General features: G+C 36.7%; 1 long non-coding RNA gene across 1 annotated transcript; it reads left to right on the forward strand.

Moving 5' to 3' along the window:
* The first annotated feature begins 10,532 nt into the window (after positions 1-10,532).
* On the forward strand, positions 10,533-41,327 carry LOC142054896 (uncharacterized). Its single transcript, XR_012659712.1, has 3 exons — positions 10,533-10,862; positions 14,288-14,423; positions 38,799-41,327. It is a non-coding gene; the product is annotated as an uncharacterized LOC142054896 (long non-coding RNA).
* Positions 41,328-72,089: the final 30,762 nt, after the last annotated feature.

Below are 72,089 nucleotides of genomic sequence, written 5' to 3' on the forward strand. Positions count from 1 at the left end.
CTGTATATGCATCTGTCTGACATAACAGCTTGTATGTAGAGGTGGAGAGGGAGACAGGCAAATGAAGAGCTATAACTTGCATTAATTGCTCCTAGATCGTTCAGCTCTGAGAACCTTAGCACACATCCTCGGGTTTTTCTGACTTAGATAAAATGCAAAAATGCCTTTTCCTATGCTGTTCTTTATGCCAAACCATCTCTTCAATATGTCTTTGCTGGTTGTTTCAGGTTGCTTCACACTGGATGCTTTGAACCCCATTCTGTCATATGTACCTCTCCCCATGTCCTTTTATGCGTGCCTGAGGTATCAATTTCTCTAGCACTTCTGTAAAGCTCAAGTCATTTTGTAGAGTACAGTTTAGCAGAGGGGGAAATTCTTCGGGACAAAGAAACACCTTCAGAGTACTTGTTGTTTTTTTTTATTTGATGTGGTAACCTTCCTCTGTCATTCTGTATACTACTTTGTAATTGTTTAAGATGCTAGGCATAGGCTTGTTATAGATTTACGTTATATAAGCTCATTTTTCTTCTTTCCTGACCTTCTTTGAAAAGTTACGCCTTGCAGTATATTTGTCAGTGTCTTCTCTGACTTACTTGTCTGGCAATCTGTCCATTGGCATCCTCATAACATCTGTCATGAATGTCTATCTGCACCATTCTCCAAGTCCTTCATTTGTTGCCTTGTCTGTTCACAGTAATTGCCACATTCATCATAGGTACTTCTTTTCAAGTAGAAACAATTTCATCTTCTGATGTTGCATTTAACGTCTTCTTTGTACTTCTTTGTATTTTATTTCTTTTTGTGTTGTGAGATATCTGCACTCGGCAAACAAGTATACAAGTAGTGCCAAAAAAAAATGTTATCACTTCCTTCACATGCTGAGATTCTCACCTTATCATTACACAAGAGCTCACATCTCTATCACAATTTGCAGATCTATGAGAGGTGCTGCCTTGAACCTGCTTCAAAATAATGTGAACTGGGAATTGAAACTGCAATTATATGCAATGATGCAGTGAAAATTATGTCTTGGTACTGTACAGAAGTATAATAGAAAGAGCAAAAGGTGCATTCACTCACAGTATAAATCATGATATTTCAGTCCTCTTCTCATCCAGAGCCTTATGGATGCCAGTGTCCTGGTCTGTAAAAGAACAAGGGGGAATCCAAGAGAATGTACTTGAATCTTATGATCTTTAATGAATATGTACCAAATATTCAGCAGCAAAACCAACCTTTTCTAATATTTCTTACATGAGAAAAGATACGTTTCTTAAATATGTGACCTTTGTTTACTGTCTCAGGCACACTTGTCTGCCAAGCGGATAAACCTGTCACACTGTTCTGCCTAGAGATATCTTACTTCCTGTTTTAGTAATAGAATCAAGAAACAGGCAATAAATAAATAAATAAAAGAATGAGCTTACTCCTGTCTGATTCCTTCACAGCTTTCCTAGTACATCTGACATTGCCAATTGTACAGGTAGATGAGATTTTTAGGCACAGAAGGGGACTGGGAATATATTGCTTTTAAAATCCTAATTCTTTGCTGTTAGCATCATGTCATATTAGACCATGATTATGTGCTGATGTGACATCAATATATAATGTTATAGCATTATCTCTGATGATACTGCCGTATGAATAGCCACATCTTATTTGTTATGTTATATACTATATTATATACAAAATAACATAATTTTATTAAATATTTAAGAAACATTATAATTTGTTAAATACCAACAGTTTTGGGGAATTTTGACCCTACTTTTGAATATTTTTTGTGTACTCTTAAATTAATTTTCTTTTTTTCTGTTTCATGATGAATTTCTGTGGATTGCTAAAATAAGCATAAAATACAGAGACCAACCTATAGGTTTTTTATTTTAATTTTGTTCTTAAATATTTGACTTATGGATTTTATTTTTTTTACTCAGAACTAATGAACAATGATCTTTTCAATATGAATAGTCCTACTGATACTCAAAACACTAGTCTGAATTAGATTTCACTAACATGTACAAAGGCTTCTCAGTCTAAATCAAATTTAATACTGAGAGATTTCCTTCACTGAAATATACACTTAAGTGTACTTCATAATTCTTACACTTAGGATCTTAGTCTGTATTTTTTGTGGGAACAAAATTTTTTCTTTCTCTTCTAGATAACAAATTGTGTAGCTGTCTGGCAAATATGTATTCCCAGGAATGCATATGAGATCACGTACACATTATGCACATTTACTTTCTCTATAGAAATTTGAACTAGGACCATGGAAAATGGATCTGTGAGTGAATTATTCAGGCAGTAAATCATTCAACTATTGCACCTAAGGAGCTCGAGATGGAAGGATATTCAGTGCAGACCAGATTAGGTTTTCTGTTTTCTTCTCACATTTTAGTATTGCTTACATGTTCCCAAAGTGCTGTGGCATTCCACTAATAATATTCCAGGGCTTGTTTTGAGTTTTGGCATTCCTCACCCTTAGACTTCTTAGAATAAAACATATACATTTTACCTATGTCTGCACCTAATTTAATTCTTCTCTAATGTATGTGTGCCTATAGCCTATGGTAACCGATTGATAGTTATGACACAGAAAATCCCAGTTTTTAAACACAGATTGCTACAAACAAACCATATTGCCCCATTTGGCCTTATAAAGTTTTCATAGGTGCCTACTGAGTTTAGCTGCAGAGCCCACCTTTACAAGTCACAGCATAATTCAGTGGGTGATGTACCACTCTATGCACTATTTGCTTACTCTTTCAATAATGGAGTGAAGTAATACCAACTGCAGCACTAACTCTGAGCTGTGGACATTTGCCTTTGCCTGAGACCGCCAATTCATTTCACAAAGTCTGCTGAACAGCAATCAGATAATAATGACTTTTTGGTATGTAGTTAATGATGCAGGGGTTTAGAGGACCCATACCTGATTAAGTGCGCAGGGGGGATGGTGTGCGGTTAATGTAATGTAAAGTACTGATAGAGTAAGTGGAATAAAAATAAATAGCTTAGCTGCCGCATTCTCCGCATGTTGAATGTGAAATGCAACTGTTATGTAGAGGCCTTCTTTATAACAATTATCAGCTAAACCCTCATAACATAGCTTATATAGGATGAACTAGACCTTTTATTATCTTTCTGTATTGGGGTAGGATTCAGCTAGGAAACGGAGTTGTTCAGAAAATCATGCTACATGCTCACATAGATGAAATTAGCTATTAGTATTTGTATATAACTAGGGTTGGGGTTGTACATGGACATGTGGGTCTTCACTGCTTATCGATGCCAGGTAAAGTATAATGCAGCTTTTTTTCATTGGCTCTTACTATCAGGTAGGTATATCTGTCAGCTCTTATGTCCAGGGGTACCTAGTCTAAAGTATTACAAACAATATCTTTCTTCTGCTAAAGACTCCCAGAATTATGAGTCATTGTATATTTATTACTCTGGGAGAAGATCCGCAACGACATATAAATATAATCCTGAGAGTCTATAGCAGAATACCTACAGCATTGAACTCTGAGGATTTCTTTTACTATTCTATTCCAATATATGCTTCCAGTTATATTTTCCCTTTGCTCGTTTTAAAAGGGGATACCTGTTCTCCAGTCAGACTATCCCAAAGATTATCTCATTTGTAAAATATATCAATAGTTCAAAGGTGGGAGGGGGGGGGGTTTCCACACCATTGCCTAGGTTTCTGGGATAAGGTTAAACATGGCCATTATTTCTACTCAACTAATTTATGCACAAATCTGAAAGGAAAGTGGATAGGCCAAATAGTCTTGCTGAGGAAATAGTTCTCCTTTATTTTAAGGGTAACCACTCTGGCTAGTAACTGTCTGTCTCAAACTGTAATGTAAGAAGTAAAGTACAAAGGCAATATATTCAAAACTGATTTTGAAAGCACACATACTTTTTACTAAAAGAAAAAATCATAATCGTAAATAAACAGTAATAAAGAGTAAAAAAAAAAACCACAAAAGAAGTTCCTTTATTAAACAAAATGAAACAAAGCATTTCATTTCAGTAACTGAGAAAGAACAATGAGAGGACAACATTAACTGTATTCTCAGAGGAGTTCAAACACTCGACATAAATTAAACCTACCTAACTCTTAAAGGAATTACTGATCTCTACTAGAACTGTTGTTTTAACCTTTCTTTTTCTGATTGCTCTGCTCTTGTGTGTGGTTAAACAATATTTGCTTTGAAGAAGCTGGTCTGAGTCACTGCATCTTTCAAGTGATCACAGATTCCAAAGGGAAGAAGCTTCCTAAGAGTAGAGTCTTGTGGCTCTGGTGCGGAGTGAGGTGGGGAGCAAGAGGTGCTGCAGTCCCATTCAAAAAAGGAAGGGGTTTCGATCTGAGAAAAATACAAACACACGGCATTTGAAAGAAGTAGCCAAAAGAAGTCAGGATCCAGCTCATTTTTTGATTGAAAAAAAATCTTTAATATTACTTCGTATGCTGCAACGTATATTAACTTGCTTATGAACTTCAAGCCTATAAAAACCTCACACATATTCAAAGACTTTTGATGGTCACAGGAAGGGATCACATGCTGTTAATCACAGCTAGGTTTAGCAGCACAATACTTGAAAGCGTTGAATGTATCATCACAACCTTCTACCACCCCAGGTCTTTTTTCCTCTCTTTATTTTTAACTATTAAAAATATTCAAATATTAAAGTATGCAAAAAAATAATACAACATTATATATAATTCAATTTTTCAAAATAGAGAAATTATTCAAATAATGAACTGGTGATCACAAAGGGTCCTTTTTTAAAGGGATGGATATTATAGACACAGCATAAGTAATGAGCGCTTTTCTTTAAAGCAGATATGGTATGGTTACTCATTATTTAAAAAGAAAAAAATAGAAAACTAAAAAAAGCATGTAAATTATATAAGGAAATGTAAATGCATTAAAAAGTTTCTACAGTTCACAATGAATAAACAGACACACAGAGACCAAGTTCTTTCCTTCCATCTATGAGGGTCTTGTGTCTTGAGATGGATCATTTAGCAAATCCATACTTTGCCCTATTAACCAGCACAACGGAATAAAATTAAAATTGTACATACTCCTGAGAGTATCAAAGAAATCTGACATCCAGAAAGATAAAGAAGCACAGCAACATTTTACCAAGCCTTCAGACAGCTGAACAGATGTCGCAGCAGCCAGCAGAACCAATCAAGGAGTCAGAGAGGGGGATGTGCCAAGGGAGCAGACCTAGCCCAGATGCCAACACTAGAAGAATCCATCTCTTAACATCTGGTTGTACCAAGCATTCCCCATATGTGGGTGTATGCATTGGCTTTGGGCCTAGTACACACAGAAAAAAAAAAAAAGAACTGAAATACATTCAGCACTGCCAGGAATAAGCAGAAAATCTGCCAAGTTTGTGTTGAAATTCTGTGAATCTGACAATTGCTTTTCTATTTGTAAATGCATAATGTGTCCCTGTAGTAGCTTTGCATGTGTATATGTTTTAGACTATGAAATAGGTTGCAAGCTGTTTAAATAAAATCTTACCTAAAACAGCTTGTTGGAATTAACCCAGTCTGTCAAAAGACCCTAAAACCCCCAAAATAAACCAAAAACCATACAAAAAGCCCCAAACAAAAAAACATGAGCCAAGTTAACCTTAGTTAAATAGGGACTTACTGGATGTGTCACTCATTGGAATTGTGATTGACGTTCCAATAAACTTGCACTTCCTCTTGCCATCCACTACAGGCAACATGAATTAATAAACCTTAAAGTAATTTGAGAGAAATTAGACTTAGCAAAAAAGGGTAAGGACATAGATACCATGAAATATGGCACTTCTAATCAATTCTTTACTGTCTAAACTTTTATTTAAATATGCTGTTGCATAAGGGTCTAAACAAAAAAATGTCCCCACAAAAAAAAGAAAGCCATATGACATATGTATCTACATATGTCATTCTACAACTTAAGCAAACTTCTGTTGGGTTACTGACAAACCTACTAAACACCTAAAATCACAACATTTGGGACATGTGGTAGACAAAAAGTCATCCAGGTCTTGAAAATCTTCCAGCTTAGAGATCTCACTTTGGACCTGGTTATCATGGCAGGGTAAAAAGAAAAACAAACCCAAACCATGCTGACTTTTTGTCATAAATTACAGGTATTCAACATCAGCAAGCAATTTGAGAACATGCCACTAGAATGGGCTTGCAGAAAAGATTGTGAGGAAACTTTTAAGGACAGATATTCTGGATAGATTAGAAACTAAAACACACTCTCTTTTGGAACAGATGATTTGAAGAACTTTGCTAGACAATGGTCAACCAAGGACCCTATTTTAATAGGAATCTTCCCTTTCAGATAAACACCCTTTGAGAAGAAGTACAGAATGAGCTGGCTACCATGCAGCCTCACAACTGTTGATTGGAGATATTCTGGATATCACTTCTGTAAAAGAAAGATAAAGCCATCTTTGGTCTTATTCTGGTGCCAAAGACATATCAAAGATCGGATTCTAACAGTAAGTCCAGAATTACAAGAAACAAGGATTTTATGGGACAAAACAGTGTTGAGGTCCTGAATTCTGTTTCTCCACAGGTACCACTTCACTCAAAATCTTGCTATGGTCAAAAGGGATCACACTCTGTATATGACAACAGAAACCTATTGCTCATCTAGTTAATGTTTTAACCATCTAATAGTCCATGTTATCTAATGAATAAAAAAAATCAATAATAATAATAATACAGTTCAAATTGCTATGCATAAACCCTCATCCTATTACCTACCTCTTATCTGTGGTACAATGCCCACTCTTTTGATGTTCCCCTGCCTCATAAGCTTGATGGATGCAGTTTCCTTCAAGAATGGGTGGGATGGTTTATGGTGAATGAGTCACATCATGGCTAGGAGTGCTGTCCCTTACTTCACAGACCTGGGAGCTAATTGGGACTACTTTTATATGCTTTTTTATCACTGACTGCTTTCTTCTCACTGAGTCCCAGCTTAAGCTGGAAAATTGCACAGAACCTAATGTAAAGGGTGGCTGTCTGTTACTCTGTGACAGCTGAGGGACGTAAGAGCTTTACCACATATGGTATTCCAAGGGCTTCAGCTACAGCAGGACAGGCATCAGTCACTTGAGCTCTAAGACTGATGCAACAAGCCACAGCTGGCTCAGGCCAAGGCAAGCCTTGGTAGGTCCTTAGATTCCTGAGTGGATGAGCGTGTGCTGTGCAACGTGATGGATAGTAAGGGGTGGGAGGAGTGTTCGCACCTGGGAGATTTATTTCAAAGTGCACTCATGATTTGAACTAAATTGTTGATGCGGAGGCATTCTAAGTGGGTTGGAGTTTGTGTGCTTTGAAAAGTGGTTTTGGCACTTAGAGGTCAGGCATCTAAATGCTTAGGTCACTTCTGAAAAATACTAAAATGTACCTTAGAATCCTTATTGTAAGCCTCTATTTCCTTGCCTGCATGTCAGGCTACAAACCCCCATACAATTTTTATAATGTCTTCCCAAAGGCACTACTTCTCATTGGCAGACCCAAGATATTTTCAGTTCTCAAGCTGCAAACCCGGGCTGAACTGCAAAATGCTATTGCTGATCTGAGCTTTTGTAATTTTTTAATAGCTTTTATGGCTGTAGGCAGATATCTGCTCTCAAGTGTTTCTGAGGCAGAGAAAGAGTCCAAAGGCCAGAAACACACACATTACCTCTTCCCCTCCTCATAATGAGATAGGAAAGAGAAGATTGAATCTTCAGTTCTCTCTTGCATGTGTAGCACAAAAAGAAAAGCTATATGCCTGCTACAATCGTCTGTTCACCCATCCCTGCAGGCACCTTTTGCAACACTGTTCTAGCAGTCAACAAAGTTATGTGGTTGACTTTAGAGAATGGAATAGTATACAGACCTCAGATTAATATTGCATTTACTATCAGTATAAATATGAGGTACTATGTTGATTAGAGTGTTCATTACTGATCTTTTTTTTTTTTTAAATTAGATTAAGCTGCCACATCTCATTTAGCATATGCCAAACACTGACACCTGCACCAAACTGATATTATGCTCCCTAACAAAGAACTTGGGTAAAATGAACTAAAAATCACTGTAAAGCAGCAAGCTATCATTTGTCTTTTCAGCAATTCATGGTAAATGACAAATCATTTCAAGCCTGAAATCTACGTTTCTCTCCAATTCTGCATACCAGTATTACTCATAACATTATATTTCTTTGCATATGTATCTTTTTTATAATTAAAGGCAACATTGAACGTGTATTCCTTCGCTTTTCTCTTGGTTTCAATAGCATCATTTTTTGTCTGGTTGGTTGGTTTCTGCTCAGACATGAAAACTAAGAAATACATATTTCTAGGACTTCTACACTTGGTGCCATCAAAATGGCAGATTGTCTGAAATTTTGCTACTTTTTGCTCCTCTTTTAATTAAAACTAATCACTTCAGAAGAGTATCTATTGCTTAAGTTGGAGTTATCAAAAATATGACTGTAATATATGCTTATCAGGGTGCTAGAGACATCACAATCGACCAAGGCATAGAATGAATCTGGAAGTTTTACTTTTTAAAGACAACACATTTAAATATCTAATATTCAGTATTCAGAGCAATTCTAAAATATTAAATAAAGTTGATCTATTTTAAGGCTGCCAATATTTTTACCTAAATAGACAGACTTAGGACTCTAATTTCAGGACCAACAGTTTTAATAGCAGTGCAATTCAGTAATTATCTTACTGAACTAAGCCTGAGGACCACTTTTTTTGTTCTTTACTTTGTCACTGTGTTCTATTTGTAAGATAGCAAAAGTTACTTTTCACTTTTTATCTTATCTGTCCTTTTTTTCACTTGGTCCAATAAGTTCAGTGCCCTTTAGGAAAGAGACATTTTATGTTTAATGTAAAATAATATTATATTTTGTATAGATATAAAAATTTAAATATATATATTTATATATAAGTATTTCATATGTTTAGAAAGCTGCCAGCACAGTCTAAAGTCCATGTTATACCTCATAGATAAATGTTCAATTTTTCTTAATTCAGTTCACCTAATTTGGTGCCTGGTGTTCCTTCATAGTTGTGACTTTAAAATCTACCACTTCTCTTCAGCCAAATGACACCAGAGGTTATTCTGTTCCTGTCAGCCAAGTTTTCCTATATATCTGCTTAAAAATCCCTTTGAACCTTACATCCCTTGAAAAAGAAGCAATCTGCAATCATCAGTGTCTAACCCTAAGTCCTCCAACAGGATCTTTCTTTATTATCTAAGAGTAGCTATTTTTGCTTATCTAAATGGACTACAAAGTTAAGGAATTATCTATATTTCTTCTTAGATCATTTAAAATGTGTTTTGAGACACTAAGGAACAGAAAAAGAAATTAACTTTTATCTCTAATTGAAAAGAAGAGAAAAAGGAATATCTATTAACTCAATTTTTGTTCTCTTAAACAGTATTAATTCATAACAATAGGACTCCCTCTTAGCCATGGCAGCAACGTTTTAATCATATGTAATTCTGACACCCTAGACATGCAAAATAAAATTATCAAAATTTCCACTTTCACTGATAAGTCCCTTAAGTAACAAGTTTCATTATCTATTTTAGCTCTGAGAGATAAAAGTACATTTAACTAACATACAAAAGTTAGACTATTTAGGTTTTATTGGTTTCATTTAAGCTGCTTCTCAGACTAAGAAGTAATTTCCCTTATTATCACTAGCTTTCCAAGCATTGAAAAGTGTCAAAGCATAAAATTTAATCATAAAGCACACAGGTCTCCTTCTCTTTAGAAATGGTTATTTTTTCCTTCAAGTATTTCCATTATCTTTTCTTTCTTTACGTATCAAACATTTTCTTTGCTAATGCTTTTCCCTATGTAACTTTAATAGCACCAAATCTTAAACTAAGTAAAACTGAGTCTCGACAGTGATTACCTAGAAAGTATCAAAGAAGAAATTTAGAGTCCCTGGAAGTGTATTAATGACTGATTGATTGTTGTCTTATTTCTGATATTTAAAAAATTGCTTTGTAGGGTCATTTTCTGTCCTCTGAATCTTACAAAATTGTAAAAGGAGCCCTGGACTGAATAAACAAAAATAATTCCCTGATATGAAGCATGCCAGAAAAAGATTTTGAGGGGGAAAAGCTATGAGAATAGAATACTGCTAAATAAAATTGCTTTAATCATAACAGAAGCAAGAATCCTATAGGGAATCTGAATGGCAACTAGATGACTCAGTAATAATTAATGAAAAGATTTTTTTTGCAGCACTGTCACTATGCAGCAACAAAAAAGAAAGTTCACACATCAGAGAGAAGAATCAGAGGAAGTGACTTACAGGAGAATACTGGCAGAAAATACTTCAAATAGATAAGTGGATGAATAGTACTCATACTGTCTGGTTTAGCAAGTTTATTACCATTTGTTAACAGTTTGGGAGAAACAGATATTATATGCCTATGAATTCTGAAGGAAGTTCTCATGGTTTTAGCTGGGATAGAGTTAATTTTTTTCACTGACATAGTAGCTGACATAGTGCTGTGCTTTGGACTTAGCATGAAAAAAACGTTGAGATAACACACAGATGTTTTGGTTGGTGCTGGGCAGTGCTTGTACTAGTCAAGGACTTCTCCAGCTTCCCACGCTCTGCCGGGTGCACAAGAAGCCGGGAGGGGAGGGGGCACAGCTAAGAGAGCAGATTCAAACTGGCCAAAGGGATATTCCATATCATGTAACGTCATGCCCAGTATGTTACCTGGGGGGAGCTGGCCGGGGGAGGAAGGAAGCAATCGCAGCACAGGGACAGACAGCGTCAGTCAGGGGGTGGTGAGTGGTTGTATCATTTGTGTTTCTGTTTTTTTTTTCCTTTTCCTTTTTTTTTTTCCTTTTCTATTTTATTATATTATCATTATCATTATCATTATTATTATAATTATACTTTTTACTGTAATTATTAAACTGTGCTTATCTCAACCCACAAGTTCTTTTGCTCTTCCGATTTTCTCCCCCATCCCACAGGGGTGGGGGGAGTGAGCGAGTGGCTGTGTGGTGTTCAGTTGCCGACTGAGGTTGAACCATGACAAACTTAACCAGAAAACTCTTCCTAGGAATGGGGAAGTTGCGAAAAGCAACAGAAAACTTCTTAAATGTCAACTAAACTGATAACTTGAAAAGGACTCTAGGAAAATATGGAGAGTTATGAAAAAAAATTTTTTGGTTTCTCTACTTTGAAAGTGTTATAGCAGAGAATAGAATTAATGGAGATGGTGGTAAATATGATGGGAAGAGTCAACAAGGTTCACAGAAAGAAATGTCTTAGAAAGTATTTAAGTTTTTTGAAGGAATTTATAAACATTTAAACAAAAGTAATTCACTATGTAAACATGCTTATATTTCAAAAAAGTTATTGACAGCCCTTCTTAGAGTCCCTTACCCAAATTAAGCTGTTATAGGATAAGTGCAAATATTTATTCAAAGTTAATGATAACCACTTGTATTAAATATACAAGATGGATAGGAACAGATTATCATTTTTCACAGTGAGGGAAAAATAACAGGAGATTCCTGCAGGCATTGATGCTGTGACCTATGCTAATCAGTGATCTGGAAAACATGGTGAACAATGTTTGTTGATGATACTTGACTATTCCAGCAATGAAAGCTAAAACTGACTGTGAAGACTTGCATAAGGACTATGTAAAAGAAGTTAATTTAATCACAGAGAAACTGAATGTCAATAAATGTTAATAAATGCAATGTAATTATTGCAAGGAGAAAAATAACTTTAAGTATATCTGACCAATGCCATGCTCTAAATTAGCTGTTACTACTCACTTCTTTACCTGTCTCAGACAGCTTCATGGAACAAATCGAGAAGGTAGTCACTTTAAGAGGCTGTCACAGGCAAGACACAATAAATGACAACCTGTAGTGTTGTGTAACAACTGGCTGGGGCCTGTCTAATCAGCAGGGGCCTTGTCGTGCTTCTAACAGAAGCGTCAAATGTTTGAGGGGTGGAAGTCAAAGCTCCTGGAGAGGTCATAGTTGTTGCATGTTTTCCTGCTGCAGACTCCCCCAGGAGTGCGGAAAACAGGTAAGAGCCCTGAAAGCACCGTTAATAGGTGAAACTGAGTAAATGACAAATAGTAATAGATCTGAATAATGGGTATCTGGGTGGTGGATCCAGGTGGTGGATCTGGATAACAACTAACGAGACTGGAGCATTTAGAATGCTTGACTACCTCACATGCTCACTCACTAGACCACACAGCATTATATTTCCCAACAGAAAGGTCTTTCTTCCAGCAAGGATTGTCTTCTTTCTGGGCCCTCTTCTTTTCTCCAAAATAATTTATTCTTTACAGGAACCCTAGTTTTTTGGGACCAGCTCTTCTTTCTGGGTTGTGGTCCCTCACTTCCACAATACATAATCAGCCTGTCAGTGGGTGCTTCTTTCTCCTGTCCCTTCCTTTATTAAATAAAAGATCCAGGACATTCCAGTATTGTTTAATCCAAATGTTGCAAAATGCACAACTAACCTGTACCCATTGCAGCTAGCAAGTAAGAGCCTTTTGCCTGAGAGTTCATAAGCTTAGTTCTGGACATTTACACACCCGCAGTTATTTGCAGCCTGTTAGCGTTCACAGTTCAAGTTATTTTTTCACCTATGACAGAAGACAATTGAATCCTTCCTAAAATCAGTAAAATCAAACGTGTTCTAGTGGTGCTTATAGCTCTCTTTTCACTGTAAAAAGAGTCCTAGCAGTCTAGATAAAACTCAATATCTAAACATTAAATGACTAAAACACTGATGGGCACTATTCAGGTTTTTTTACTAAATATGAAACCAGGTATCTTGTGGGTTGAAAATGTAATTAAAGATCACATTACTAAGCATCCTTATACATGATTAACCTTAATTGTATCATTCCCTAATTTGTGACACTTAATTTCAAAAATATTGTAATTTCCTTCTAAGGAATGTGCATGTGATTTTATGTTTAGAATTGTTAATAGCAAGCTTGAGAGAATGCATGACACTCCATCTTCAAACTCTAACATTCTCTTTGAAGTGGTGAATCTAAATAATTGATTACTACTTAGACCTGCATGAATATGGTTTCATTTAACTTTCAAATGTTTCCTTTAATATAATTATTGATACAATATTTATTTAAAACAAAATCTAAGTCAAAATCTTTTTAAATATAATATAAATATTTATGTTCTCATCTTTTAATAAAACACTTGACAACAATTAACTTGGAGTTATTTATTTTGGAATTGGTAGTTAATATGACTGACAAAAAGTTCCTCAAACCTTCTCTGCTACCCTCCCTCCCACACACCTACACAGATGCTTGAAAAAAGGAATTGCTTCAAAAGTATATGTTGAAAATAATTCCTAGAAGAACATTCTTTGTGTCATTTATGTTATGATTATGTCTGTACCCTCAGGACTTATATGTGCTTACTGTTGTACAAACATAAAAGGAAAGAATGTCTCTATCTCAATAGACTTATAGCTGGTGTAATCATAATATACATGACAAGAGTAGAGGGAACTAAGCTAATGGTCTAGATTGCCTATGGCATACTTAATTTCATTTTGATGTATACATTACAAGTTAAGTGAGGAAAATCCCATTTCAAGAGTTGGATTGCAGGCATCTAGATGTAGACATCTATCTAGATTAAATTTAATGGCTATTAGCAGTGAATAAAAATTAATGACAGTGGAATTGCAAACACTGTTAAGGATTTGAGGAGTAGATTCCAAATTCTTTGCATGTGTGTGGGGGGTGTGTGTGTGAGTTTTGCGTGTTTGGACCATGGTCCTGTACCCAAGAGAACACATTACAGCTTTCCTTCACCAAAATCAACTCTTTACTTGGCAATGCAAAGTAATCTCAAAGTTGGTGAAGGATTTTGTGACATCAGTGTAACCAAAGTAAGTAACCAAAGTAAAATTTTAAACTGTTAAAATTAATTCTTTAGATTCTCCTGTATCTGTTTTAAGCACATCTCCAGTGGAAGAATATAATTTAATTCAAAGAAAAAATTGTTATGAGGAATTAATTTTTCAAGTATGAACGTATAAAATTTACTTCTTGCACCCAATTGTTCCTGGTCATACTCAGAAGTGCCAGAGATCTGAGAATCAGTTCCGTTTAACATCTCCCATGTGTTGAATGCAATTCACTACTCTACCTTGTTGAAGTCATATGTTTGTTTTCCATACTTTCCTTTAGGACAGGATGACACAGAAATTCAGCATTGTCTTTCTCATCAACGATATGTGGAGATGGTGATTGCTGGGAGATCAAAACAAAGTTCATTCTCTGTGGAGCATGTTGAAGTCTGAAGTCCATTTCTCTGAATCCCAGGGTAAGCATTCTGACCACTGAACTTTAGGTTCCTTTGAAAAGTGCTGATGAGGGAAGGAGTATGTGTAAAGCTCTCAAAAAACTCCTGGCTGTAAAAAACAAATCTGTAGCAATATTTAAATTCAATAGAAACCAACTAGCACTGTGCTGCCAGGCTTTTAATAATACAGATTCAGCATTAAGGGTGATGCTAAGACACCATGCTAGACCCTGCTAACCTCTCCCAGGAGTTCTGAGAGAAAAAGATATTGAGGGAATGTCAGAATCATCAATATATAAAGGGGCCTTATAAGAAAGATGGAGAGAGACTTTTCACTAGGGCCTGTAGTGACAGGACAAGGGTCAATGGTCTTAAACTGAAAGAGGGTAGATTTAGACTAGATATACAGAAGAAATTTTTTATGAGGAAGGTGGTGAGACACTGGAACAGGTTGCCCAGAGAAATTATGGATGCCATGTCATTGGAGATGTCAAGGTCAGGTTGGATGGGGCTTTGGGCAACCTGATCTCGTGAAAGATATCCCTGCCCATGGCATTGGAGGTGAACCAGATGATCTTTGGTCCCTTCCAAACCAAACCATTTTATGATTCTATTATTAGATCACATGCATCTTTCAAAGAACACTATATCATCTTCCAAACTGTCACATGCACCTCAGGAAATACGGTCACATAAGTGTATCTGCCACGTTCCTCATAGTGGAATACAAAAGCAAAAATCCCAGGAGACTAATGCTTTCTTGTTTTGGCTATTAATTTAAATTACAGAGAAAAATTTGGAAACATGTGCTCCAAGGACATGGGTAGTAAGAAAATAATTATTTTCTTTGAAAGAAAAAGTATCAAACTTATTTTGTGTTTCTGTATCACTATTTCTCATAGATATAAGCAGAGATTAGCTCAGAGTATCAGCTGAGATAGCTGGTAACAGACTGTTAGAAGTTCCCCTGCCTCAAAAAAACCTCCCTGTTATCAAGTACCAGTATAGGACTATATACACTGGCAGGCAGTGAGGATGGTAAAGAGAGGACCATTTTTTTTGTTTGTTTCATCAAAGGGTCTTTTACATTGTCTTGCCAGAAAGCAGCACAACTTAAGCAAATAAGTTCCACTAGAAGTAACAGAAAGTAAATGCCATAAGATTATTTTTATATGACAAATACCTAAATGGATTTACAGTATATCCTTCCCTGCCCAACCCATGCCTCCCAAATATTTGCTGGATGTTACAAACAGATTAATTTAAAATATTACCACTATATTCCACTCGAGGTGTTCTCCTCACAAATATTTTCCAGTGTATTTGTAGATGCTTGGACCAAATAATGTTCCAGATCGATATGGAGAAACTACAAATTTTGAGGGAAGAAAAAACCCCAAAATAACAACTTATAAGCCTCTTTTTAAATAAGAGAAACAAATATATTTTAACCAGAGTATTACAAAGCACTCTAAAATTCCAGAAGAATAGCAATGGAGCAGAAGTGATTAACTCCATGTGCAGAAGAATCTCAGAACTGAACAGGATCTGGCAAATGTTGCTGAGGAAATTTAAAAAAACTCTCACTCCCACTCTTCTGGTGTTTACATCCTTAGTCAGACACAGATATCTACTTATCTACTACCTGCAATTCAGTTTAAAATAAAGAGGTATGGGGAATGCCCACAGTTTGCAATACTTTAAAGCAAAACTCATAATACTTGCCAGAGTCAAGTCTAGATAATGATATGTATCCAATGATGATAATGTATGATAATGTACCCAATGCCAAACATGGATACAGGCTGGGCAATGACTGCATTGAAAGCAGCCCTGCAGAGAAGGACTTGGGGGTACTGGTGGATGAAAAGCTGAATATGAGCTGGCAATGTGCGCTTGCAGCCCAGAAAGCCAATGGCATCCTGAGATGCATCAAAAGAAGCGTGGCCAGCAGGTTGAGGGAGGTGATTCTCCCCATTTACTCTGCTGGGGTGAGACCCCACCTGGATCACTGTGTTCAGCTCTGGGGCCCCCAGCTGCACATGGTCCAGAGAAGGGCCACAAAGACAATCAGGGGTCTGGACCGCCTCCCCGATGAGGACAGGTTGAGAGAGTTGTGGTTGTTTAGCCTAGAGAAGAGAAAACTCTGGAGAGATGTTATAGGAACCTTCCAGTACTTAAAGGGGGCCTATAGGAAAGACTGGAAGGGAGTCTATGTCAGGGAATGTAGTGATAGGATGAGGGGTAACAGTTTTAAACTCAAAAAGGGTAGGATTACATTAGATATAAGAAAGAAATTTTTTATTGTGAGGGTGGTAAGACATTAGAACAGATTGCACAGAGAAGTTGGGGATACCCCATCTCTGGAAGTGTTCAAGGCCAGGTTGGATGGAGCTTTGAGCAACCTCATCTAGTATAAGGTATCCCTGCCATGGCAGGTGGGGGTGGAACTAAATGGTTTTAAAGTTCCTTCCAACCCAAACCATGCTATGATTCTACATTTTTTTTTCTTGCTTTTAATTTCAAAAATAGTAGTTTTGATCTCCTATGGAGACTAGTGTAATTAGTGTACTTTTTGGTTGTAGGTATACATTTTGTCTTTTTTAAAGAAATAAAGTATTTGTTGCTATCATAAACAAGATAAATGACTGCATGGCCTAATGATCTGATTTATTAAGCTTGTCTTTATTTTTCTAAAGCAATATAATTAGTATTCATGCAGCATATTACTTAAACTGAAGCCAAACAAATACATTTTTTTGACTCAAAGAACAAATTTTATTGTAAATCATAATTCCACAAGACCTCTTCCTAAATCTGTTCTTACTACTTTAAAGATTTTAATGTGATTGACACAGTTATTGTAGTGCTAAATTTCTGGAAACTACTAATTTATGTGTCTTTGCCACATGCTTTGTAATTTACCTTTGCTGCTGTTAGATGAGATAAAGTAAGATTGATCTGCCTTTTTCATGTAAAGAACTTCACAGTCCTCATGCATTTTGAAAGCATACAGAGTAATTCCCCTTGTTCCTTTAATATTCAATTTTTTTCTGAATTTGTCAAACTGACAGTCTGAAATATTAATGGGATGAACATTAGTGAAAAAAAAAACAAACCCTGTTTTTTTGGGAAATAAGTTACTTTAGAAATTATAATAGAAAAATGGTGGGGAGTGGAGGGGAAGGTACTGGTTTTGAAGTACTTTCAGACAGGAAACACATGCACTGGCTCTCCTCCACAGACACCAGTTATTTTTGTTCAGATAGGAGAGTTTTGCCATGCATGTATGTGGACAGTAAGAACATAAGACAGAGTACTCAAGGAAGAAACATTATGGACTACGTTCTTCTGAACCAGGAAAAATGAATGAAAAGATGGAGATTATATAAAATATAGAAGTTGGAGGAGATCCACTATTGTGGTGTTGAGAAAAAGGTGTTTTAAACTTTGAGAAGTAGGAGGGAAAAAACTGAACTGGAAACTTCATGCAGTTTAACTACACGAAGTAAACTAAAATGTTCTCAGAGCTGCCTTGTAGGATGAAGCCAGAAAACTGCCAAGAAATGCCAGAAATTTATAATTATACAGGAAGCTTACTGACCCTTTCCCATCTCCCCAAAGACCAGTAGTTCTCATAGTTTTTAGCTGCTTTTGTTTTAATGTAAAGCTCTCCCTCTAGGACGTTCAAGCAAACTGTCTAAAAGGCCTACTTTGAACACTGGTACAGCTTTATGCAGTTTGCACAATCTAGAGAATACACCAATGTCAGAGAAACTCCTTCTAATGTCAAATTTGTATATACATATATATATATGTACAAAATATATTGTAAAGGATGCAAGTCCCCAACCATATAACCGTAATGGTCATCCCTAGTAGTTACAGTGGAGAGATGATATGAGGGAATTCATATGACCAAATCTGATGAAATGGCACAAGATCCTGCTAAAGGAAATGTTTTCTAAAAACAAGCAAACAGTAGTTACACAACACTCAATCACCATTAAATTTTGAAATAATTTGAATAATATATGATTATACATCATGATTATTCTGAACAGAAAGAAGGTATGATATTTTTAATTAGGAATATTTGATATATTAAATATCTTCTAGCTAGGGTCTGGCTGGGGTGGAGTTAACTTTCCTCATAACACTCCATATAGTGCTGTGCTTTGCACCTGTGACTAGAATGGTGTTGATAAAGCACCAGTGCTTTGATATTGCTTGGCTATGCTCACAAAGCATCAAGGCTGTCTATTCGACCTCCCCACAAAAGCTGGTAAGCTGTGGGTAAGAAAGAAGATGGAAGGGGACACAGCTGGGACAGCTGACTCAAACTGACCAAAGGGATATTCCACACCTTGTGATGTTACACTCAAAAATAAAAGCTAAAAGAAAAGAGGAGGAGGGTGGGAATTCCTTATTAAGATGTTTGTCTTCCAAAGTAACCACTATGTGTAATGAGGCCGGCCCTGCTTCCCAGGAAGTGGCTGGACATTGCCTGCTGATGGGAAGTAGGGAATAAATCTTCGGTTTTGCTTTGCTTCTACATGTCGCCTTTGCTTTTTCTTCCATTAAATTGCCTTTATCTCAGCCTACAAGGGTTTTGGGATATTTTCATCTTATTTCCTCCCCCTGTACTGCGGAGGAGGGGGAGTAAGAGAACAGCTTGGCGGGCACTTGATGGCCAGCCAAGGTCAAACCACCACAAACAATAACTCTTTAGTTCTCAGTGTATAAGAGAAAGGAGTTTCTCATATCTATGAATCCTAAAAATCAACAAAAAGTATTTCTACACTAACAAGTTATTTGGAGCATTGCACAGGGATCAGCAGATCAAGCAGCTAGGGCTGATGTCCTGGCACCAAAGCTTTGTAAAATCCCTGAATATTATTTCTGATGAGATTTTATTGGGTTTCCAGCCCTAAAAGTCTCCATGACAATGTATTTTGGAGTTGTCATGGTTCTGACGCCACCATCAGCAGCTGGTCTACCTTCTTTGCATACCTGGAGTGGAACTTCCAGTTTAGTTTCTGCCAAACAAACCAGTGCTCCAAAAACATTCTGTAAACTGAGCTAGCACACAGGGGTGATCAGGGTTTCATTACACACCAGAATATCATTCTGAACCAAAAACCTGAATTACATGTGGCCAAAGGGATTCAGGTATATTGTTATTGTTTATTGTTAGATCTAACTCTAGAAACCCTCTTCCAGAGTAAGATAGGTAAAGTAGTTGTTAAGCAGAATGTACAGGGTGAGATATGTGGCAGAGAACGGGATCCATACAGCTAAAACTTAAAGAGGATAAACACTAAAAATAGTAAGTGGAAGACAATAAGGGAGGTATGAGCTTGAAGTTTTTCTTTTTTTTCACAGATTTAATGCCTAAAAAGGGATTCAATTTCCTGACCTGAAACCTATCTCAATTATACGTGTCTAACAAATCTTATGTTTTTACACTAGCTTTTTAAACATGATGAGTGATGGTAGTTCAAATTGTCTGCGTTCATATTATTGTATTTTTTGAAATTAACATTGCTGTGGTTCTGAGGTCAGTGGTTTGGAGGAGATTTGAGTGGAACCACAAATGGACATGACAGTGCTTCCATGAGCTGGAGGCACTCTAGAGAGGATGGATGAGAACAGACCTCTCTCAAGGTCTCACAGTGAACAATGCAAAATGATTTTTCTAAGTAGTAGAGCAGAGTGCTCTGTTCAGCCTCCTGTTTTGCTGTCACTGTGTTTTTAAGTTATATAACCTTTAAGATGGTATCCTATAACTGATCATCCTTCACATTTTGTACATTTTTTGTTCCTGAAATCTTTTGCAATTTTGACTACTGTCATGGGTTAACCCCAGCAGGCAGCTCAGCCTCACAGAGCTGCTCGCTCTCTCCCTCCCAGTGGGACAGGGGAGAGAATCAGAAGGATCAAATTGAGAAAACATATGGATTGAGATAAAGACAGTTTAATAGGTAAAGCAAAAGCCACACGCGCAAGCAAAGCAAAACAAGGAATTAATTCACTGCTTCCCATTGGCAGGCACATGTTCAGCCACCTCCAGGAAAGCAGGGCTCCATCACACACTACAGTTATTTGGGAAGACAAACACCATTACTCCGAATGTGTGTTCCCCCCCTCCTTCTTCCCCCAGCTTTTATTGTTAAGCATGACATCATATGGTATGGGATATACCATATGACCATACACCAGATATGTCCTCAGCACAGGAAAGAAATGCATCCATTGGAGAGGGCCCAGAGGAAGGCCACAGAAATGATCAGAGGGGTGGAACACTTCTTTTATGAAGAAAGACTGAGAGAGTCAGGATTATTCAGCCTGGAGAAAAGAAGGCTCCAGGGGGACCTGACTGTGGCCTTTCAGTCCTTAAAGATGGGAACAAACATTTCAGCAGGGCCTGTTTTGATAGGACAAGGTGTAATGGTTTTAAAATAAATGAGGGTAAATTTAGACTAGATACAAGGAGGACATTTTTTTACACTGAGGGTGGTGAAACACTGGCACAGGTTGCCCAGAGAGGTGGTAGATGCCCCATCCCCGGAAACATTCAAGGTGAGGCTGGACGGGTCTCTGAGCAACCTGATCTAGTCAAAGATATCCCTGCTCACTGCAGGGGGGTTGGACTAGATTATCATTAAAGGTCTATTCCAACCCACACAATTGTATGATTCTATGATAGTAAACATTAACTATTAAATTCCTCATTATTTTAAATATTCCAGTTCATTCTATGTTTCTATGATGTCCCTTTAGTCTGTTGGGGTCAGCTGTCCCAGCCGTGTGCCCCCCCCATCTTCTTGTGTACCCCCAGCCCACTTCTCTGGTGCGATGATGTGAGAAGCAGAAAAGGCCTTGACTCAGTGTAAGCACTGCTCAGCAATAGCTAAAGCATCCATGTGTTATCAACAAGTGTTTTAATCATAAATCCAAAACATAACAACATACAAGCTACTATGAAGAAAATTAACTCTATCCCAGCCAAAACCAGTACAACAGTGAATTATTATTTCTGAAAAGCTGAAATAGTAGCATAGTTCAAGCAGCCAGCAGAAGTCACTGCTGTAGGACATCTGGTCTTTAAACTTTGTTACAGATAGAGGTAACTTCTAATAATAAATTTCTCTTTTATCTGACAATATAAAATACAGCTATATAAAATGTGGTCATTTAGTCATCAGGGTGCCATAGCATATTTACTAGTGCAAATTCAAAATGGAACTTTAATGACAATTTTTAGACATAACTGATGATCACAAACAACAAAAATAGTTTAGCAAAATGAAATTTGAAGAATCAGTGATTTTCTGTTCATTTTACAGAGTATGTATTTACACAAATGAAGGTGAACTATTCTGCACTTGGATTACCTATTCCCAGCCTCTCTCCCTTCTCCATCAAGCTTTATTCTTGTCTTGACATATTGAAATTCACTAGGATGAGTTATTACTCATTGAAGTGACAGCATATCTTAAACTCTACTTTTCTGTAATAGCATACATGAGACAGAGAAATCTAATGGAAAAAAGAAAAACACATTTGCCAATTTGGCAGAAATAAATTTTACATGTAAAAAAGTCCTAAGCTTCCTAAGCTTGTGACAAGACTTCTTTTTCACAAACTGGAAACTAGTTTAATCTGAAACTGTTTTTTTAGTAAACCTCATAAAAGATAGGGAAAGAAAAAGTTATTTGGTTTTTAAGGTCACTTAAGAAGATATATATTTTAGAATTTTCACAGACCCTTAAATGCAAATAACAAATAATGATAGCTAAAGAAAAGAAAATTTTCATATCAGGGACTTACAACATCAGACATTGGAAACATGATCTTTCATATATGGTCGATAAAAGTCTACATAACAAACACAAACCTCTCTAAGGAAAAAAGATATTTTTTCCTGAGGAACCAATACACAACAAACTAGCTCTAAAGATAAAGATGTATTGTTAAGCCCAATTACACTGACAGGAAACATAAATAAACTCTGTAAGTAAGTCTGTCAAATTCAGAGAAGTCTTTGAGGCCAGAGGCAACACAAACATGATGGGTATGAGGTCACAGGGCCAGCTGTTATATGAGAAGAATTTAAAAATAAAGTCACATCCTTAATGCTGTTTTCCCTTTTTTTCCTTTGTTTTATTTTCACTTTTGTTGTCTAACTGAGCTCATAAAATTAAAATACCAGAGAATGATTCGCTTGCTTATTAGAGAGACAGTGAAGCTAAGAATTACTTAAGTATCTTAGGTAAATAACACAGTAAATATACCAGTGAGCATGAATATTCTTCTTTTCATATGCATAGTGCATTTGCATTTACTTAAGCAGAATATTTAAGAATGTCAGGCTATAATGTCTATTACTCTCAAGCAAAGAGTTTGCAATCTTTTCTTCCAACACACAAATGTTTCTAATGCCTTCTGATAAATTAAAGCTAGGGAAAAAAAATATTTAATTTAGCCAGCTGAAATGTGAAAAAAAAAAAAAATTTTTTACTTTCTCCAAAGTTATTGCTGCTTTTGTTCTTCATTTTGAACTGCGAGGAAAAAGAACATAATGAAATATTATATATGATTCATAGTATTATTTTTAATTTTAAGTACATTAATCTCAAGTTTAGGAGTAAATTTACTGATATTCAAAGAAACTAGGAAGAAAGCATTACGCTACACGTAATGCATTGGAGCACCCTGCTTTAATGTAAAATACAAAAGTATCCTTATAAATTTGCAGTATTCTGCTTTTTACCACAGAGATGAAATTGGGCCCACTTCATCACCAAAATCTGTAACCCTTGGTTTGTGGAATGAAAATTTGAAACACCAATCAGTAGTTGCTTTTCATGCACTATATCTCTTTGTAAGATATCCGAAACATTACATCTGAACTGTATTTTTATGATCTCATTTTTAAAAACACAACAATAGGAATTATTTTCTCAGTTCTATCTAATCACATGAATAATTGCAGTTTAGTAGTTTCATAACTGCACTTTTAATTAATACACTATTTGTCAGGGAGAAATGCAGCACACAAAGTCCTAATCATAGTCATGCACAAAAGGACGTTCAATAAATGTTTAATTATTTAGTGATGTTTAATGTGTTTTCTCTTACTCCCGGAGTTTCACTGACTCCTGTCTGAATTTTCCATCGTCTACACATTTTCTACTAGAATTAAAACTTTGTGCATTGGGTCCTGCCTATGTTTCTTATGTTAAAAAAGAAATAAACAATAAGTGGTAAAGCATGGGGATTTTTGCTTAAAAATGTTTCCAGGACTACATTTTTATTAGGTTAGTAAAGATTTACTGATCATCTTTAGATACTTATGTTAGAAACTTTCCTTTGTGTACTTTAATCATAAATACTGCCACCATCCCATTATCAGTCTTAAGAGTTAAGTCTCCTTTCATCTACGATTTTCTAAGTAGTTGACATAAAACATGTTTCAAATAGAACAAAATAGAAAGGCAAGAAGAAAAATATAAAATGATTTTGCAGTCAAAGGATTTTAGGAATTAAAAAAACAGCCTTAACACAATTCAAACAGGATTAGTGTTGAAGCATTGAAAACAGTCTGCATCAGAAAAAAATACATCTGAGAACTAAAGATAAATTTAGGATACAGTTTTCAAGAGAACTTAGAGATGATCTACTTCTTCTCCCACATAAACCTAAGCCAAAAATTTAAACAAAGTAATTAAAAGGACAACTTACATAGTTTTACTCCTTTGACCCCAAAAGGTTGAGTTTCACAAATGTTTTCAGAAAAAATTCAGTGAGATTTAGGACAAGTCAGTGAACCTGAAGAGTAATTTGCTTTCCAATTATTTTTTCTAATTTTACTTTTGTAACACCAAAGCAGAAAGGTCTGTTCCTGCATACTGAAAAGTGAAAGATGTGAAAATTAAACCCTTAACCAAGTTCATATGTACAGTGATATACATGTACAGTGGGAAAGTAATACAGAAGATATGGCAAAAGTTCACAACAACCCCTTTAAAATCCCACTTCAGAATGACATTACCTGTTATTTCTTATTATATGCTAGTGAGGACCATCATTTTAACACATTATACTAAAGTATATTTTAGTGAATCAGTCTCATGTCACTAAGCAAATAGCATACTTGCCATGTCAACTTGTTCCTTATTATACTCCTCACATTTTCTCCTCACATTATTCTCATCATTTATATCCAGCTCTAAGTTTATTAGTTTGTTGTAATTCATAAAATAGAAATTACTTTAGTTACTTGTATATGTGTTTGAATGATATTTAAAAGCAATATATCTAATTCTTGTACCTTATAGAATACCCTGTGCAGTGCTAATAAAAATTGTTTCACAATGTGATCTCTCATACATAAATTTGGGCACGTGTGTGGGGTTTTTTTTATTTTTTTATTTTTTTATTTATTTTTTTTAAATAGGACAGCTAATCTATGTATAATCCTTTCTTGAAATTAATTTCTGGCATTATGTGACAGGATCATGTTTGGAATTAACATGAATAAAATCATAAACCAAACAATTACTTCAGTCTTCTGATCCATCTTAATGTTCATACTTATTAACAAAGATTTAGACATGAAGCAACCACTATCATTCATTTGGTGAGGATTAATTCACCAAAGATAACATAAAACACAGTGGTAGTCAACTGACATTTCTAAATTTTTAGGACACATTTCAGCTAACTATTTAGAGGTAGACTTCCTGATAAAGCTGCCACCTTGCAGATAAATTTACTGAAGATAGGAATTAATATTTAAGGGATGAAATATATGTAAATGCTTTGGGTATCTTGATTCATTTATTTCAATGTTTAGTAATGGGAAGGGTTTGAGGGTAGGTGATACATTTTATTGTATTTTGAATCACAGAATCACAGAACGGTAGGGGTTGGAAGGGACATCTGGAGATCATCTCGTCCAACCCCCTGCTTGAGCAGGTACACCCAGAGCAGGGGGCACAGAACTGCATCCAGGCGGCTGTTGTATATTTCCAGAGAAGGAGACTCCACAGCCTCTCTGGGCAGCCTGTTCCGCTGCTCTGTCACCCTCACAGGAAAGAAGTTTTTCCTCCTGTCCTGTCATTAGGCACCACTGAAAAGAGTCTGGCCCCATCCTCCTGACACCCACCCTTCAGATATTTGTAAGTATTGACAAGATTCCCCCCTCAGTCTTCTCTTCTCCAGGCTGAACAAACCCAGGTCCTTCAGCCTTTCCTCATAAGGGAGGTGCTCCAGTCCCCATGTTCATCTTGGTAACTCTCCACCGGACTTGCTCGAGCAGTTCCCTGTCCTTCTTGAACTGGGGTACTCAGAACTGGACCCAGTACTCCAGATGTGGTCTCACTAGGGAAGAGTAGAGGGGAAGGAGAACCTCCCTCGACCTGCTGGCCACGCTCCTTTTAATGCACCCGAGGATACCTTTGGCCTTCTTGGCCACAAGGGCACATTGCTGGCTCAGGGTCAGCTGCTTGTCCACCAGCACTCCCAGGTCCTTCTCAACAGAGCCACTTTCCAGTGGTTCAGCCCCCAACATGTACATGAGGTTGTTCCTCCCCAGGTGCAGGATCTTGCACTTGCTCTTGTTGAATTCCAGGAGGTTCCCCTCGGCCCAGCTCTCCAGCATTTCCAGGTCCCCTTGGATGGCAGCACAGCCTTCTGGTGTATCAGCCACTCCTCCCAGTTTTGTTTCATCAGCAAACTTCTTGAGGTTATCCTATATCCCTTCATCCAGGTCATTGATGAATATGTCGAACAGGACAGGACCCAGCACAGACCCCTGGGGAACACCACTGATGACAGGCCTCCATCCAGACTCTGCCCCATTGATCATGACCCTCTGAGCTCTGCCATTCAGCCATTTCTCTATCCACTTCACACGTACCGGGATAGAGCCCTGTTGTACCCACTTCATTTGAAGATTATTGGTATTTTATTTCCATCCCTACTTTGAGTTTAACATCTCAGGTAAATTACATTTGTTTTACTTTTAGCATTTTGGCAAATTATATTATTTCTTCAGGAAAAATTAAATGGGAAAACACATAGATATATAAATGCACAGCAATAAACCTGTTTTTTCCATATTCAAATGTGTAATCTTAATTCTGATGTGACATTTTAACCACAAAAACAGACAGCTAAAAATAGTTATGCTAGGCAATGAGCTTCTACAAATATAAAATTCATACACAATGTATCTGAATACTCCCTTTCTTTCTCTGTATTCAAATTCATAATGGTCTTGGGAGAAGAAAGGAAAATAGAAGCTACTCTTTTATCTTTTCTTGCAACTTCTCCCTATTTATTAAATGCAGCCAACTTTTCCAGTTGATATTTTCTGTGGTTCAAATAGCAGAATTGTTAAATGTACTTGCCCTTATTTGTTAAGCATCTTTGCCCTTATTTCTAATGTGAATTACAAAAAAAAAAGTGTTGTTTATATTCTTCCATTTTACAAAATGTTGAACAATTCCAGTTAAATATTTTGTGTGTATATTTATATATAAATATACAATTTATAAATATACAATATATAATTTATATATAAATATAGATGTATGGATATACGTGTGTACACACCGTAAATACACACAACATAATTTCATTTGGAGACCATAATGAGGTGCAATACATTTTTATATTGACTTTCCCTATAATTGTGATGTTGTAATTGTAGGCAATAAAATAAAATCCTGTTGTGGTGCAGATGTTACCAGGTTGTATGGCTTTATTATATGCAAATTAAATTATACAACTCTGGATTTATCTAAATCACAGACATAGATTTCCTCTGTTTTACCTACATTCATTGCGCAGGGAATGCTTTGTATGCTCAGTTACTCATGCCTGTACAGAAATTATCAGGAGGTAAATTTATATTCAGAATTGTCATAGTTTAAGCTGGCCACACAGCCATTCATCACTCCCCCCAGTGGGATGGGGGAGAGAATCAGAAAAAAGGTAAAACTCATAGTCTGAGATAAAGGCAATGTAACAGGACAGAAAGGGAAGGGAAAATAATATAATGATAACAGAATATACAAAGCAAGTGATGCACAATGCAACTGCTTGCCACCTGCTGACTGATGCCTAGCAAGTGTCCAAGCAGCAGCCACACCCCCCCGGCCAACTCCCCCCAGGTTTTTTGTTCAGCATGACATCATATGGTATGGAAAACTCCTTTGACTAGCTTGACTCAGCTGTCCAGGGCAGTATTAGAAACTGAGAAGTTTTCTGAGTGTAAGTAATGCTTAGCAACAACTAAAACATCAGCATGTTATCAATATTATTCTCATCCTAAATCCAAAAAACAGAACTGTACCAGCTTGTAGGAAGAAAATTAACTCTATCCCAGTTGAAACCAGGACAAGAATTTATGGTGAGACAGCATGCTTCTGAATCCCCAGGCCTAGACACATGGCCTGGTGGGGAGCAATTGTGTATTCCAGTCAGTTCTAAGCACCCAGAAGAATCCTCCATCTCCACCCAATCCTTCCTTTCTGTAGGGAAGAAATGAAAGTCTGTGGTTCAGATGAGAGCTGTGGTGTCACTGGGTGCTGATAGGGTTTAGCAGTAAATTAATAGGTTAGTGAAGACATATCAAATTCTCCAAATATTTTTTTCTGGATCACAGATCACTTTACATCTTATTTAACTAGGGCTCCCTAACATCAGATACATCATACCTATGATAAGGACTCTCTTCTGCCTATCGGCCTTTTTGCTTCCACTTGGAAGCTTTTGATTGCAAAACTTTAGATTGAAGATATCTACAAAATATTTGTCTTATAGGAATAAAAATAAAATTGAATAACTTCAAACATTAAAACAGTATTTTCATTATGGAAATTGACAGCTCTCAAAATAATTTCTTATTAGAAAGAAATTAGTAACATCCTGCTAGCCCTAGCCAAAGGTTCATCTAGATCAATTGTGGATTGACTAGGGAAGAGTATAAGGACATAGGAAACACAGAACAATACCTCCCCAAATACTTTTCCCACTTTCAACAGTTTACAGTTCAGGGACTTCCTAAACTAAAAGTATCCCTTCAGTGGATTTCTGTTAATTTCACAGACCCTTTTTTATGTCCATCTGGAATTTTAGTGTTCACAATACCTTGTGGCTAGGATATTAATAAATTAACTTTGTATTGTATAAACAATTATCTCCTTTTGTTTGTCCTAAAACTTCCAGTTACCAGTTTCTTCCAAAATGTAATTTCATTTCTTGGGAGTGCCATTCTACTGTAATCATTTTCACCTGATTTTGTCATACTGAACAACTTTAATCATCTCCTTAACAAAAGAGGGGGGAAAAGAAACAGAAAGAACTGGTATTGAAGAGGAATTCAGTATTCTAAGGAAAGCATTTTCTCTGAGGAAAACTTCACCTGAAACATGATTTTGGCCCCTGGTTCAACTATTTTTAGTATTATACTCTTCTCAAAAAAAAATTTAATAAAGCAGACAGCATGCATGTCTCGTATGAGGTTTGCATTTCTAGGGCTTTTGTTTGACAGAAAAAGTTAATTTGGAGTGAAGAACTGTAAAAATATGGCAATGGTGCTACAAATTTGAAACAATAACTTCTCGTTAAGAAATAATGGAAGACTTCTCTTGATTTCAGTTTGAATCAAAGGTTTAGGTAAACTGTTCTGCAATAAAATTTAGAAATCCAACACTTCAAAGTTATTTTAAGCCATATTCAGATATCTGCTACCAAATAGCACTGTAGAGTTTTGGCTTTTTTTAGAATTGAAGGTAATATTTATAATTATTGTGATTGTCTTTGTCTTCCAGTCAGTTATATAGTCAATTAGATAAATATTTGGGACAGTGGAGATGTACAAAGTCGTGTCGTTGACAAAACAACTTTGGTCAAATAGTCTTCTAGATTAATAACTGTAATGTCCAGCAAGCACCCATTTCTGTTCTTGAGGTGTTTGAAATTGCTCTTGTGATCAGGAGAATATTTGCAGGACCATATTTATGATGATAGAGTGACTAAGAATACTTATTAGATTTTCAGCAGGAGAGAGCATAGGTTCCATTTTGACCTGGGCTGACTGCAGAATGTAGTTGTCTGGAATAATATACATGAAAGTACAAGAGACGCTGTGCCCTGCATGGCAGCAGTAACAAGCTTCAATTCTGATGCTGTAGGGACATCTTATCCTCAATGTTTTTTCTGCCCTATCTGTTCTAGATATGCCAAGGAAGCCATAAGAAACTGAATTTGTTAGATTAAAGCAGACATTCAAATAACTTTTTATTACCTTAAAGTTATAATGTTTTACTGCTGCTGAATTATAATATGTTCTTGTTCATGATAAACTTCTGGCACTGAAGTATATCATGTGCAGAACGGAACAGTGGATAGGAAGAAGTAATTTTTTCTCCTTTCAGATCTTGATTCTTGCTATTTTGAAATATCATGGCTACATGAACACCACAGCAAAGATATCTTATATAGCAAATAATTTTTTAGCTAAGGAATAGTGAACAGACAAAAATTGCTGTTGCACCTTAGGCTAGGAGAAGGCATTACTAATCTAAGGACAACAACACAAAGAAAAGTCCCAGGTGCTTATCAGCAAATTCAATTACACTAACCAAAATGGATTATAAATGCAAAGCTAAGGAGGAGTTTATATCACTCAGGTGTTTTTTCATAGTTTCCTTTTCATGGATCTTTACCTGAACTTGATGAGATAGGAGTAAAAGGAAACATCAAGTATTCATAGGCAGACCACATATATTAAAAATAATGAAATTGCTCTGCATATAGTAGCTTACCCAGCAGATTGTCACAGCATGCGCTCTCATTAGGATGTCTGCTTGAAGCTTAGATTCCTGGCATAAGGTAAAAATGGAATATCCAGGTGATGGAGGCTAGACACCGGTATTTATCATTACACAAAACTGTTTTTCAAAGAACTGTGAAGTCTATAGATCTTTTGTAATACATATATAATGACAGTTATTTTATACTGTTTTCAGACACACTTTTTGAATCTTTACAGCAACCATTGATTTGCACTCTGTGTTAACAGAAAGCTGAATTTTGGGGATAGCAGGAAAAATAGGGAAAGTTGAACATTTTGGGAATTGTTGTGATACATTTATGCATGTGAGTTAATTTCAGGCAACAACTCCCTTTGTATCATTTAATTTTTCTTCCTGGGGAAATCAATTTCTAAAACTATACCAGAATTATACAGTGTGTGGAAAAGGATAAACCTGCAAGTTATATAAAATAGTGAAAATATAGCTATGAGAAAGAGAGAGGGAGGGTGAGAAGAAGGAGAAGAAGGGAGCAAGAAAAAGGATCGGGGGAGGGGGAGGGGGAATCGGTAGGGAAAGGGAAAGGGGAGGGAAAGGAAAGGAAAGGGGAGGGAAAGGGGAGGGGAGGGGGGAGATGAATATAGGAGCCTGGGTTTCTCAAACTGAAGCCTAAGACACAATAAATGGTGCCTTACCCAGAGCCCATTTCTTATAGCATGATGACACTTCTTATTTTAGATGCCTCCTACTATTACTGCCAAGAAACCTGTCCCTGTGTCCACTGGAAATTAATTTCTGTGCACAGCCTGATCCTCACTGTGGCAGGTGACAGATACCCTGACAGCAACAGTAGCCTAGAGAACCCGTTAAGAACATCATGCAAGAAAAAAGGGATTTTTTTTTTTTAAAGAAGAAAACTAGGTGGACGATGAAGAAGAACAAACAAGCAAGGAAAAAAAAAGCCAAAACATTCATCTTTTCAGTGGAGTCAATGAAATATCTTTTTCCAGTAGAGTTTTTGCTTAAAAGCCATATCTGATAAACATTGCTTTGTCAAAAATGTTACACAAACAGACTTCAATTAAGCATTTTAACCTCTTTAAATTACATGGTACATTTTCATTAAATCCATGACAAGACAGCCACACACTCCATGTAAGTGAATTTATAATACTAAATCTCTTAGCTGCCACTTAAGTACCTCACACTTACTGTATGTTTAATTTTCATTATTGTTTGGATTTCCGGTTTGCTTTGTACAGTTCAATTACTGATTTCTTAATATGGTGAATTAAAAAGCTCCAAACAGTAAAAAGAAATAAACTATCCCTTGGAAATAAGTATCTACCTGACCAGTGTGTTCCATAGTTAATTTATATTCTTATTTAACAGCTAAGCAAAGTAAACATAGATGAACCCTATTACAAACCAAACAAACAAACAAACCCAAAGTAACTTTTGCACATCTTCATTCACTTTATAAATTAATTCCATGTGCTCAGTTTTGCCTTAACAGTAATCAGGTGACATTTAGCAGGCCGGAAAGGAATGGGAAGTATATCTGTGGGGAACTGTTTAAAAATTTGCTCTATCAACAAGTTTGTAATGGAAGCTATTGATGTTTTAGACATGATAAATGGATTTATCTTGCTCTGGGAGTTTGTGATTTTTTTTATTTTTTTTGTCCCACTGGAATGGTATAATAGATAACAATAGATAACCTTTGTTCTGTTTATTTACAATAAATATGTGTTCTGTTCTTTTTAGAGCATATGGATGGACATCAGAGAGGAAGGTTTCCTGTTCCCCTTTTCCAGTTGCTTTCCTGGTCAGGTAGAAGTGCCTGCAAAGAATAGAATATTATGCTTTCACTGGAAGTAAAGAAGTATTTTCAGGGTAGTACAGAGAGACACAGCAGGAATTTATAACAGTTTCACTACTGAGGAGATCAGTGAGAAAATACACAGACAAGTGCCTTCCTGCAAAAAACCTTGATTGTACTGTGCAAAGTATATTGAAAACCACAAAGCCTATAAAAGTTGTTTTAGAGCAACACTGGAAGAAAACATTCAGCATGACAGAACACAGTAAGCAGAGCAGAGATTGTTAACAAACTCTTTAATCATTATATTGTTTTATTACATGTGTCTGAATTTTCTCATTGCCCTAATTTGTGTTCGAATAAAACCTGGAATTAGGAGGTCAAAGGTTTTTCTGATGTTTTTGTAGTGCATATTTATTACTTTATAGTTCAGATTGTAGGTTGCCTTTTGAAGCAAATCCTCCAATATTTCCCTTGTTATATCTGGTCAACTTTACAAAACAGTCTTAGAGAACATAAAGAGGACTTCTTTTGGATGAAATCTAAGCAAAAGATGCTCTCTTGGAGTGCTCTTAATGTGCTGTATTGCTAATGGCCACTTAGTACGTAGCATTCAGCTAGAATTATTATATTACAAAAAAAAGTGTTTAATGAGTACACTGGGTCATCAGAATCAATTATTTCTCCTTACACATCCACCTTTATTGGGACATACATTGTCTAAGAATGCTTACTCTAAGAAAGGATATGCAAGGAGATCTACCTCATAAAGCTGGCCAAGTTAAGATCCCATCTTATGCCAGACCTCTTACTCAGAAAATCAGGATCAAACAGAAAGGACAAGAGAATGTCTGCCAAAACCTCAGCTCTTTCTGTTCAAAGTCCTATGTCTCAGCTGAAATCCACCTCCAAACACACTTTCAGATAAGGTGCTACGTTTGTCCCTAAAGTGCTAAAAGTTTGGTTATGTATTTTATGATGTTATACTCTCTGGTAATAGAATGGGTAAGTAATTACAGTATTGACATACTGCAGTGTGTTTAACCAAAGCATCAAAGAATTGAATCTGGATATCAGGACCATTCTGTAAAATATTTACACCCACTGTGATCTCATGAATGAATCTTTATGGTTAGGTCAATATTGCTAAATAGAAAAAAGCAGGGAATGATTTTTGGTACAGTTTCCAGTGTCTCTGGATGCTGAGAGATAGCCCCTTCTGTGTTGGATTGCTTTGGACAGATCTAGCTGGAGTTCTTTGAAAGAGAGGCATGGGATGAATTAACCATTAAGCAGAATGATTGATTGGAACTATATACCTATACTCATTGTTCATGTTCAAGATCATCAAGGTTTCTCTTTTACTTTGCACCATAGACATACTGTATATCAGCGAAGGTCCTGAGCTAATGATACAAAAGATCATCTAAATCCAAATTGTTTCAATTTCTTTTGTTAGATGAATATGTAAGCATTCTTCCAGTGAAGAATTAAAGATTGGTAAGAGTGCAGAGAGGGCTCTGACTCAAGAAGTTCAACAAAGGGAAACGCAACATCCTGCACCTGAAGAAAAACAATCCCATGCAGTAGAACTAATTGGGGCTGACTGACTGGGAAATAGGTCTGTAGAGAGGGACATTTGGGTCCTGATAGGCAACAAACTGATGGTAAGCCAGCCATGTGCCCTTGTGTCAAAGCAGCTAATGGTATCCTGGGCTGCATTAGGCAAGAACATTGCCAGCTGGTAAAGGGAGGTGATCCTTCCACTTTACTCAGCACTGTTGAGGCTGCACCTGGGTCCAGTTCTGGGCTCCTCAGTACAAGAGATACATGGACATATTGGGAAGAGTCCAGCAAAGGGGCACCAAAGATGACGAAAGGACTGGAACATCTCTACTATGAGGAAAGGCTGAGAGAGCTGGGACTGCTTAGTCAGGAAAAGAGAAAGGTCAGGAGGATCAGGCTGGAGACCTGGGCCAAGAGAACATCCTGAAATTCAACAAGAGCAAGTGCAAGGTCCTGCACCTGGGGAGGAACAACCCCATGCACCGACACAGGCTGGGGGCTGAACTACTGGTAAGTGGCTCTGTTGAGAAGGACCTGGGAGTACTGGTGGACAACAAGCTGACCCTGAGCCAGCAATGTGCCCTTGTGGCCAAGAAGGCCAAAGGTATCCTCGGGTGCATTAAAAGGAGCGTGGCCAGCAGGTCGAGGGAGGTTCTCCTTCCCCTCTACTCTTCCCTAGTGAGACCACATCTGGAGTACTGGGTCCAGTTCTGAGTACCCCAGTTCAAGAAGGACAGGGAACTGCTCGAGCAAGTCCGGTGGAGAGTTACCAAGATGATCAGGGGACTGGAGCATCTCCCTTATGAGGAAAGGCTGAAGGACCTGGGTTTGTTCAGCCTGGAGAAGAGAAGACTGAGGGGGGAATCTTGTCAATACTTACAAATATCTGAAGGGTGGGTGTCAAGAGGATGGGGCCAGACTCTTTTCAGTGGTGCTCAGTGACAGGACAAGGGGCAATGGGCACAAGCTGGAACACAGGAAGTTCCACCTCAATAGGAGAAAAAACTTATTTCCTGTGATGGTGACAGAGCAGTAGAACAGGCTGCCCAGGGAGGTTGTGGAGTCTCCTTCCCTGGAGACATTCAAAACCCGCCTGGATGCAGTTCTGTGCCCCCTGCTCTGGGTGTCCCTGCTCAAGTAGGGGGTTTGGAGGAGATGATCTCCAGATGTCCCTTCCAACCCCTACCATTCTGTGACTCTGTGATCTTCTCAATGTCTGTAAATACCTGAAGGGAGGGTGCATAGAGGATGGAGTCAGGCTTTTTCCAGTGGTGCCCAGTGTCAGGACAAGAAGCAATGGGAACAAACAGACACACAGGAGGTTCCGTCTGAACACCAGGAAACACTTTTTCAGTGTGTAGGGGAATAAGCACTGGCACAAGTTGCCCAGAGAAGTTGCAGAGTCTCATTCTGTGGAGATATTTAAAAGTTCTCTGGATGTGGTCCTGGACAACCGGTTATAGGTGCCCCTGATTGAGTAGGGGGATTGAATAAAATAATGTCCAGAGGTCCCTTCCAACCTCTACAGTTCTGTGAGTCTGTGACTGCTACATTTTCAGCTGACTACTGAAAAGAATCACAGTTAATAAATAGTTATAACTATTTTTCATCTGTGATGCCATTGCTGTTCTATTTCACTTAGTGGCACCTGGTTATTAGAACCAGACTCTTGAAAGGTATGTGGGATGTGTGCAATTATAAATTGAAGAAATATAATATGGACACAAATTTGTAGGCATATTGGAACATTGATATTATTTTCACATGTGGAAAATGTTTCACTCCTGAAGATTCTTTAGATTAAAAACATCATGATGTTGTGATGAACTTCCATTTTTGTGGGTACCAGTACTGTACTTAAAACATAACAGGAAAGAACAGTGAACTCAATTTCAACAGTTTTAAAAGTTAGGTTGTACTGCACTTTGCTTTAACTAACTTGTCTGGGTTATGGTAAAGGAACAGAGCCCATTTAATGGTGCTGCTAGCACTTGTGTTACTAGCAGTTTTTCTTTTAGGACAAAGGAATTCTGAAAAGTTTTGCTGGAGGAGAAATTGTTTAGGCTACCAAATTTTTAAAAATGCTTTGATGTAGACTTTTTAAAACTACATATAAATTTCAGAACAATTCAGAAACAGAAAATGCTGAGTCACCTTAGGTCAAATTCATCTCACCTAATTTCACATGGATGAAAAATCTGTCAATGATTATAAGTAAGTAGAGTCAGAAGTGCCCATTTATCTGTTAAAAGCATTAACTAACACTAGCTCATATCTGGGTGGTTTCTAGAAAGAGTTCTCAGAGAGATTAAAGGAGTCTTTCCCCTTGTTTGCAGGTGAAAGACTAAACAGACTTTGAAAGTATAGTGAGAAAGAATATAGCAGAATTCTTGATAACAAAAAGAAAAAAACCCTAGATAATAGTAACAAAAACTTAAAACATCTTCCCACCCCCCTTTCCCTGGGCTTCACGCAGTTTCCTTTACCTCCTCCCTCTCTCAAAGCGGCACAGAGGGATGGGGAATGGGGTTTGTGGTCAGTTCATCACACTTTGTCTCTTCTGCTCCTTTGTCCTCAGGGGGAGGACTCCTCCCACTCTTCCCCAGCTCCAATGTGGGGTTCTTCCCATGGGAGACAGTCCTCAATGAACTTCTCTAACATGATTCTTCAAAAACTTCTTCAGTGGGGGTCCTTTCCATGGGGTGCAGTCCTTCAGGAACAGACTGCTCTAGAATGGGTCCTCCATGGGGTCACAGGTCCTGTCAGGAAACCTGCTCCAGCATGGGCTTCCCATGGGGTCACAGCCTCCTTTGGGTGCATCCACCTGCTCTGGTGTGGGGTCCTCCATGGGCTGCAGATGGATATCTGCTCCACCATTAATCTCCATGGCCTGCAGGGGGACAGCCTGCCCCACCATGGTCTTCGGTCACAGGCTGCAGGGGAATCTCTGCTCTGGCAGGCGCACCTCCTCGCCCTCCTGCTTCAATGACCTTGGTGTCTGCAGAGTTGTTCCTCTCCCATATTCTTACTCCTCTCTCGGGCTACAGTTGCACAGCAGTTATTTCTCCCCTTCTGAAATCTGTAATCCCAGAGGCACAATAACCATCACTGACGGACTCGTCCTTGGCCAGCAGTGGGCCTGTCTTGGAGCCAGCTGGCTTTGGCTGTATCAGACATAGGGGAAGCTTCTAGCAGCTCCTCACAGAAGCCACCTCTGTAGCCTCCCTGCTACCAAAACATTGCCATGCAAATGCAATATATACACTGAAGGAAACTACTGAGGAACAGATGTTGGATTGTAAGGCAGCTAACACTAATAAATATTATCAAGTTTTCTTCAGTAAAATGTCATATATGTTGTTATCCCTAGCGACTTCTACATTTCAGATTGATTCCTTTCAAAATGGAAGTATTTCTACATGTAACATCAAAGTAAACACTTTTTAATGTTCAATATGAACTGTTATTTTAAAGACAAACTTATGGTAGAGCAATAAATTGTTCCTAATGAATTCAGAGATAGACTTCCGTTGTTTTTGAGAACTATATCGTACAAATCCTCACATTTAGAAGAACCATTTAATAGTTTTAGGGTTTTCACCGATGGCATAATAGGTTAAGAAGGGAATTGTCTCTAGGCTGAAGGATGCTTTGCAGCTCTTCAGAAGTGCAAGAGAAAAAAAATGGTCAGGAGCAAAACTGGGGAATTCCATTAGAAAAGGGAAAAAGGAAAAGGAAAAGGAAGGGGAAGAGGAAGGGGAAGGGGAAGGGGAAGGAAAGGAAAGGAAAGGAAATTAGAATATAGCAGATATTTTTCCCGGTGATAAAACGGTGCCAAGCAGTTTCAGATTCTCCACCACACTCATGTATTTTTGCCCCAGCCATACCCTCTAACCTGTGTTATAAATACAATTGTGGGTTTTCAGATTATATTTAATGGGAATGGTTTTCCTATACACTTCTAGTCATGGATACACATACAGTTGCATGACAGGGACAAGAGGTCAGATGAAGGGAAAAGATGGGTAGAAGCTAGTTATACTTAATTTTCTGTTGTGAGATATAGTAGTCCATAAGTAGTGTTAAAATGAATATAAATATTGAGCTACTAAAAAAAAAGTATCTGGAAATGCTTTTGAGTTCCATTCTATAATTCTGGACACAGACATATTTAACCAGTATTTATTTTTTATTATTTTCTTTCCTTTGAATATTTTTTTTGCTGCCAGAAAAACAACTTTCAGAACTTTAGCCCAGATTTTCTTCTGAAACAAATGCCTATAAACCTCTGCTTAATGTTAACACGTATAATCTGTGTGCTGTGATTTTAATTAGTATTAATGTTTTTGCCTAGAGGGTAGTTTCTGAAAGAGGATGTCTTATACACCTAATACACTCTGGTAAAATGCTATGAACATATCTATTACCAGGGTTTCATAAACTAAATAAGGATTTTATACTAGACTGTGTAAACTAACTTGCTTTCTTGTCAATACCATTTTGTACAAAAAGAAACGATCTTAAAGTAAGTAATAAAGCTGACCTAATTTTGATGTAAGAAAATCTATCACAAGGATTTATAGTGCTGCTATATTTCAATCAACTCTGGAGTTAGCAATTTATAATCTTTTGATCTACTGAAACCATTCTGGCACAGATCAAACCAAATAAACAAGAACTGCAGGGTACAAAAGTACTCCTTGTAGGAACTAATTGATAATATAAGAAGATACATTATACAGCTTTATTAAATATTGTAATAAAATCTTTGGAAAGGTGAAAGTCAATTCCCAAGGATAGCACATTCTGCTATAGTAGAAAACAAAACAAAACAAATACGATTTATGTTTCAAGCCAAAAACTTTTGCATTTACAACAAGGAAAAAGTATGTTAAGGTCTAGAGTTTCATAAACAGGTATCTCTAGGACCATATTTAAGTTTTAAGCTGTGCTACTATGAAAACTATTTTTAATTCTTAAGCTATTCATAATGTATTCTAAGGATCTCAAGCTGCATTTCTGAGGGTACCTCTGCTTGTATACAAATGTTGTGTTTACTCTGCTCATAGCCTCTCTAGATCAGACTGACTGCATGTTACTACTTGAGATACTCCATATATTGTCCTTGTTTTATATCATTAAAATAATTCTTATTTTTGTGGCATGGTTTTGTTCCAGGTCTTCGGAAAGAGGGAAGGTCATTGCAAGCTTCATGGTGTTTTTAAAACAGGAAAACACATTGTGTCATAAAGGATATTTGAACACTCCAAGAATGTTTCAACATTGCTTGAGCATTGATTAATCTGGAAGGGTCCAAATTAATTGCAGTCTTGTTCATACTGCTTAATGGGTGCTATCACTAGAGTGAACTGTTACCCAAAACACATGCAGGAAATAGTTGAGTAACTCCCAAAGACAGTCCAGAGGCAATTAATACTTATGCAACCAAGAGACCAGGTTCTGTGAGTGAAAAAGAACAGTATAGCTATACCTTAAAGACATCCTTACATTGGGCAATTCCTGCCAATGTCAAAGGGAAGTGCTGGGAATGAGGGTTTACAAACATATTAGAAAGTTAACCAGTACTATAGGATGTTCTTGGGGAGAATGGCATGTCTACACTACCAGCTTCTCCAAAGCAAGCAGCCACATACAATATATTTCCAACAGGCTTAGTGAATACTTCTTAAAGTCCATATATAAAAACTTTTTATTGTACTTGATTTTGATTGAATGTATATGTAGTTTCCTAGTAGATACTTTTTTCTTCAATTAGCAAAGTGTCATCTTCTTGAATTAGATGGGAGTATAATTGTTGTTCACAGTTTTGGAGTGTTCCTGTGTTAAGATGCTGTGATTATATAAATACCTGAGGACAAAAGTAGATAGATTTTGGATGTCATTCATTTCTACCTAAAGCAGACTGGAATTGTATTCTGATTACGACTATTTGTCTCTGATAGTTACAAAGAGAATCTAGATATTTAGCTCAACTCAAGGTGTAGATATCCATTTACCTATCATCTATTTCCTAGGTGAAATCACTCTTATTCCCTGCGTTTTAATCTAAGCCTAAATAAATTCGGGCCTTTGTTCAATGCAATTAACTATAGGGATTTAAATAAGATGCAAAAATTAGGCATCTTTTAATTTTGTGTTCTCCCTGCATTAGAAAATAGAAAACAATAGAAACCTCTCCAGACCTTTCCACTGAACACAGAAGATGCCTAAGTGTGACAACTTTCCTAATTTAGTTACTTCTTTGAGTATCTAAAATTTTCTAGGCTGAATTCTAGTGATATAAAGACTTAGCGGGTATTTCAGAAGAGCTTATTTGCAACCCAGTTGCTTAAGTCCTTTAAAAATACGCCCTGCTTGTCTTTGGATGAAATTTAACCGGCCAGATGAAGATGTATATTCTCCAGTCATGCTAGAACTGGTCACCCTTTTCTCCCTTCAGAGATACTTTCACAGTAAAATTCATATTATTGTGAAGTAAATGTCTAGCATAAACTAGATTAAATATGTTCTAAACACATTTATTTCCTAAAAAATACAGAATGAGTCAAGAAATCTGGCTTGGGTGTACATACCTACATTTAGTCAGATATATTCCAGCCTTATGTCCAATATTTTTTCAATTACTTTTCAGGGGCCAAAAAGCTCAATTAGAACAATAGTTCTTTAGCAAAGGTAGTCATGTGACAAAGAAGAACCTAAAAAAACAATCTTTGCCAATGTAATGTTACATATTTCACCCAGTTTGTTCTTAATAACATGTCCTTTCAAAATGAATATTTTTTTAATGAGGAAATTTTATCACATTTGCCAAGGTCTATGACCAGCTAACACTGTCTTTATTTAGCCCAGTAATTAAGATTTTTATTTTATGGTTCAGAATGACAAAACTTAAAAATTAAGTTTTACTTGTTATTCAGATATAAAGTTATCATAGCTACTAAAAATGTACCACTAAAGAATAAACTCCCTTAACTTGATACATAACCATTATAACTATTTGTATACAGTATAATTTTCTGCATTAGTCCATTATCCCTGGAGGGAAAATGAGCCTGAGTCTTTTTAAAGTATTGGTATTCACTGCATGAAGCACTTCTGCAATAATATGACCATTCATAGAGTAGTTAAAAGATTAATCATCACTTAAGATGATAGCATAAATCTCATTTAGCTTAGAAAATTTGTTATAAACCAGAAAGGAATAAATTATAGCCAAATTCTTCACAAAAGATGGTTGTAATTTATCCTGGGTGGCAATTTAGAAAATATTTCTTTTCCAGATTAGTCTGTTTTTAATAAGGCAACTAATATTACACTACAGGTATCAACTCAGAAGTATCTCCCAGATGTACGTTAAAATATACATATATTGCTGTTGATTATAATTTATATTACCATCTATACAAGAAACAATTTGCCTCTGTAAGTACCACCTACAGATACAGACCTTGTACTGGAAGGTACAATAATGTTTGACATTCTGAAGCACAAAACCCCACGTTTCCTGATGCTCTGGATTTTATCCAAGTTCACATTGTATTCACTGCAAATGAAAGATTTCATGATTTTAAGTGCCTAAGAATGCAATAGTTTGTGTTTTCTTTCTGAAATAAAGCTTTCTGTCTAAGCTATCTGCTGCTTTAGTGAGCTTGGGACAAACTGGAATAAGGGATTTGTCCTGTTGTTCTGGTACAGTAAAATAAAGACACTTGTTTGTTGTGCACATGGCTTCAGATATGTTCATCCTTTTGATTTTGTTGGCTGCATTCACCACATCCATCCATCTAGGACCTGAACAATTACCAACTGTTTCAGTTAGCTTGAATCAGCACAGAATGATGACATTTTTAACGAGAGTAAAATATTTTCAGATTATAAAAGGAGAGAAGATTGCATTTTTTCTGTCATCACATAGTGTCTAGATTACTTTTACATTCTTTTTAAGAGTCATGATACCATATTCATACAATGCAAGCCATTCATGTAATTGCATTTTGACTTCTTGTAGAAATCTGAATTAAAATACGAGATTTTGGACACTATATACAAACATGTATCATACAAAAGCTGAATGAAAGGATGTAGGGTCCAGCCTGGATGAAGAAGGAGATGAGATAAGGGAACTACTTGGGCAGAGTGTTCTAATGGAGGAAGGACGTAGGTTTCTCATCCTTCAAAGTAGATTTGAATACAGCATCTAAAGGATCACCTGTCTTTTACTATGATTCTATAACCCAGTTTCGGCTAGGTGGAACTAACTATGGGTTATATTATTTCTGTGGATATGATGAGTGTTCTGGCACTTTGTAACGAACCTTTCTGTTAAAATATATTTGGAGGTCATTAGGTTGGGGAAATGTGTCCTACAGGCAGGTGGACCAGAATGATACCTGGTACAGATGAGTGATGCACTGCATGGAGGCGTTCCTTCTGGGTGATCAGCCTTTTTGAGCTCATAGCTCTGGGAACCACAAGTTGTCACAGGTAGAAGTGCTTTCCTTTGCTTCTTGTTTCCTCTCTGAGTGCAAAATATTTCATTAACCCTGCAGTGGGCTGTGGTCCTCTCAGACCTGCAATTCATCAAAGGATAAATAGCTCTCCTACCTGGTATTTGGACTGTAATAGTAATTCCATCACTGCGCTGCGAAAAATTGGGTGCAGACCAATGACATTTACTGTGCTAGGTTCAGCTGTTGGAGAAGATGGTTTCTAGGCAGCTTATTATAAGACAATAAGAAAGCATGGCACATAGAGAATATATGCAGGCTGTGGAGGATCTGTGCCTGTGGCAGGGCAGAGCGAAGTATTTGGGCACAGACATACCATCAAACACTTGTGGAATGCAGCAACTGTTCGGATACCATAAGAAGGATGCCAGATTTGAAAGAAAGCAGGATGATTCACTTGAAATAATTCAGAAAAGTAGAGGATTTAAAAATAAAACCCCACATTGAAATATATCTTAAAATGTCTGGAGTTTATCCAGACACTAGATTTTATAATCACTTATCACACTGTTTGCATTTACATGTCTTCTCTTATAAATATTTTCACTGTATGCACATTCTTATTGTAAGAAAACTGAAATAAATCATTGCAATATCAGGAAGAAAATAGATGACACACATGTCGCGTGTCCATATAAGGGTGAGGTGAAAACAGGAAGTATACAGTTAAATGATGACTTCATAATTTTGCAATATCTGCTTTTGTTCACTTTCTTCACTGGGACAGTTAATCAAACTGAGGCATATCTCTGTAACCTTTGTAAGTTACTGAGTGGTCTGGGACAGTCCTGAAGCCAGCATTTACAGAGTTTAAGGTGATCTGATATATTTAAAAAGTTCAGAACAATCTGCTGCCTGTAACTTGCTACTTTATAAGATTTCCATGTAGTTGGGGTTTTTTTGCATCAGATTAGGTAAAGCTGAATTAATGAGTTCAGAATAGAACTTGTCCAAAGTAAATCCCTAAAACTTACATTATATAGGTTGCAGGCTCAAAACCACCATATTCACTCTACAGACCCATTCCTGTTGCACCTGTCTATAGGCTAATATATGTTGAGCTTCAGCTACTGTTTATAATCTCTACCATCCACAGCAGCCCGTTTGCCCTCCATTTCTTTTTCAGAGGAGACAGGTAAAGTGAACTTGGATAAGTTTCGGAAAGTACATCATTCTAGGCAGAGATTATAGAGCTGGGTTGAATCCTAAACTATGGACTTTATAATTTACTTTCTGTTCATATTAAACTATTTTTCTTTCAGAAAACATTTAAGAAAAAAACCTTGCTGTATACAATGAACAACTTACACATTGAGTGAACAAAATCTTTACTTACGTCTCAGAAAGATTGCACTTTGATATACTAGTTGTAAAAGCCACTCTCTTTAAATCTAGGTATCTAAACTGAATTGCCTTTAAAAAGGAAGATAATAGGAAAACAAAGTCTTCTGTGAGTACAGTACTCATACTATGACTATTAGCTCACTACTGGTCAATGACCTGGTTCTTTTTACCACGTACATCTTGCATTTCCTTCTTTTGTGAGCTTCACTTATTTTACTAAATATTCTTGCTGCTCTTCTTAAAAGTACATAGGGCAGAGGGTACATCTGTTCACAATGTCTTGTTGACAATATCCAGGATGAAGACCAAATGAACAAGCATCTGAGGACAAATTCCAAGACAAATGAAAAGCATGTGAAAATGACCTGGGTTCATCAGTTCCAAGAAAATGACAAAAAGAAGACAAAAGCTACTTCCAAATAGCAAACACACAGTTTCCTGTCAATTATTCCAATCCAAATACAAATAATCTTGTTCATTCTAGGGATGCGATTTTTTTAAAAATCGAAAAATATGAAGAGGAGCAGTGCCTGATCCTTACCAGGCATTTGTTAAACTATTATGAAATATTTGCTGTCCACCAGTCATAGTTGCTGTTTTCCTCCTTCTCTGGAGAATGATAGCATTTCTTTTGTAACATCAGTGGAGTTACCATTGTTGGCCTTGTTACATCTCTTCAATGTCAGAAATATTGAGTGTGCTCCTTTTTATTTTTTTTTTTTCTTGTAAGGATTCTATAACGCTTGTGTAGAATGATATCATACAGTGCTCCATTTCTAAATAGTTTAGTCATGCCCAGTCCTACATCCATCAAAATGAATTTCTCTTAAACAAGTACTTTTTCCTAATGTGCAGAATGAGGTCAGGTAAATTCTATGGTGTAGGGCCAATTCCTAATTTAAATATTCTGGTATTGCTCCAGTGGATATGATTGAGAGTAGCACACATATGTCATTCAGCACGGCAGAAATTTCCTTACTTTTTAAATCTGCAGTTGGGAGGGCAAAGATTTTAATGTCTAGTGATATGTTCAGACAAGCACATTCCATAGAAAATATTTGTCTTTTTTTAAAAAAAGAAGCTGTCATTTTTATTTGTTGCCATGGAATGATTATTTAATTTGATTCCCTAGTAGTTCATTCTTCCTCACTCTTTTAGAGGTTAACTTCATACATAACGATTTATATAAATGTTGCATTTTTGTAGCACAAGTACTAAATGATGCATTTCAAATTACAGTAATAGATTGTATCCACCAATGTGCTTTATTTCTTGTTAACAAAATGGAAATGAGAATAAAGAGAATTGCATGACTGATTTCTTTGCTTTCAGAAACTCATTATACCAACTAGTGTACATATGAAAATATCCCATTTAAGTTATTCTGAATATTTTTTTGTTATGCATCTAAATCAGATCAGATGTTTTGGATATCAGTAGATGCAAAGTATCAGCTGTAAATCACAACTTAATTTATCTTCAGATCTCAAAAGGAGTGAAAGCAATTATTAGGCAGAGAACAGATTTACAGACTTATTCAAAATACATACTTTTTTCCCATAGGTTAACATTTGCTGTGTAAGGGAAGAGCAGTGGCTTTAATTTAAAACCATATTTTGCTCAAACTCTAATGAAGACAATCTTTCTTCTTTTGATCCTTTCCAATGTTTTCTGTACCAGTACAATATTTCTTCATAGTCAGTTACTGAAAAAGAATAAAAAATATTTACAACACAGAAACTGACACTAGTGGGCACTCTTAATCCATAGTACTTCTGAAAATGATTATTCTGAAAAAGAAAAGATGTAAGAAGTCCTCCTAGTGCCAAAAGAGAAATTAATATCACAGCAAAAAAACACTATGGGCGAATACTGAATAGCAATATGTTGTTACGTGTTACAACGCAGGAATCTGAGCAAATTGGATGGTAGTTTATCACTTTCTTCATAAAGGTTCATTATACAAATGTCAATGTGAATACTTTTTACTCCTGTTTTGGATGCTATTTGTATACCAGTAGTAGAGGAACACTAAAATGTTGAGAGAAGGGAGCAACTGGATAACTTTGAAACACTGAATGAGTGAGAGAAAAGACATTATAACCATTTATGCCAGAACTTTTCCTTCTGCTTGCTGACATACTTACCTGGAGTATGTACAACTAGTCCATAGGATTCTGTGGCCCTGTGGAAAACAAGATTGATATTCAAGCCTGACAGTGATGTCCTCTCCATCTGTAATTGTTTTTAAAGCTTTTACAAATGTCCATCAGTCAGTTGTCTGTCATAGTAATGCTGTTTGTCATTTTCAGGAAGCTTATGTGTTTCAGGAAGATTCTTCTCAATGTAATAAGCATAGTAAATAGGATCACATTTACCTTATGTACACCATTCTGGAAGCCCCAAAAGTGTAAGTCTGTAATGTTAACCAGTAATGCAGATATTTGTAGTTATTTATTGCATTCATCTAATACAGATGGAAAGTTGAAAGGGCTAAGACTCAAAGGTAAATGTGAAGAATAAATGGGATGTGGATGACTTAGCATATACTCAGAAGCAGAGCTCTAATAGTATTAAGAGAAGAAATTACCTCTATTCCTTCTCGTAAAGGGTAGCTGATTTAATCTTTATATAACATTAGGTAGAAATTTAGTCTGAACAAAGTTCTTCATATTTCATGAATCCTTTTGATTGTAACTGTCCTGATGAGCTCCACCTTTTATGCTGAGCTTCCTGTTGGCTGGAGACTGACAAAATTATCCTGGAAAAAAGTATTTAAGTCCTAACTCAATAGTCTGCTGTCAACAGGATGAGTTTATGCCAGGGTGTGTGATATCTGAGAGAAGCACTAGTAATGACAGACCAGTCAGAGCCCATTGAAAATATTCATCTACGTAACAGCAAACTCCAAATAAGAACAATGAATTACCTGTGCAAAAGGGAAGTTAAGGAACAAAGTAGGTCCCCAGACAACACTGATGCAAAAAGAGATTTCAAAGGTGGTCTTTTTTTGTAAGGAGGAGAGCAGATGTTGGGACCCAGTATGGACTTACATAAGGTGGACTGAGCTGACAGAGCGAATCTGTGCTCTGAAAAGGGATATCCTGCTCTTCCCCAAGGCTCCTACTCAGGTCTTCTCTGTCCTCCTTGCCTGACCACACACGATACCATTTCAGCGTACTAGTTTGGCAGAAAGATAATCCAACAAGGAAAACAGAAAATAGTTTTCTGACAGGCTACTGGGCTGAATCAACTTGCGGTGTGGTCAAACAAATATCAGCTCCAGCATAAAAGGAGGGGAACAAGACACCCATGAATGCAGAAGGGTGAGAAGACACAGAGGCATGGAGGTTCTTTCTTTGCAGAAGCAGAGAACATTAGCTTGACTTAACCATCTTGATGAAAGCAATCTTAGAAGAGCAAGCGGAAGAAACGTAAGAAGACAACTCCACTTTCTATTTTAATGTCCATACAAAAATCTTGAATAGTCACAGTTTGAAAGTTCAGAAATGTGACTACAGAATTTCCTCACTGTATTTGTGTTTCTCGCCTTCACAGGATTTTAAGTTTCCTCACTGTATTTGTGTTTCTCGCCTTCACAGGATTTTAAGTTTCCTTAAGGACTTCAACCAGTAGCTAAAGCTTGCCATGTTTGGAGCAGTTTGGGAAAACAAAGAAATGAATGAGGGGAAAAAAAAGAGAAGAAGAAGAAATATGGTTGTTTTGGGAGTTTGGAAGTTTTCTATCAGGTATACATAACGAAACTGAAATGTACTGCTGATAAACCCACGTCTTTGGTGTTCTAATCAGAGAAGGGTTATACCACATAAAGAACAGTAAGATTAGAAGTAAAATAATGGTTGGCTTCTTTCTGTTTACTACACTTCACAAAATTATTAAGGCATTTGTTATATGAAATGCCAGTGTTTGAAATATTCTCTCAAAGTAAATCACTATTGGGCATGTCTTGTGACCCCCTCAGTCAGAAGTATAAATTTTTAAATTCATAACAAATAATCATGATATGCTTATATAGAGTAAGAAAGTCACTGAAGACAGAGTAACCTCACTAACACTTCTATGGCAGTAGACCTTGCTGTAGCTACCTGCATCACACGATACAGTACTGACAATGGTGGAAGCATGGTCTGCACACTCCAAAAGTGATACATACGCACCAAGATAGAAATCCCAAGAGAGAGTGAAGTGTTGTGTCATGTTCTTTCTTCGCTACTGTGCTGCACAAGTTTCTGACATTATTGGAAAGGCTGCCTCAGACACTGCTTGTAGATTTGGGAGAGGAATCTAATTTCTATCCCTGAAGTACACTGAAATTCAGCTACCATCTGCTATCTTGTTTAGACTTTACTTAAGCCTATGAGATTGTATCTTCCTTTAACAAATTATTTTACTTTTCTGAACAACTGCTAGGATAAGTCTCAGATTTGTTTCTCTCACTGGGTTCCCCAGTACCAGAGAGATGTGAAGATATTGGACAGTGTCCAGCAAAGAGCCACTGAGATGATTAAGGGACTGGAGCATCTCTACTATGAAGAAAGGCTGAGAGAGCTGGGACTTTCGTTAGCCTGCAGAAGAGAAGGCCTAAGGGGATGTCATCCAAGCATATAAATATCTGATGAGAGGGTATAAAGAGGACAGAGCAAGACTCTTTTTGGTGGTGCCCAGTGACAGGACCAGAGGCAATAGGCACAAACGGAAACACAAGAGGCTCTGCCTGAATATCAGGAAACACTTTTTTTACTGTGAAGGTGACTGAGCACTGGCACAGTTTGCTCTGGAAAGCTGTGGAACCTCCATCCTTGGAGATATTCAGAAGTTGTCTGCACATTGTCTTGGGAAACCAGCTCTAGGTACCCTATTTGAGCCACGATGTTGGACAAGATGACCTCCAGACCTCAGCCATTCTATGATTCTATGATTCTGTGAGTCTCATAATTATTGAACTACACCTATATAGTGGAGGTGTGGTATCTAATTCATGTGTTTGGCAAAAGGAATGATGTTGAAAGAAGTCACTGCTTCCATTAATGAGGGACATATTACAGAAGAGACTTTGAATGAAGGTTAATACTGTAACAGTACATGGGGACATAGTGCATAAATGTTATAATTATTACTGCTATTGTTGGAGACAAGACTAATCCCATTGCATCTTCTCTCTTTTTTTTTTTAAATGTTACAGTAGAAAATTAGTTTTTTATGGGCATTTGTTTGCTTTCTTGTAACTGGAACATTGTCTTGATTAACTGATCAAAAATACTGTAATAAAAATAAGAATTTTCTGTTCTATTTTATACCAAGGGAATTTGGACTATTATAAAATAGATTACATTATGTAAATGAACTGCTGTGCAAATAATCCTGCCTAATTAAATTTGTAACTATAAACTATAATTGTTTAAACAAATACATGTACCCTACTTCCATTGTGTTTAATAAAACACCAATAAAAATTCATATCTAAGAAATATTTGTAAATTTTATAACGTGCTATATGTAACAGCTTTTATTTTTTTCAGCTTGTTTTTTCATAAAGTAGAAATTTATTTGATGGTCATAAGGAAAGTTCTTGATGAAGTTTTATTTATAATACATTCTTTGGGGGAAAGCAATTGGTTAGATTTAAACTAGATAAATAATCTGCTAAATCTCTGTGAAGACCTACTGATTTCTCTCTTACAGTATCACCTAAAGCAATGGAACCTTATTAAACAAATATTAAAAAGTTATTCTATATGCTGGAACAAAGCTAGGATTGGTATACTCTGCACTGTTTGTAATAAGGAACTTATTTTTCAGCAACATGAAAATCCAATTTCTTCCAAAGTAAATAAATAGACAAGCAAATAACACATTAATTAAGATATTTCTGTTGACTTTCTACTGTTGCAGTCTTTTTATATGCTGCTTCTTCATTTGCCTTCTGGGATGTTTCTTAGTTACATGGGACCCTGCAGGGCTGGGTCAGGTTGTTGGGCTGTGCAGAAATCCGTATCAAACTTTAAAAAACAACCACCTGATTTCCCTTTTTCTTGCAAACAAGGAAAGTAGAAGATAAGGGCTTGTACCCAGCTAGTTCCCAACACAGCATGCTTGAGCTTAGAACTGTTATAGTTACAATAGACTACACATAGTTATATTGAGCATTAAATGAGTCTTTAAGTTAAATACTCTTGTCTGCCCTTCCTGGTATGGGTTTTTAGAATTCTTGCTTGCAGAAGCTTCCAGGAAGTTCTATCAGAAGTCAGGAGAAATTAACTTGCATTATGTTGATTCAGGTTCGACATTATCCCAGTCCCAAAAGAACAAAATTTAACTAGTTATTTAAAAAGGTCTGCCTGCTACCGTCTGTACCAGTAGCTCCAATTGCTTTTAACACTGACTTGACTTTTTGGGGAAATTTTCCCTGAGAGAAACAAAGCCTTTGCATTGTAAATATTTCCCTGTCTATTAGAAGTTCTCGAACACCACAGGTACTGGTGCCATGCAATGGAGTTCTGTACCCACTGTCCACAGCAAACATGTTTATGACATATATAATCAATATTTACATCCATAGAAAAAAATCTGGGTTTTTTAATATTACAAAAACTTTTAATTCATTATGTTATTTTGTGACTTATTTTTTTTTAACTCAGTGACAGTAGAAAGGATTGTTTTTCAGCACTTCATTTCCTTTTGTTTCACTTGGTACTGGATGTATCAGAATATTCTTAATCTATACTAGTTTCTAGTATGTTTTTCTAAGTCTGTATCCCTTTGGAATACAGTTCATTTAGCTCTTGCAATGTATCATGCAGAGGCTTGAGTCCACTTTGCAGTCATATATTTCACTGTTTTATGTGGGGGTTTTTGTTTTGTTCTTAATACTTCTTAGTATTTGGAAAGGTTATTGATAAGTTCATCTGTTTCTTTTTTGCATCATTGGTTTCAGTTAATATCAAATGCACAGTTCAACTAACTCACTTTGTTGAATTTGAACAAAAATTTGGAGTAAAATTATTTGTCAACATCTATGAGAGAAGCAAAGTAATTTTAGAAGTTTTTACATATATGTCTGAACATTAGGTAAAACATTATGCAAGTAAGAGGAGCTAAAAAAGAGCATTCTTAAACTTATTAAAAAAAAATAAAATTAATCTGTCCTGAGATAAGATGCTTCTGTTAGCATAAACAGAAATGAAAAATGTATTAATTAGCTTGTCTTTCAAAAATCATGCATTTTTGTAATACATTACTTTGTCTATTTGGCCAAACATTCTCACTATTGAAAATGCTGTATTAGTTTTTGGGTTTGGTTTAAACTGAGCTTTGCAGTACACCTACGTCTTGGAGAACAGGGGTCATCTCAGACAACTGGAGGCTGGCTGATGTGACTCCCATCTACATGAAGGGCTGGAAGGACGATCTGGAGAAGAACAGGCCTGTCAGCCTGACCTCAGTACTGGGGAAGATTGTGGAGAGATACATCTCAAGGGAGCTTACCAGGCATGTGCAGGACAACCAGGAGATCAGTCCCAGCCAGCGTGGTTTCATGAAAGGCAGGTCCTGCCTGACCAACCTGATCTCTTTCTATGACCAGGTGACCTGGCTAGTAGATGAGGGAAAGGCTGTGGATGTTATCTATCTGGACTTTAGCAAAGCCTTGGACACTGTCTCCCACAGCATCCTCCTAGAGAAGCTGGCGGCTCATGGCTTAGACAGGTGTACTCTTTGCTGGGTAAAAAACTGGCTGGATAGCCAAGCCCAGAGACTTGTAGTGAACAGAGCTAAATCTGGTTGATGGCCATTCACAAGTGGTGCTCCCCAGGGCTCAGTGTTGGGGCCAGTCTTGTTTAATATCTTTATCAATGATGTTGATGAAGGGATTGAGTGCACCCTCAGTAAGTTTGCAGATGGCACCAAATTGGGCAGAGGTTTAGATTGGATATTTGGAAATATTTCTGTACTGGAAGAGTGGTCAGGCATTGGAACAAGCTCCCAAGGAGGTGGTAGAGTCAGCATCCCTGGAGGTGTTCAAAAAACATGTAGACGTGGCACTTCAGGGCATGGTTTAGGAGCCATGGTGGTGTTGGGTTGACAGTTGGACAGTTGATGATCTTAGAGGTCTGTTCCAACCTTAATGAATCATAGAATCATGGAGTCATAGAATGGTTTGGGTTAGAAGGGACCTTTAGAGGCCATCTAGTCTAACCCCCCGGCAGTGAGCAGGGACATCTTCAACTTGATCAGGTTGCTCACAGCCCCGTCCAACCTCACCTTGTATGTTTCTAAGGATGGGGCCTCCACTACCTCTTTGGGCAACTTGTTCCAGTGCTTCACCACTCTCATTGTAAAATATTTTTTCCTTATATCCAGCCTAAATCTACCCTCCTTTAGCTTAAAACCATTATCCCTTGTCTTGCCACAACAGGCCTTGCTAAAAAGATTGCCTCCATCATTGCTACGGTCCCCCTTTAAGTACTGGAAGGCCACAATAAGGTCTCCCTGCAGCCTTCTTTTCTCTGTGTTAAACAAGCCTAACTCGCTCAGCCTGTATTCACAGGAGAATTGCTCCAGCCCATAGAATTCAGAATGATTGTATGATTCTATGAATTGTTAGCTTCACATGCAGGAAACAAGGAAAGTCAGATACAAAAATAAGTTCAGATAATTCTGAGTGTAAATCTTGGTCCCATTAGAATGTAACTAAATTTTCTGCTATTCATTTTGACTTTTAAATTTTAATTTTAACTCAAAGTCAGGATGTTCTGGGTGTTTGCCTCTCTGCTGATATCATAATACATTATATCACTGAGAAAATAATAAAAAAAACCAAACCCAAATCCAAAATCAAAACCCACCCTCCAATATAAATTATTATTTTGCATAGGTATCAAGAAAAAGAATTAAACCAAGCTCTAACATTTAATGTAGGCTTGGTTCCCCAAAACAAATCAACATGTCGACAATTTTTCATTCCTTTGATTATTATTGAAATCAAGGATGGTGAAGAATTGACTTGTATATATATGAGCACCAACATTGATTTATTTAATTAACATTCACACAGAGCGTTAGTAAAGAGTCTAGGTAAGACATTGGGTCTTTTTGACCTTTTCTGATACTATAGTCTTGCATAAAAAAAAACCAAAAATACCCCAGTCTTCACCAGTAAAAAATCCCAGTTGATTTACAGACTGATTTCTATGTAAGAAATTGTATTTTGCCATTGCAGTGCCATTTGTAATATTTTTTTCCATGAGATTGACTAGGCTCTGACCTGTGAAGGTAATTTAGATATATTTCTTATTTCTCCTTTAAGATGCAAATTTAAGTGAATAGTTGTCAGTGTAGGCAAAAAGTTTAAGAATTTGTTATTCATTACTGAAAATAAAGACTAACTTGATTCTTTAAGGAAACTGATTATTTAATCAGTTATATCAGGAATTGATCACTTAATAAATTAAATTTTATATTAAAGTAGCTACAGGTTTTGGTTGTCTTATTTTCAATCCATAACAAGCATCTGAATCTAATATTCTTGGCTATTTGATTTATTTTTTAACTTTGTTTTGTTTTTGTTTTTTTTTTAAAGCTTATCTATGAAGATTTATTTGTCAAAAAAAAAAAAAAAAGATACTTACAATTAAGGCCTTAGGGAAAAAAATATGCAACAGATGGGAGTTTATGGAATCTGTTTTCTGCAGTTATTTGATTCTGGGGTAAAATTCTGATCTTAAGCATCTATAAAAATGTTGTGATACCATAAATTACATATGATGGGTAAGTTAAGTGCTGAGTAAGTTAACACAAATCTGAATTAAATATCTTCATTTCTGTCATGCTGTGATAAAGGTCAGAGCCAGCATTTTATATTCTTCCCATGCCTAAAAAATCTTCAATGAAGAAGTCCCTACAAAAGACCTTAAAATTCATCTTCCTGCACGTATTCAAAATGTCTCATTAGCATCATTCCCCGATATGAAGTTAATAATGTATCAGCTGGAACCTGGGAACCACTGGTGGCAAGGATGATGATTATGTTTGGCTTTTACAGTTTCAGTAGACATTTGAAAACCACGTGTGTCTTACGTAGTAAAAAAACTGATAATTTTTGGTAATGAACATTTTTTTCCTATGTGAAGTTTAAGAACAAATCTCCATGAACATAAAATGCACAGGACATCCAATTCTATTCCTGCTTCCACTGAAATCAGGACAGAGAATGGCTGTCAAGGTACAGAAAACAAGATATCATATGCCAGTAATATCCAATCAAGGATAATATTGAAGTGTCAGAGACCTAGAATTTAAAAAAATTGTACAAGTTTTGTTTCTAGTTATGTGCCATTATTCTACTTTTATCAACAGTAGATCTAATTCCAGTTTAGTATGGTCATTCTAAGATCATTTACCATCCTTTGAGCTGCATCCCCCGTGCCCAAATTTCTGTGACTGAGAGTTTTTCTTGAATTAATCGAAGAGCTATATTTATCATTGTTATTTAGACTTCACATAAAGTTACGAGTTGTGTTTCATAGTTTTCTTTTGCTTATCCCATGTAACGTGGATTCTGATGAATAGTTTCATAATTGTTCCTAATGTCTACTAAAGTACTGAATTCTTATGAAAAAGATACAGGTTTGTTTGGTTTTTTAATAATATATTTTGTAGGTAATTGGTTTTGGTTTTATCGTTATTACTGTGTGTCTATGAGGATGGAGGCAAAGAGACTCCAATCTCCTTTTCTAATTTGGACCATGCTTGTGTAAATTGATGAGAAACAAGGTGCATTAGCTCAGATGTCTTTTCACATCTTTATACCTGAGAAGTGCTCTCCCCTTTTTTCCTCATTATTTCTTCACAAAACAAGACAGAAAATTTCTTCAGTTCTAGCATCTAAAATGTAGAAGGAAGTTAGTGATCATTTGTATGAGCTACTTGTAGTATATGTTAAGAAAAAAAGGAAAGTTTTTTCAAGGCAGGCTATTTCAAATAAAGTTTGTTAAGTACCATCAAGAGAAACTGTAACTATAATTTTTGTGTATTATATAGTTAAATGTGATCTGTCCTAAGCAGATGACATCAAGCTGATATGCTTGAGGAAAGAGACACAATCCAGAGGGACCTTCATAAGCTTCAGAAGTGGGCCCTTGTGAACCTCATGAAGTTCAACAAGGCCAAGTACAAGGTCCTGCATCTGGGTCAGGGAAACCCCCATTATCAATACAGGCTGGGGGGTAAAGGGATTAAAAGCAGCCCTGCAGAGAAGGACTCGGGAATACTTGTAGGTGAATAATTGGACATGAACCAGCAATGTGTGCTTCCAGCCCAGAAAGCCAACCGTATCCTGGGATGCATCAAAAGAAGCAGCCAGAAAGTCAAGGAGATGATTCTCCCTCTCTGTTCTTGTGAGACCCCCCCTGGAGTACTGCATCCAGCACAAGAAAGACACAGACCTGTTGGAGCAGGTTCAGAGGAGGGTCACAAAAAATGGTCAGAGGGCTGTAAGACCTCTCTTATTAAGAAAGGCTGAGAAAATAGGGGTTGTTCAGCCTGGAGAAGAGAAGGTTCCAGGAAGACCTTATTGCAGCCTTTCAATACTTAAATGAGGCTTATAAGAAATAAGGGGACAGACTTTACCAGGCCTGCAGTGGTAGGACAAGGGGAAACAGTTTTGAACTGAAAGAGAATAGATTTAGATTGGACATAAGGAAGTAATTGTTTATAATGAGGGTGGTAAGACACAGGAACAGGTTGCCCAGAGAAGCTGTAGATGCCCCATCCCTGGAAGTGTTCAAGGTCAGGTTGGAGGGAGTTTTGAGCAACCTGATCTAGTGCAAGATGTTCCTGCCCAAAACAGGTGGGTTGGAGTAGATGATCTTTAAAGGTCCTTTCCAATCCAAACCATTCTGTGACTCTATGATTCTACAGGGACTGTGGAAATGTTGCTGTAATTGAATAAAATGCAAGCAAACAAGCAAGCATTTAATACTTAAGATGTTATCTAAAACCACTGAGCACTGGATTCAAATGCTACAAAGAACTTTATATCTGTGTCTGCTTACCATTTCTAGTTAGTGAAACCTGTTAGCAATAAAAAATGAACATGCATTTTTTCTCATGCATAAGCCCTTCATCACCTAATTGTTGATGGTATTCTTTCTCAAACAGTTTTATACCAAATATCTGTCAAATATCATATATACCAGCCTAGACAAACAGATGTTTTTTCACCACTCCTATTGCTTGAATCTTTCCTCGTTTTCAAGTCTATTGAATCTAACAATTTTATTCTACTCTAGTACTAAGGACTTTTCATGGTTTTTGACAGACATGAAGAGCTACTAATTCAATACCTGCATTATCTTCTGGAGAAAGAAAAGAACCACAGTAGCTTACTAAAGCGGCCACAGACTGACTTTTGATTTTATTATGAGCTATACTTATTTATTTGTGGTAAGAGGAATTAAACTTAGTCCAACAAAAACATTTTTATGCAAATAAAATCAACAAGTAATACGTTGAAGAATACCGGAGTCAACTTTTGCATATATTTTGTCATTGATGGGTTATTTTGTGTTAGGAAAGGTAGCATCTTAAAAGAAAAACAAACTGTGTAAAGCAAATGTTGATGAAAAGAGACAATTACAATTAGTAATTACAAATTACTTCATAACTAGCTATCCATACATGTATACTCACACACACTTACACAAGCCAATTTAAGAAAATTTTTATCTACTCAGAAGGGCTGGGTACGGGGTCACCTACAGTATAACTAAGGCCTAGCCTAGGAGCATGAGTTAAAGGAGTTTGAATGTCACTCCTGGTCCCAAGTGTGGGGTCTCAGATAAGGATGGTCAGGGCCTGTTAGTGTATTAACTTACTTCATTACAGCCACACATTGCAGAGGGCAAACATAGGTTTTGTTAAATGTCATGACACCTCTATATAGCTGACTATAACAATTAAAAATGGAAGCAGTTAGAAATTGCTGGAGGGGGTGGACTTTATATCCAAGGTAATATTTGATGCCTCACAAAATAAGGCATGCTTAGCACACTGTAAAAAATTACTTTGCAACTTTAACAATGCAGCCAGTAACACTAAACCCTGGTGCTGAATTACTTTGTTCTCTTTTCAGGGTGTTTTGTTTTTTCTTCCTGTTGCAACCAACCTCAACTACTACTACTTTTTATATTCACTATTATGCTGAACAAGAGAAAAATAAAATGAGAAGAATTTGGAAAGACTGTAGTGGAATGAGGTCTACTAATAAAATTATCTTAATTTGGAATTTTCTAAAGTTTCTAGTCCTTAACTCCACTTATGCTTAGTACTTCAGCAGTACAAAGAGTGTAAGGAGTTGTACCAAGAAAGTACCTGAAGATACCCAATTGTAAGTTAGGTTTTTTTAAAATTTATTTTAAAATTGTTTTTGCCTATATCATATGTGCATTTTGCTGCAGATGCATTAAAACAAAAAAAAAAGATGCATCCTAGTGCAGCACTGGAGAGAGGACATGACCTTTATGGAGGCCACATCTTAAAGTAATTATCAAAATTATCTTTCTTTTAAGGTTTTTGAAGAAGATGCAGCTCAAGTGGACAAAGCTTCTCTGCATAACAATAATATGGTTAAGAAAACTAGTTTAGTCTGACTGCATTCTTTTTTTGAAGTCCCCATAAGCAAAAGACAGGGAAGACTGCGCTGCCCAGAGCAGTTGAGCAGACAGCAGTTCAGTGACAGGTGGAGATGCTACACTTTCAGCAGGCTCGTGTAGTAGGCGGTGCTAGCTGGACATGCTCTTTCAAATACACAAGGCCATACGCATCTGAACATTTTTGCTGCTGAAGAACTTTGTAACTATTGCCTGAACACTTATATGGAGCACTTCTGTGCAGAAACATTTCTTTTAAAAACAATCATCCTTTAAAAAAAAAAAAAAAGAAAAATCAAGTTATCAGTACTCCTTTAGAATCAGCAAATACAAACATTTTAAAATAATTACAGAATTGCACAGAAAGGTGACTGTGTAAGCTAGGGCTGGCCTCTGAGATTCTTTCTGCAACAATTACTCAATGCTTAATAAAGAAGAGCAATTACTGATAAAACTCCCTCTTCCTAATAACATACACACATATTGTTCTTGCTTGGTTACAGAATTAAGGGCCTTACACAAGTCTTCTGACTATCTATCTTTAGCTGGTACATGTATTTAACTAGAGGTGATAATGAGAATGCAGCAAAGAGTGCAAAGAATGCATGCCATCATGTATTTCTTCCTACATTTCACATAATCCTTGGTCAGCACCTATCATTCATGCTATCAGTTAAAAGAAGGATGCTTTTAAAGGGTTCTCATTAAAGTAGAGAGGCCAAGGTTTATTTTTGTCCAAGATTCCTGTTGAGACTTTCTGTTAAACATGTAGGAAAGATTGGGTTAATTTTATCCATACTATTACTAAATGCTGAGATTATGTATGACTTTTATATGTGGCTAAGAGCCACATGTACAGTTGGAGAGAGTGCAGAAATGAAAATGATTTGTGGAAATGAGTTCAAACAGTGCCTACATATTTGAGGTGTCTAAGGTTGAGGGTGGCAAGTATGCAGCCAAAGATCCTAAGACAAAAACGAATCATGATGTTCAGAAATTCAGAGTCTAATTTGACAGAAAATAAAATACGGGAACATGAATGTACAAGCATACATATTTTGTTACAGGGTTGCTTGGAAATAGTTGCTGGTAAAACAGGGTTTGTTCTACGCAAAAAGAATCATACCTTTAATCAGTCCTTTGTTAATTTAGCATCTCTTCATTTAATGAGATAGGAGTGATATTCCCATGGATTCCTTTGACAAAGGGGTCCCCCCAGAACTGGGAGATTACCCAATTACAATGTAAAGAAACTTACAGCAAGGATGACTGACTAAAGACAGAAGTCTCTTAGAGTGTTAGAAGAAGAGAAAGAGTGTGTGTGAGAGAGGGAGAGTAAGGGGAGGGGTGGAGTATCACTTTTTCATGTGAATAAAGCAAGGAGTACACCTGCCCTTAAGGTCCGTGGTGAGTAAAGTTAAGGTCCCTGGTGCTGGGCTCAGATTTGCTTGCTTCCATCCTTTCTTCTTTTCCTCTCTCTTTCTCCCTTTTCCTATGTGGAAGCTCCATATTTTTATATATATTTATATATATATATATATATATATATATATATATATATATATGTTTTAAAAAAAACCAAACCCAAACCAAAACCCCAAACCTTAAAGTGATTTCTATGGAGTATTGTCAGATTTACATGCATTAGTACAAAGGGGCTTTTAAAAGCTCTGGTTTGGGCAGTACCAGCAGAGAATAGGAAATTGTGCTTAAACATGGTTTGAGCACAAGGAGTAGCACATGGCTCCTTCTGAATCCAAAAGAGGGTTCCAGAGAGGCATTGCTTTGGAAATCCTTCCCAGAGCAGGATTATCTAGAGCCACCAACTCCTCCCGTCTCTCTTTAGGTACTAGCAGTTGTCCACAGAAGGAGGCTACAGTATCATGCCTGGAAGAAGAATTGCATGATCATGCATTCTGATTCCAGGTCCATCATAGGTATTGCCATACCTGAGCTAACACAGAAAGTGTTTAATTGAGACAGAAGCATTTAAGACTGACTGCTGATCAAGCCCATCTGTTCTTCTCTGTTGCTAACACCTGCTGCCCAAGGCCACTCTTAATGTTCAACCTTTGCAGCTTCACATCTGACCTGGGTCTGCCAGCACAGCTGTGAGTCAGTAGATTGGCAGGGTGCATACCAGGAGTGCTGCTACAAGATGGAGTGATCGGTTTCATCTTTACCCTTTCAGCTTGGTGAAAAAGTGTTTAGAGTTAAGAAAGAGGAATATGGGATTAATTTAGGATTTATCAACAGTGTTAGGGTTCTCAAAGATACTTTTGTTTTCTTTCTTTTTGTTCTTAGGCTTTGCCTTCCGTAACTTAATTCAATTGTATGCTCCTATGTGTGAGTAAAATTTCTTACAGAAAACCAATAACAATCTCAGAAAACTGTATAATGTTGTTAGAAAAGTAACAAAATAATCCTTTTATCTCTATGTCCACTCAGTTCTGCAGCTCATGAACTATAGTAGTCTAGCAGTTATTTTATTTTTTTTGTTTTGAACTAAAAACTTATCTCTTGCAAAACTGACATTTTAATTATCAGAAATAAATAGACAGTAAGATATATTTAACAGAAGGAAACATTGTAACTTTCATGTTTTGTTGTGAAAGTAACTTTTAGAGGTTTAGAAATTCTTGAGGAAAAAAAAAAACCAAAAGAGAAGAAAATTGAGGATTACTAATGCATACCACAGGCACCCCATTCTTCTTCCTGCCATTTGTGCAACTCTGAGACTGCCTGACTTAATGGATTGATGACACCTCTTCTCATCTATGCAGAAATGCCTCTGATCTTACAGTAATATTTATTACATCAGCTACAATCAACAGTAGACGTCAGGGGTTCCCCCCCCTCCCTTTTTATTATTATTATTACTTATTTATTTAATATATAGCCTAATGATCTGTGAGAAATAAATTCTCTGGGGGTATTTTGTTAATTTAAACAAAATCTGTGAACAGTATGGGCTCTGCTAAAAATAAATAGCCAATACTGTTTACTGTGAGGTGCAATCCAAAACTTACAGAAGGCCAGCTAGGATTGATAACTTGCTGAATGCATTGCAGAATTTTCATCATACTTTCAGAAGACTGTGGTTTCTAGCCACATCAGCATTTTAATTTCTGGACATAGTAAAAACTCCAAAGTGCACATGAACTAAAAAGTCTATCTTCTGGTTGAAGAGGCTTTAGAAATACATTAAGTCCAAAAACTAGGTTGATGCCATGGACACCTTTTCAACATTCAGAAATCCAGATTTTTGCATAACTTCTACGTTTGAGCTGCACAACATACACACTAGTGTTGCATTTTTGTTCTACAGTGAGATCAGTTATCATTATTATACAGCTTAGATACTAAACTTTTACCACAACTGCTGCAGCTTAAAAACAGAAAAGTTCTTCCCCAGTGATGCTCCCTTAAAGAATCATTGCTTAAATTAGACCAGGATGAAACAAAACAGAGGAAAACAAATGTGAATTCAGTAGAAGATAATTATGGAATCCACAGAGAGTGGGTAGGAACATTTCTCTCAGAGACAAAAGCTCACTGAAAGTTCTGTAGCAGGCTCTAAAACTACATATTGAGTTTTAGAGGGTTCTTATATTTGCCGACTTACAGTATCAGGCCCCTGTGAAGTGTCGCAGTCTTGTGAAATTGTCACATTTAAAAAATAAAATACCAAAAATGCAGTGTGCAGTCTGTTCCTGTATGTGAGGCTCCACTATCCTTTGGACCCTGCCAGTGTCATGTTTTATGACTGCAACTTGAAATCAATGCACGGATTTCTGTACCATTGAGGAATTATGACTTCCAGAGCTTTAGGAAAATATTTTTAAACTGTTTCTCATGTAGGATCGAGATGGGCTACTATCTGGACAGGATTAATTTTGACACAGTGTTTCTCTCCTGTATGAGCTATGGCTTGCACATCAGAAAGACAGAAAAGTCTTTCCAATTGCTCCTCAAAAACTATTTTTTGTCAAGTGTCAGAACAACCCGAAAAGGAAAGAAGTGGACATGATATTGATTCTTTAAAAAGGAATTTTAAGTATTTTTTCCTCTGTGGAGTAGCTCATAGATACAGAAGAGACTGAAAGTATAAAAGAAGGCATGCAAGTATTTTTATGGGTCTTCTTTTCTGCTTCAAGAGCAAAAGCTATAGTTGTTCATTTCCTGTTATTAAATTGCTCAGGTGGTGGTTTTTTTTGGTTTTTTTTTTTTATTTTTTTCCCATGTGCCTTTATTTACCTGGGAGGGTTTAGTACCACTTCTTCCCTTGGGTTTTGAGTTCAATAATGCGAGCTCCCTGGGCTAAATTTTCTCATGCAACACTGTTATAAATTTGCACTAACTTTAGAGGGTTCATTCCTGTAGTTTCAGCTCTACAAAGGAAATTCCTTTAAAATCCTTCATTACTCTTTTGCATGCTATGAATTTATACCTTAGCTGATATGCAAATGTATTTTTTAAAATAGATTTTACCTTCATAGTTTTAATTTCAAATACTTTTAATCAAATCATTTGAAACTAGGGAATTTGACTAACCTTCACAAGTAATTCTCTGTGTTGATCACTGAGGTAAATAAGATGGCACTTGTGAATGAGAGAACTGATGACCTCCAGTATTAATGTTTATTTCCATTTATCATCTGGTATGATTCTCTGAATGTCCAAGTGAAAGATCTCAGTAGACAGTGGAAGAGCAGATACAATTTTTACAGAGACTATGAGAGAGCTTAATTACCTCTGGTCCTGTCACTGGCCACCACTGGAAAGAGCCTGGCTCTGTCCTCTTTGCGCATTCCCTTCAGGTATTTATATTCATTGAGAAGATAGCCCCTGACCCTCTTCTCTAGGCTGAACAGTCTGAGGTCTCTGAGCCTTTCCTCACAGCAGATATGCTCCAGTCCCTTTGTCTTCTTGGTGGCCCTTTGTTGGACTTTCTCGATTACGACCATGTCTCTCTTGACTGAGTACCCCAGAACTGGACCCATCACTCCAGGTGTGACCTCAACAGTGCTGAGCAGAGGGGAAGGATCATCTTCCTTCACCAGCTGGCAACAACTCTTAATGCAGCACCATTAGCTTTCTTTGCAGCAAGGACACACTGCTGACTCATGTTCAAGTAGGTGTCCAGCAGTTCCCTGAGGTCCTTTTCTGCCAAGCTGCTTTCCAGCTGGGTGGTCCCAGTTTGTACTGGTGCATAGGTTTGTTCCTCCCTAGGTAGAGGACTTCCCCTTGTTGAACTTCATGAGGTTCCCATCAGCCCATTTCTCCAGCCTGTTGAGGTCACTCTGGATGGCAGCACAACTCTCTGGCATATCAGCCACCTGTCCCAGTTTGTTGTCATCAGCAAACTTGCTGAGGGTGCACTCTGCCCCAACGTCCAGACCATTAATGAAGATGTTAAAGAGGATCAGACCCAGTATTGACCCCTGGGGTACAGCGCTAGTTACTGGCCTCTGACTAGACTTTGTGCCAGCGATCGTCACCGTCTGGGCCCATGTTAGGTCTCCATGTTAGGTTTCTTGTATACCAGACTATCCAGTCAATTATAACAGTTATTTATGCAGTGAAAGTTATGCAAAATCTCCACATTATTTCTGAACTTATTTCATGGAATGGATAATATGCATCACAGATAACCATCTTGAGATTCATCCATGTTGCTTTGCTGACAATTATACTGGGAGCATACAGTTTCTTTTAGTTTTAGTTAGATTTTATTTGAACCTACATATGCATAGTTATTACTTATGTGGACATCACCAAGTTATATATATTAGAAAACATTTGTGTATATTTAATGAAACTTTTGTTGTTGGTTTGTTGTTTTTTTTTTCCAGAACTATTCATCATCAGTACCATGCATTCACCAAAGCCAATACAATTAAATTCTTCTTTTGGAATTAAGCAGCACAACTCCTGTATCACTTAAAGTTTGGGGACCTGCTATTTCTTGGGGGATTCATGCATTCACTGTTAAAATTTGCTTCTCTGACACAGCAGGAATGTTCATGTCTGATGATTTTGATTTATGTTAACACAGCATGAAATAAACAACAAAAAATCACTATTCGTATCACTAATTAACTAGATAGGTTGATACACCATAGATTTCATTTACATCAGTCTCACTAGGACAAAAAGATTATATATTTTGTAAGAACCACTCTTACCTTTCCCTTCCTGAATAATATGTAACCAGGGGACAAAGGGGGGAAGAAGAATAATTTTTAAAGATATATTTTACAAAACTTTGTACTACCTAAGAATAGTTTACTAATATAGTTAGACACAATGGCAAGAATAAATCACATGAATCATATGAAGACACATGCAAATATCCTAGAATTCAATCCAACAGATATAGATGTATTTATTTCTACATGTATTTATTAATTCACACAATCATGGTCACTTGATGAATCAAAAACCTTAATTCATCCCAAATTGTTAGACACAGATTTTCCTGTCCTTTTTTTCCCACTGAAAAACTTCTAATAATCAGAGTGAATAATTGAGTTAAGAGGGTATCCCTGTGCCAGATATTCCCCCCCAAACTATAATTTCACGTGGTAATACTATACAGAGCTACCTAAGCTGTGGTTCTGATATCTTCCTTTTTTGTATAGCATTGGTCTAAGAAATTCTGAGTCACCTGTTGATCTGTTAAATTTAAGGAGCAGGGTATAACTTGTAGAAGGTATTTATTGGCAAAATTTTTCATTAGATCATAGTTTTACTCTCTGCTGTATAATGTGTTGAAGAGGTTTCTCATTTCTTTGTTTATTTTGCATTAGGCATACTTGAGATGCTCAGTGTTGGAATCTGACATTTTCTGGGTTTTCTTTCTAGTGGTTCCAGACAGTATTTTTTAAAACTTTTTTTTTTTTTTAATTTGGAGACTAGTTAGGTCTTTTCAGACCAGTTTTACAGATATTGTGATTGTCAAGAAGAATTACGTATCTTATGGAATCTCTTTAGATGTCAGACTAAAGCCACCTCTGACCAAATTAGCTACCTAATCTCAGCACTGAAATACCTAAGTAGTTTGTGGTCATCAGCTGTGAAACACAGACTGCCTATATTAGGAAGAGTGGCTCTAAGGCAGTCATGTAATTTTATTTTATATTGTATCAGATAAAATCTAGGAATAAGTTAATAAATTCTCAAACACCCTCTTGCCTTCTCTTACAGTCTTGACTTTAAGTGGTGCTTTGGGTACTCTTTTAGAATTAAGTTGTAGAGATTATCCTTGGCAACCTGAGAAAATTCTGGGACTCAGATGTCCAATTCCTTGGGAAACTGTTAGCTTATTACAATTTTGGTTGTATTTACTATAGAATGAACCTGAAGAAGTTAGGCAAAACTTCACCAAATCTAACTTTCCAGGAGCTTCTGAGAATGGAGTGTTTTGGAAATTCTACCATAATATCTGAATAACAATGAACTTTAGAAAGGACTTAGATGATTTTCTGCTCTTTTTACTCAGAAATATTACCTAGAACATGTAAATTCCGATTTACAAGTTAGTTACATCTAACCTTATCACAAAATGACATGAGGTTCTTTATGCGCTTACCCTTCAGTACTGTTATTACTGTCATAATATAACCATATCATAATCATATAATATAATCATATCACATATGAGTTTCAAATGGTACTCAGAGTAATTTTTCTGGCTTGCTATTTGTCATTTTGGTGCAATGTAAGCATCCAGTCTTCCCATGTAGAATTCAGGTGGACATCTTCTGGTTTTATTGTTGTTTCCTTTAACATCTAATTTGGAAGCTATCATCCAGACCCAAAATGTCCCATAGCATTTTATAAAATTACTAGATGAATAACTGTCTGTTGAATGAAAACACACTGTGAATGTAACAATCTGTTTCTTAGGATTCTGTGATAAAGTCTAGTAAAAACATAGTCCCTGTGCAGCTACCACAATACACCCAATATTTAAAAACAGAACAGCACTTATTAACTTGCTAACTATATTACCTATATCAGAAACTTTATATGATAAAAGAAAAACTTAAAATTGGTGAAACATTTTATTAAAAATTAATCAATTGATAAAAACATGAAATGGAAAGTTATCGTGGAGTATTTCTACATCTAGAAATATACTGGCTTCTATACACACCATTGTTTTGCCTACTACAAACGGCTTTTATAACATGGCAACTGTTTGCTTACCTTCTTTAAAAAGTACATCTACAACTTTGACTTCAGCTCAGCCTCTGAGCAGCTCAATCATTGGAATTTAGGTAGGTCTGCCTAAATATCAATGGAAACTATCTCATGTCATCAGATGTTTGTACTATCAACAGAGCAAACCAAGCAGCTCATAGTACTTTGAAAGTTTTGATAACATAGTATATCTGTTTTGTATTATACTTCGTACAAGAAGTGAATCAACTGAAGACCACTTTAAAGAGAGGAAAGCTAATAGTGATTAGAGGTTGAGAAAATATGACTAACTGGAAAGAACTAAAGAACTATGTTGCTTAGCATAGACAAGAGAAGAAGAAAGGGAGTCCACGTAGTTATCTACAAACTGGAAAAAATTATGTAAAGAGATAATAAAGTGTTAATAATTGAACTATAGAAGTAATTGTCTTGAACTAAAAAAATGACATGACTAGCAGTGAAGATGAATTTTGAACTCAAAGAGGAAAGAAGAAGAGCAGCGTGGGGTGGAAGGACTTACTAAAAGTTTAATCAATGCATAACATTAAGATCACTCAGTCATTTCTTTTATGAGGAAAAGAAGCTATAAGAATTTTCTTATTAAGATTCTTCTTTATCATGTTAACTATGTGTTTTCTAAGAAGAAAACCAAAAATTAGCCCAGGGAAAGTGATGGAAGATCTATAATTTTACATATATAAGCATATAGTAGGTTGAAACTATAACTGATGAGGTATCAAGCAACTATGTTCAGAAGTTTACTTCACAGTGTCAGAAGACATTGTAATAAACAGTTTTTGCTGATGTAGAGAGTTGTGAATATATGGATTAAATATGAATAATGTGTGTGGGATTAATAGCATTTTGGTGTATTTTATAGTGAGTAATTAAACAGAGATAAATCAGATCGAATTCTCTAAAAATGTGGACTACCTGTGAGTCATGGAGACCACCACTAATGAAACATGGTTAAATTCACATTTTAATTAGATTAGATACACATTTTAATTATGTTTTCCCTGATTAAGTAATATTTCAGTATAATTCGTTCACTTGTACAAAGTGCTTTAATAACATCTCTTGGTTAAGAAAATAAGACAGGTCAAGAATAAGTGTTATTTTCCCTAAATTTCACCCCTTAGTTGAAGATCAAAAAAAAAAAAAAAAGCTGGGGAGACAAATTAAACAGATGGTCCAGTTAGAGACAGAGATCACAAAGATGAAGCCCAACAACATAGGGACTGAGGAAAAATGAAAAAAATTACCTATGGAATACAATTTTCTTACTATTTTATGAAATTATCAAGTGAATCACTCATTAAAATGCCAAAGTACTTTTGAGGAAGCACTTTTACCAGGCTATGGAGCTACCTAAATAACTGACTAATGATCACAGCATTAGAGCCATAAGAATCAGAAGGAACTCACCAAATGTACTGTCTAAAGTGCTAACTCCAGAAGGAAACTGCAGTTGACCAAATACAGCTTGAGATCTGTTTGCTCAAATGTGTTCTTATTTGCATATTGCCGAAACCAACAGCCATTAAAAGAAAGAATAAAATGGGATAGAAAAGATGAAGATAAGACTGAATTGTCTCAATTTTCGATTTCTAGATAGTCTTATTTACTCATATGCTGCTGCTGAAATGCTTAAATCGTTTGTTTTCCCTTTTTTGTGTTACAACATTTGCAAGATCCTTAAAAGTATTTTACTCCTTATATCCTTAAGAACATTGTTCTAATTTTGGTTCTAAATTTATTCATGGACAACATATACTTACATAAGCTTGTGGAGATATTAATTTAACTTAAGTAATTTTTCTCCCTTGTGCATATTTACCTCAAAATTTATTTATAGAGAGTTCATTAAATCCCACCTTAATTTTATTTTGGCTAAGCAGCACAACCCAGGTTCCCTGGTGCATAGAGGGCCTGTTGACACTAAACTGTGTTTGTTCTGTGCTGGAGGGATGTTTGTGGGGTTTTTACCTTTAATGCAGAATTTGATATCTGAATGTAAACCAACAGGATGCTGGGTTGCATCAAAAAGGGCATTGCCAGCAGAGAGAAAGAAGTCATCATCCCGCTCTACTCAGCGCTTGTCAGGCCACACCTGGAGTACTGTGTACAGTTCTGGTCCCTGCTCTAGAAAAAGGATGTGAACAGGCTGGAAGGGGTCCAGAGAAGGGCCACCAAGATGATCAGGGAAGCCTGCCGTATGAGGATTGGATGGGACAACTGGGTTTGTTCAACCTTGCGAAAAGGAGGCTCAGAGGGGATCTCATCATCGTGTACCAGTACTTAAGGGTACTACAGAGAAGATGGAGACCCCCTTTTTACAGAGTCCCATGGAGAGGACAAGGGGAATGGACACAAGTTGCTCTTGGGGAGATTCCGATTGGACACCAGAGGGAAATTTTTCACAGTGAGGACAGTCAACCTTTGGAATAATCTCCCCAGGGAAGTGGTTGACTCGGCCACGTTGGACACCTTCAAGAGTCGTCTGGACAGGGTGCTGGGCCATCTTGTTTAGACTGTGTTCTTCCCAGAAAGGTTGGACTAGATGATCCCTGAGGTCCCTTCCAACCTGTGATTCTGTGATTCTGTAATGTAAATGGGAGTGGTGGTGGTGATGTATTTTCCTCAAAAGCATTAGAGATTAGTCATATCTATAGATAGAAGTATCTCTCCTAAAATGTATTCTGTTGTGTACCTCTGCCATGATGAACCATAGGATAACCATAACAATGCGTGTTGATTCTCTCAGTTACAAGTAATCATTCCTTTGACTGCTGTGCGCTGTTAACAATTCCACCACTAAGGTTGTGGAAAGGTTTTGAGCCAGCAAGTAAGTCTGACTATAAATCAGGTTATCAGGCTCCATGAACTTGCCATTCTTCTCAGGATCCTCTTGGAGTTTTAGTTAATTTGATTAACAAATAAGCTTTCTGTAATCAGACCCTTTCAGTGTTCTTGATCAATTATACTATGGATGTGGCTCTTCCTACACGTGGCTTTTGGTCTTTTGTTACAGATCTAAAGGCTATTATACAAAATTGTAAAGTAACCCATTGTGTTTTTCATGTATGGACAATCATTTTAGATGGACCTGAAAACCTTCCATACTATGACCTGATGAGTTCCTTGCATATAACCACTAACACTTCTAGCAAATTTTCCAGGAGATATTAGGCCAGCTACAGTGAAGAAAACTCTATCCCAGTTAAACCATGACAGAAGACTAGTCCAGAAACTTTCCAGAACTCATTCAGAAGAATTATTACTGAGCACAGTACTAGAATGCCTGAGGAAGTTCTTTAGCTAAAAATATCCTGCTATAATTCTCTTTATTTACCACTTTTGACTTTCATAGAGCTCTGAAATTCAGAAAGCAAGTGTATTTAAAACAGGAATACTTATGGATCTAAATGCTGTTCCTATTTCTCAAGGTCTACTTTAAGTTATACTATCATAAACCAAACAAATATCTGGTCACAGTCAAGATATGGCTTTCTATATAACATTTTCTACATAAAATAATAGCCAACCTGAAATGGGTGGAATCTGGGTTTGGTGTAGTTTTTGTCTACATAGCTATCCATGTTATGTATTGACCCTCCACCCAACTCCCCCTTCAAAAAGAAAAACAAAAAAAACCCAACAAAACCCTGCTACAGACATCTGGGTAAAACACAGGACAAGAGAAATAATGCATAATACTCTCTGTTGGGCTAAGTCATTGTCTCAAGTTTCTGTTTACTCCCACATGAAGTCATTGCCATGTAAGCATTTGCTCTCTTAAGCCATTGAAAAGCAGAGTGTTCTATAATATATATAAATGTGAAGAGATAATAAGCAAATGAGCTAAGTTAAGTGAGGGTAGTTTTGAGGTTGCTAATGCAAAAGTTGTGTTTAAGAATTCCACCTATAAAGAGCATTTAATTGATTGTTATATCAAGAAAAGGGCTAAGTGGTACATAAATACTTAGCTGAATAAAATACAAAATTAATTTGAAGGACCTGTTCATAACAGGCATCTAAACATCCTGATTTTACTGGGTTTTTTAGCTAATGCTGTCACAGATATGCTCTTCAGTTTGCATGTTTTCCTCTGTGAAAAAAATCGTAAAGCCAAAGAAATACATTTAAATTGTCTTAGAAAATTATGGACATATTTTGCCCTGATATTATTGGTAAATAAAAAATAAAACTTATTTGACGTAATTTATCTCACCTATTTTTAGATGCTTCCATGGTGAATATCTACTTCTAAATTAATCCTCTTATGCTTGTTTTATACACAGTAAGACCTAAGTAATTTAATTTTATGCTTATTTGGACTGTTTTAAATGGGGCATCTAGATACCTATGTTTCATCAGCTATATCCTCCCTATAAAGTCTGAAAATTATGATTGACAAAGCATGAAAATGTGCATACGTGCAAAAGGTCTGCAGCAGACATTCCTGTGCCATTTGTGTGACAAAAGCAGCCTGGAAATGGGAACCACCACTCTCGGGTATTCCCAGCCAATGAAACTGTCATAGCATAAAGTTGTCCTGATACCCTGTAACATGTAGCCAAACCCTGGGGCATAAAACAGAGAGATAACTGTGTGAATGTTCTCTCTGGGAGTTAAGCTTATACTAATGGTACTCACAAACTCATAACCAGTGAAAAGAGAACACAAAGTGAATGGTTTTGCCCATATCTGAGGACTGGTTTGTTAAGAGGTGTTAGGAGTTAGGAGTGGTCATCTCCTTTTTTCATCTTTTTTTTTAACTTTTTTTTTTTTAATTTTAAAGTGGTGGTTAAACTATGGCATACATTTCTATAGCTTATCCACAACCTTCAGCTCTCTTGTTTCAAACTGTTTCTATGGATATAATCTCTCCTTGTGGTTTCTGATCAGTTAACTCACCTCAGCTGGTGAGCTGTGGCCTCTGTGGCATGTTATGTCTGCTGTGTGATATTAACCATGTCACAAGTCAAATTTTAAAAAATGTTAAACAATTTTTCATCCCTCATTTTTTTGAATTCCTTATTTACAGGGCACTAAGGGCCTCATCTGCCCTAGAGGGACTCTAGCTTTATCATCTACAAGATTCAAGCCCCCTGAAACTGACTTAAGCTGGACAAAATATTTTATATTTGAAAGTATTGTTCTTAATCATTGTGGTCCATGTCTCCATAAACATAATACCTTTTTAACTATGAAGGACAGTGCGAGAAAAAAGAAAAAAAATAAAACTCGGTTTGGGAAGTACCCAGATAATACATAAACACAATGCTAAGGCCTGTTACAAGCAACCACCACCCCCAGCAGCTCCAGGCCTGGGGATTCCTCCTGTCTGGCCACTGGAGCCCTGGTGCCCAGGGACCTGGGGTCTCTGCCCAGGCTGAGGTATGTGGCTGCTGCTGTTCCCTTTGCAGGTCCAACCAGCAGCAAAGATGAGCACCTATCCCAGACACACAGAGGACACACACAGATGCTGAGAGGTCAGAAAAAAAGATTTGTTTTGACCAAAACATTGACTTAAATCCTGATTGATGTGATGAATTATTGTAATGAACTATCTTATCCACAATTAAATTTCTTGAATAGAAAGTGTCCAGGAGCTGGAAAAACATAAATAGCATGGTCAAAATAATAAAGGGAGTTGAGTGCCACACATTTAATTTATTTCTTAGATTGCTCATATTCACTTTGTTGACAAGAAAGGTGCAGCTGGCCAAGGACTTTAATAATACTTTTAAGTTCTCCATATTGATTTTTTAAAGGTAGAATTGAATTTTAGACTAGATATTCTCTTCCTTGATAGCTAAGAAAAAAGAAAAAAATCTCTTTTTAAAAATATTGTTCTTTTTCACATGTTTGTTAGTGCATACACAAAAGGGAAAATGTTTAGTTACTTGCAGTGCATGGAGTACACAGGTTAAAGCAGGTTTAAAGAGTGGTTCTTTGTTGTTTTTTTTTTTCCTCTTAATGGAACATTTAGGTAAAGACTAAATAATTTAGCAATTGCTGGATTTGTGGTGGCAAAAAGTTGTAATTGGATTTTTAAGGTAAAACAAAACAAAGAACTCAGAAGTTTTCTTCATTGTTGTAGATATTCTGTAGACAGCCTTCCAAGGAATTTATAAAGACCAAATATCTAAATACAGTTAACCTTTTATGTTAATCTGTGAAAATTTGTGTTTTTCTGACAGGATATTTAAGCATTTTTAATATGTTTGTTATGTTTTTCATCTGCTGACCGATGGGCAATGTATCAATGGTTACTCAGCATTTGCAAAAGTACTGAGTATTTTTCAGGAGAGGACCTGACCTGGAGGAAGGGAAAAAGGGGGGCTAGGGAGGATGAGATTCTTGTAATGAAGGTGTGGTGTTAACGCCGAAAAGTTAAAGGTAAAATGTAACAGTTTGTCACAATTATGCTTCATATTGGCAGGTGTTCTGAACTTTCTGTTTGATAACTAGACATATAAATTTCAGTTCTTAAAGCTTTGCAGCCAATTTAAGGGCTCATTTATTTCCCTGACAGCAAGATATATATGCTGCCTGGCATAGTGGATGTCTGGGGCCAAATCCACTACTTTGTTGCTTGTGTGTCTCGTGGGAAGTAAATAGTAGCAATTTTTCAGCGTAGGCATACCGGCACAAGGTGTTTAGCAAACAAATGAGCATAAGATGACCTGTGGTGTCCTGAAATTACTAAAATT

This window comes from Phalacrocorax aristotelis, chromosome 1, assembly GCF_949628215.1.
Source record: "Phalacrocorax aristotelis chromosome 1, bGulAri2.1, whole genome shotgun sequence".
In the NCBI taxonomy this organism is placed as follows: Eukaryota; Metazoa; Chordata; class Aves; order Suliformes; family Phalacrocoracidae; genus Phalacrocorax; species Phalacrocorax aristotelis.